At 44.9% G+C, this 68,917-nt stretch overlaps 8 protein-coding genes across 10 annotated transcripts in view; 3 read left to right on the top strand and 5 right to left on the bottom strand.

The window, feature by feature from the left end:
* Nucleotides 1–7,985, top strand: part of LOC110437078 (methionine aminopeptidase 1A) — a 12,427-nt gene extending 4,442 nt beyond the window's left edge. The window contains exons 11-17 of the mRNA XM_021465241.1: nucleotides 6,380–6,441; nucleotides 6,526–6,624; nucleotides 6,792–6,865; nucleotides 6,964–7,033; nucleotides 7,167–7,232; nucleotides 7,319–7,407; nucleotides 7,599–7,985. Of these exons, the coding sequence (XP_021320916.1) occupies nucleotides 6,380–6,441; nucleotides 6,526–6,624; nucleotides 6,792–6,865; nucleotides 6,964–7,033; nucleotides 7,167–7,232; nucleotides 7,319–7,407; nucleotides 7,599–7,679 (541 nt within the window). The 3' untranslated portion in view covers nucleotides 7,680–7,985. The remainder of the gene's footprint in view (nucleotides 1–6,379; nucleotides 6,442–6,525; nucleotides 6,625–6,791; nucleotides 6,866–6,963; nucleotides 7,034–7,166; nucleotides 7,233–7,318; nucleotides 7,408–7,598) is intronic.
* LOC8065185 (tubulin-folding cofactor D) lies at nucleotides 10,675–21,392 on the bottom strand. The gene is made up of 17 exons (XM_021465238.1): nucleotides 21,096–21,392; nucleotides 19,451–19,998; nucleotides 19,127–19,229; nucleotides 18,722–18,898; nucleotides 17,469–17,651; nucleotides 16,459–16,575; nucleotides 16,214–16,318; nucleotides 15,809–15,979; nucleotides 15,480–15,695; nucleotides 14,824–15,022; nucleotides 14,495–14,700; nucleotides 14,073–14,297; nucleotides 13,190–13,741; nucleotides 12,567–12,836; nucleotides 12,030–12,074; nucleotides 11,530–11,712; nucleotides 10,675–11,448 (listed from the first exon to the last, which is right to left on the bottom strand). Exons 1-17 carry the CDS (start codon nucleotides 21,354–21,356, stop codon nucleotides 11,167–11,169), a joined length of 3,843 nt encoding a protein of 1,280 aa, XP_021320913.1. The 5' UTR covers nucleotides 21,357–21,392; the 3' UTR covers nucleotides 10,675–11,166.
* LOC8065870 lies at nucleotides 21,309–24,557 on the top strand. The gene is made up of 6 exons (XM_002466921.2): nucleotides 21,309–21,597; nucleotides 21,670–21,725; nucleotides 21,823–21,946; nucleotides 22,619–22,725; nucleotides 24,062–24,128; nucleotides 24,211–24,557. The coding sequence occupies exons 1-6, from the start codon at nucleotides 21,522–21,524 to the stop codon at nucleotides 24,288–24,290; spliced, it is 510 nt and encodes a 169-aa protein (XP_002466966.1). The 5' UTR covers nucleotides 21,309–21,521; the 3' UTR covers nucleotides 24,291–24,557.
* Nucleotides 27,390–28,572, bottom strand: LOC8065869 (21 kDa protein). Its single transcript, XM_002464351.2, has one exon. It carries the CDS (start codon nucleotides 28,319–28,321, stop codon nucleotides 27,650–27,652), a length of 672 nt encoding a protein of 223 aa, XP_002464396.1. The 5' UTR covers nucleotides 28,322–28,572; the 3' UTR covers nucleotides 27,390–27,649.
* On the bottom strand, nucleotides 42,618–43,649 carry LOC8065868 (21 kDa protein). The gene has a single exon (XM_002464350.2). The coding sequence runs from the start codon at nucleotides 43,574–43,576 to the stop codon at nucleotides 42,857–42,859; it is 720 nt and encodes a 239-aa protein (XP_002464395.1). The 5' UTR covers nucleotides 43,577–43,649; the 3' UTR covers nucleotides 42,618–42,856.
* On the bottom strand, nucleotides 48,481–49,324 carry LOC8065867. Its single transcript, XM_002464349.2, has one exon. The coding sequence runs from the start codon at nucleotides 49,149–49,151 to the stop codon at nucleotides 48,684–48,686; it is 468 nt and encodes a 155-aa protein (XP_002464394.2). The 5' UTR covers nucleotides 49,152–49,324; the 3' UTR covers nucleotides 48,481–48,683.
* Nucleotides 51,024–52,903, bottom strand: LOC8065184. Its single transcript, XM_021450364.1, has 2 exons — nucleotides 51,722–52,903; nucleotides 51,024–51,408 (listed from the first exon to the last, which is right to left on the bottom strand). Exons 1-2 carry the CDS (start codon nucleotides 52,878–52,880, stop codon nucleotides 51,377–51,379), a joined length of 1,191 nt encoding a protein of 396 aa, XP_021306039.1. The 5' UTR covers nucleotides 52,881–52,903; the 3' UTR covers nucleotides 51,024–51,376.
* Nucleotides 52,912–62,710, top strand: LOC8065183 (endonuclease MutS2). Of its 3 annotated transcripts, none has more exons than XR_002448815.1 (20): nucleotides 52,912–53,548; nucleotides 53,655–53,786; nucleotides 54,290–54,457; nucleotides 54,569–54,652; nucleotides 55,163–55,213; nucleotides 55,603–55,659; nucleotides 55,735–55,817; nucleotides 56,231–56,354; nucleotides 56,428–56,487; nucleotides 56,679–56,921; nucleotides 57,107–57,187; nucleotides 57,258–57,405; nucleotides 57,809–57,936; nucleotides 58,109–58,156; nucleotides 59,388–59,518; nucleotides 60,511–60,593; nucleotides 60,922–61,025; nucleotides 61,131–61,201; nucleotides 61,747–62,038; nucleotides 62,152–62,666. XR_002448815.1 is itself a non-coding variant. In XM_002466920.2 (20 exons), exons 1-20 carry the CDS (start codon nucleotides 52,994–52,996, stop codon nucleotides 62,328–62,330), a joined length of 2,826 nt encoding a protein of 941 aa, XP_002466965.2. In that variant the 5' UTR covers nucleotides 52,912–52,993; the 3' UTR covers nucleotides 62,331–62,710. The 3 variants fall into 3 exon arrangements, 2 of the variants coding, with proteins under 2 accessions (XP_002466965.2, XP_021306034.1); XM_002466920.2 differs by having other exon boundaries at nucleotides 61,743–62,038; nucleotides 62,152–62,710; XM_021450359.1 differs by lacking the exon at nucleotides 62,152–62,666 and having other exon boundaries at nucleotides 61,131–61,209; nucleotides 61,743–61,877.

Below are 68,917 nucleotides of genomic sequence, written 5' to 3'. Positions count from 1 at the left end.
GCTACCACGGGTACCAGGCTGTTGCCAGGGACGTTGGCCCTGGTGGTGGGTGGCCTACCCTCACCAAGACCAACTATGTTGAGTGGGCTGCGGTGATGAAGATGAGACTTCAGACAGGTGCTGCACATGTGGGAGGCAGTGCGGTACGGCGACGTCGACTACGACCAGGATCGACGGGCACTGAATGCCCTCATCGCTGCAGTCCCGACCGAGATGCAGTTCTCGCTTACCAGCAAGCGGACTGCCAAGGATGCTTGGGACGCCATTGCTGCAGCACGCATCGGCAGTGATCGCGCCCGCAAGTCCACACTGCAGCAACTCCGCAAGGAGTGGGAGGACTTGGCCTTCAAGCCAGGTGAGGACGTTGATGATTTTGCTCTCCGTCTCAACACTTTGCTGCGGAAAGTGGTGCAGTTTGGTGACAACACCTACAGCGAGGAGAGAGCTGTCGAGAAGCTCTTCCGCTGCGTCCTCGAGAAGTACAAGCAGATGGCTCGCTCAATCGAGTCCCTGCTCGACCTCTCCACGATGTCGATCGAGGAGGCGATAGGTCGCCTCAAGGTCGTCGACATTGACGAGCCACAACCCTCCTCGGGGCCCAAGCTCCTTCTCACCCGGGAGCAGTGGGCTGCCGGGCAAGGTGACAAGAAGAAGGGGGAGCCTTCTTCTGCAGCAGCCAGCCGCAAGCGTGGCAAGCGCGGCAAGTCACGCAAAGGCGCCCAGGTCGGGGCGCAAGGGCGTGCCAACGGAGGCGCCCGCGGAGGTGTCCAAGGCGCCGCCGCCGAAAAACCCAAGCCGGCACAAGATGACTGCTGCAGGAACTGTGGTCTTGCTGGCCATTGGGCTAAGGACTGCAGGCAGCCACGACGCGCCCAGGCCCACGTCGCGCAGGCGGAGGAGGAGCAGCCAGCTCTGTTCATGGCACATGCTAGCGCCGAGCCATCTCCAGTAGCACCGGCTACAGCGGCTCTTCTCCACCTCGACGAGGCCAAGGCACACGCCCTCCTCAGCAGCGGGTCCGGCGGCAGCGACAAGATCGATGGGTGGTGCCTCGACACCGGCGCCACCCACCACATGACAGGCCGGCGGGAGTTCTTCTCCGAGCTCGACTCCAACGTTCGAGGCTCCGTCAAGTTCGGGGACGCCTCCGCCGTAGAGATCAAGGGCGCCGGCTCCGTAATCTTCGGTGAGCATCGGCTGCTCACCGGCGTCTACTACATCCCCGCGCTGAGGAACTCCATCATCAGCTTGGGACAGCTGGATGAGAATGGCTCGCGCGTGGAGATCAAGGACGGCGTGCTTCGCATTTGGGATCCTCGTCACCGACTTCTCGCCAAGGTGAACAGGGGGAGCAACCGCCTCTACGTCCTTCACGTACAGGTGGCGCAACCTTTTTGCCTTGCAGCTCGGCGGGACGATGAAGCCTGGCGGTGGCACGAGCGCTTTGGGCACCTCAACTTCGAGGCCCTGAAGCAGCTCGGCAACAAGGAGATGGTGCAGGGCATGCCGTGCGTCGACTACGTGGAGCAGTTCTGCGACACCTGCGTCCTCACCAAGCAGCGACGGCTGCCCTTTCCCCGCCAAGCAAGCTTCCGCGCCAAGGAGAAGCTGGAGCTCGTGCACGGCGACCTTTGCGGCCCCGTGACACCGGCTACACCTGGAGGACGACGCTACTTCCTCCTCCTCGTCGACGACGCGTCCCGCTACATGTGGGCTGTCCTCCTCGACACCTAGGGGGCAGCCGCGGACGCCATCAAGCACCACCAAGCTGCTGCGGAGAAGGAGTGCGGCCGCAAGCTTCGGGTGCTGCGCACGGACAACGGCGGCGAGTTCACGGCGGCTGAGTTCGCGGCGCACTGCGCCGACGAGGGGATCCAGCGCCACTTCACCGCGCCGTACACCCCGCAGCAGAACGGCGTCGTCGAGCGCCGCAACCAGACGGTGGTCGCCACCGCCCGCGCCCTCCTCAAGCAGAGAGGGATGCCGGCGATCTACTGGGGAGAGGCGGTGATGACCGCTGTCCATCTCCTCAACCGCTCGCCCACCAAGGCGCTTGACGGCATGACGCCGTACGAGGCTTGGCACGGGCGCAAGCCGGTGGTGAGCCACCTCCGCATCTTCGGTTGTCTGGCGTTCGCCAAGGAGCTCACTCACGTCGGCAAGCTCGACGACCGGAGCACTCCAGGAGTGCTCATCGGCTACGCAGAGGGCGCCAAGGCCTACCGCATCCTCGACCCTGTGACACAGCGCGTCCGCATCTCCCGGGACGTCGTGTTCGATGAAGGGCGAGGCTGGACTTGGGACAAGGCGGTGGACGACGGCTCGGCTTTGACCCTCAGGGACTTCGTCGTCGACTACGTCCACTTGGAGGGAGCCGGGGGAGCTAGCAGCTCGTCCTCACCGGGCTCGCCCTCCCCGGCACCCAGCTCGCCATCAGCTTCGGCGAGCCCACCACCGCCTTCACCACCAGCGAGTCCAACACCACCGGCTACACCACGCACTCTTGCACCGGCTCCCCACTCTCCTACACCGGCACCGGCAACTCCAAGGTCGGCACCAGCAGCTTTGGTCCGTCAGCGTTCGGTGGAGTTCGCCACTCCACTGTCCGGCAACGAGGATCGTGTCGACGCCTACCACGACGATGAGCCTCTACGCTACCGCACCATGGACAACATCCTCGGTAACCAACGTGTCCCTGGGTTAGCGGTACACGACTTCGAGGCGGAGCTGCACCTGGCACACGAGGACGGTGAACCTCGCTCCTTCGCTGAGGCGGAGGGAGACGCGGCATGGCGTGCCGCGATGCAGCAGGAGATGGACGCGGTCGAGCAGAACCGCACTTGGGAGCTTGCTGATCTCCCTCGTGGTCACCGCGTGATCACCCTTAAGTGGGTGTTCAAGCTGAAGAGGGATGAAGCCGGTGCCATCGTCAAGCACAAGGCTCGCTTGGTGGCTCGAGGTTTCGTGCAGCAGGAGGGGGTCGACTTCGACGACGCCCCGCGCGATCACCCTTAAGTGGGTGTTCAAGCTGAAGAGGGATGAAGCCGGTGCCATCGTCAAGCACAAGGCTCGCTTGGTGGCTCGAGGTTTCGTGCAGCAGGAGGGGGTCGACTTCGACGACGCCTTCGCCCTCGTAGCACGGATGGAGTCCGTGCGACTTCTCCTTGCGCTAGCTGCCCAGGAGGGCTGGCGTGTCCATCACATGGATGTCAAGTCGGCGTTCCTTAACGGCGACTTGAAGGAGGTCTACGTGCACCAGCCGCCAGGATTTGTGATTCCCGGCAAGGAAGGCAAGGTGCTTCGTCTGCGCAAGGCCCTCTATGGCTTGCGGCAGGCACCGAGGCCGTGGAATGCCAAACTGGATTCCACAATGAAGGGGATGGGCTTCGAGCAAAGCCCGCACGAGGCGGCCATCTACCGGCGGGGCAGGGGACGAAAGGCCCTGCTGGTGGGTGTCTACGTCGATGATCTTGTGATCACCGGCACCGAGGAGGTGGAGATCGAGGCGTTCAAGGAGAAGATGAGGGCGACCTTCCAGATGAGCGACTTGGGCCCTCTCTCCTTCTACCTGGGGATCGAGGTCCACCAGGACAGCTCCGGCACCTCTCTCCGCCAGACAGCCTACGCCAAGCGCATTGTGGAGCTGGGCGGTCTCACCGGCTGCAACCCAGCCCACACTCCTATGGAGGAGAGGCTGAGGCTGAGTCGGGAGAGTACGGAGGAAGAGGTGGACGCGACGCAGTACCGGCGTATTGTGGGCAGCCTTCGCTACCTTGTCCACACGCGACCGGACTTGGCGTTCGCCGTCGGCTATGTCAGCCGGTTCATGCAGCGACCGACGACGGAGCACCAGCAGGCCGTGAAGAGGATCCTCCGCTACGTCGCAGGCACCTCCGACTACGGTCTGCACTACCCGAGGTGCCCCGGTGCGGCACATTTCATCGGGTACAGTGACAGCGACCACGCCGGCGACATCGACACGAGCAAGAGCACCAGCGGGACGCTCTTCTTCCTCGGCAAGTGTCCGATCAGCTGGCAGTCGGTCAAGCAGCAGGTGGTGGCTCTGTCCAGCTGCGAGGCAGAATACATCGCAGCCACTACCGCTTCTACTCAGGCTCTGTGGCTGGCTCGGCTGCTTGGCGATCTCCTTGGCAGAGACGCAGAGGCAGTGGAGCTCAGGGTGGACAGCAAGTCCGCCTTGGCCTTGGCGAAGAATCCAGTCTTCCATGAGCGCAGCAAGCACATCCGGGTGAGGTACCACTTCATCAGGAGCTGCCTGGAGGAAGGGAGCGTTCGGGCCAACTACATCAACACCCAAGACCAGCTCGCCGACTTTCTGACCAAGTCCCTTGGGCGAGTCAAGTTCCAGGAATTTCGCACCAGGATCGGGATGGCTCAGATACCCCACAAGGAGCCACACAAGACTTAGGGGGAGAATGATGGATAAGTCTCTGTTGGCTGGTGGTTGTGGGCTGCAGTAGGCAGCACATGGTTCTTGTGTAGGACAGCATCCTTGACTGCTTTTAGGACAGCAGTTAGCATCTGTAGGACAGCATCTTGACTGCTTTTAGGACAGCAGTTAGCATCTGTAGGACAGCATCTTAGACTAGCATCTTAGACTAGCATCTTGGCATATGCTGGCTGGTTAGCAGCCCTATAAATATGTATCCCCAACCCCTCAGGTTGATATAGCATTGTGTGAGAAATAAACCCAGAAAATTGCCCCAACTCAGTGTGCTATCCTCTCAATGAGAGTAAGGATCCTGCTCACACCTAGAGCAAGGATCCAGCGACTAACACAGCACGCTTTTAGTTTGTCCTACAAGTAGATTCTTGGCTTGGTACCATCTGATTCACAGTACTTGTTTTAGAGTTGGGCACAAGAATTAGGGAGGAGGTAAAATGACCATCTCACCCATAATTAAGGTTCTCTAAAGTGTGCATGCATGGAGAAAGAAGTTAATGATGCAATTAGGGAAGGGTACAAACTGGTAAACTGGCTGAAGTTGCCTTGACGTTGTAGAGCAACAAGTATTTTGAAGATACTCCCTCTGTCCCTGAAAGCTGCTATTCCTAGAACCAAAATTTGTCCACTAAAAGATGAATTCGTAGAGTACTCCGTCCACCACCCGATTTAATATCTCCTCGTGTTCCCCATCTAATTATTACGGAGTACAGTACTACTCCTTGACCGTGCCTCACCTGGACCACACATCTCCCTCCCGTCTCTCACTTTGACCGCACCTCCTCTTCCCAGAACTTCTCTTCTCCGTCTTCAGCACCATGCCGCCCCCAAACTCCAATCCACGAGATCGGTAGCAGCACCCAAAATCCCCAATCCCCGGGAGTGTGTTGATGGTGCGAGGTCCTTTTAATGGCCCCTCCTCGCGTAGCAGATGGCCGTGGCAGAATGGAGCAAGGAGATCAGGGCAGTGGTGGCGCCGGCAGGATCCGAGCTCCGGGCGTTGGCGGCGGCGAGATTCGGGCTCCGGGCGTTGGTGGCGGCGGGATCCAGTCTCTTGGCAGTGGGAGCGACGGGATTCTGGCTCGGAGCTCCCGGACTCGGCGCGACCCAAGCATGTGGGGATTCCACGGCCGCGTTGGCCGTCATGGACGCGATGCCCTGCTCCGCGGTGGCCATCGTGGACGTAGCGTCGCTGTTCGTGGACGCAAGAGCGGCGAAGGTAGCGGCGTGTTCCGGTTTGGGAGCCCCGGAATCGATCCCGGTGAGATCGTGCCGGACTCGGAGGAAGAGGAAGGCTATGAGATCGTGCCGGACTCGGAGGAAGAGGAAGGCTATGATGATGTGCCGGACTCGAAAGAAGATGGCTGCTATGCCGATGTGCTATCCAAATTGTTTTTAGCCCCTGTGTATTCGGTGGACTGAGAATTGTGTTCGCGCGTGTTAGAAATTTTTGGCGCGCACGCAAGTGATAGCAAACGCTTCAGCTGGTTCAGCCGCTGGATGAGTAGTAAATGACTGCCAGCACGTAGCCCGAAGTAGGTTAACAGCGCATGGCCCCAAGCAGAAAATCAACGATTCATGTGCATTTAATGAGGGGTAGTATAGTCTTTTGGCACCTCCACTAATCTGTCGGAATTTTGCTAGGAATAGCAGCTTTCAGGGACGGAGGGAGTAATAAAAGAAGTTAAAACAACAAGTATTTTGAACTGGGGGCAATAAGTAGGCTGGTAGTAGATTTTAGATTTGTATAGGATTCTGAATTTCTAGTTTCATGTTAGGCACAAGTAAATCTTTTGTTTGTTTATTAGTTGCACCTTAATAATATTTTCAGTTTTTCACTATCATTGACTTTTGTTCCAAGATGGTATATTTGATTACAATTAGTTTTGATTATTATCTCTGTTCTTTTAACAGGAAACTTGAGGATGGTGACATTGTAAATGTTGATGTAACTGTATACTATAAAGGTGTTCATGGTAAAGCCTCTTCTGCCTGATATGAAGTTTGACTGCTGAAATGTACTATGGTCTATTTTTAATTAGCATATGTCTCAACATCAGGTGATTTGAATGAGACATATTTTGTTGGAAATGTCGATGAAGCTTCCAAACAGCTTGTACGTTGTACCTACGAGTGCTTGGAGAAAGCTATTGCAATAGGTGACATTCTTTGTAATTTGACCTTGCTGTATTCCATATATATGCCTAAATTTCTAAACAAAACAAAAGGATTTCCTTTGCTTGATCCTTATTACGTTTTTCTAAGACCGTCAGGTCATACTTGTAAAGGATATTTGACATTTGAACTTAAACATATTCGTGTGCAGTTAAACCTGGAGTTCGGTTCCGTGAGGTTGGAGAAGTCATAAACAGGCATGCTTCGATGTCAGGTTTATCTGTGGTTAGTATTGGATTGGTATAGAAATATAGAATTAATATTTAGTTACTACCTCGATTCTATGTTTGTATCCATGCTCTTGTGATTTATCTTTCCTTCAGGTGAAATCTTATTGTGGCCATGGCATTGGAGAACTGTTTCACTGCGCCCCAAATATTCCTCATTATTCAAGTACGTTTCTTGCAACTATTTCTTATTTATATTTATTGTATTAATGCAGTAAATATGACACTACTGTACAAGCTATGTCATAAGGGTACATAGTGTAATTCAGTTGGAGATATGCTGACAATATTTATTGCAGGAAACAAGGCTGTTGGTATCATGAAAGCTGGGCAGACATTTACAATTGAACCAATGATCAATGCAGGCAAGTTTATGTACTATAAATCCCATATCAGTTCAAAAATGTTTCCAAACACCTGAGTGTTGAGCAGTACTGTTCATATTCTGTAGGAGTTTGGAATGATCGTCTGTGGCCTGATGATTGGACTGCAGTGACAGCAGATGGTAAACGGAGTGCTCAATTTGAACATACACTTCTGGTGAGTACTATGAGTTTCTGTCTTAGAGGATCAATTCTGGAAGCTGTTTATCATGCAGATGATTTTGTTGTGCAAGAAAGAACAAATACGGCACGTGCAAGTGCAATGCTATTAATTCTGTGGGTCTGAGAAAATTTAAAGAGAGTTTTTATCCCTTCAATTTGTTATATATATTCTGTTCTATGCTCCAGGTTACAGAGACAGGATGTGAAGTTTTGACGGCACGGTTACCCTCATCACCGGACGTTTTTCCATGGTTGAAGAAGCCGTGATGGGGCCATTCCATCAACAGCAACAAGAAAGAGATACTGATACACTGGGTCAGCAAAAATTTTTGTTACTCTTTATCAGTCGGTCAAAGCTGAAATTTTCAATTTTTCCAGACCAGAAAGTGATAAGCATGCTACTGCTGAATAGTCTCAACAATTGTCTATCCTGCGGAATTGTTCCTGAGAGTGTGTATTGTTAAGTCGGTTTTCTCCGAGTTACACGAGACGTATGGCTTCTTGAGTTGTGTCACCAATATGATTATGCCATTAAAGTTTACTTTTGACTTCAGAAAACATGATTTCCATCAATTTTAGTAGGTTAATTTTTACTGAATTCAAAACCCACAAGAGCCGCAGCACCCGATGATTGGGAATGTTGCCATCCGCGTCCTCGAAAAACTTTGGCATAGACTTGTAGCATTACAGTTAAGGTGACATTTTCTCGAACTGCAGGAATTTGGGCATTTTTCTTGAACTGCAGGATCAAGAAAAGGCTTTCAAAAACTTGGCAAGAATTACAGCTAAGGTAGACATTTTCTCGAACTGCAGGAATTTGGGAATGTTTCTTGACTGCTGGATCAAGAAAAGGCTTTTTGAAAGCTTGTCTAGAACGTGCCTGTAGCACGTGTATTTCTAAGGATAGTTTCTCTCTTTCTCTCTCTCTCTCTCTCTTAAATTATAAGATCTTTTAGCTTTTGTAGACTAGATATATTGGATAGTAAAATTTATATATCTAGAAAAAAAAATATCTTATATACTACCTTCGTTCCTAAATAACTGTCTTTTTCTCGTACTATAAGTTTGATTAGATTTGTAGAAAATATATGTATCATCTATATTTCCAAATAGATTTATTATAAAAATAGATTGAATGATCCATCTAATAATATTAATTATATATCATAAATTTAATATTTTTATATAAAATTAGTCAAAATTATTTCTCTAGACTAAAAGCAGGAACGATAACAATAGTTATTTAGGAACGGACGAAGTAATTTTGAAAAGAGAAAGTACATATTAGAGCAACTTCAGCAGGGGCATCCATGGCTCCTATTTTGAATTTAGGTGCTCACCCCTATTTTTATTAGCCTAACAAAAATTTTTTACTCCAACAACAACCCCAAATAAAACCCTCAAAGTCTATATCAACATATGGGGATCCACACACCATTGATTCGATCCTTCTTCCGCTCATCCTATCTCCACGCACAGACACAGGGCCGCTCGTTTGGTGACGAGCAGGTCAGGCCCGCTCCTCCCAGCGGCTCGAGCAGGCTGAGGACGCTCCACCCGACAGCGAGCTCGTCGGGCTGCTCCTCACAGCGGCCAGAGCAGGACAACACCGCTTCTCCCAGAGCGTGAGCAGGAGATCGAGCGGTCGTGCAACAGATCGAGCTGCAGAAGAGATCGAGCCACCAGGGAGTGTGCTTGTCGGAGTAGAGGAGGCACCCTCGTCAGAGGTGAGGGATAGAGGGAGCACAGTGGAGGTAGATGCGGGCAACTATGCTCGTGATCGTGCGGAGATAGGAGGAGGCGGTTGTGCTCGTCAGTGGGGAGGCGTACGGTGGCGTGCTTGTCGGAATGGAGGAAGCGCGCTCGTCGGAGGGGAGGGGACGTGTCACGAGCAGGGGAAGACCACAGTTTCGTATGCGCAAGCAGGATGGGGGCCGAGGGGTGATGAAGTGGGTCTGGTGGGAGGATTTTATTAGCCCAGCAAATTTAGAGTCTGTAGTAGGGGCTCTGGTGGAGTTAGATTTTTAACTTGGGCATGCATATTTAGCTATTAAGGCTCGAGTAGAGGCCCTGCTGGAGTTGCTCTAAGAAGCCCTTTTCTTTGTTACATGTAGCGGCTTCCCAACTAGAGTCTACCATTGTGTTTGCCATCTTGCTTGCCCCATCGCCCGCCGAGGAACGAAAACAGATCAAAATATGAATATATGGATACAAATATTTACTCCCTCCATTCCAAATTATAAGTCATTCCAAGAATCTTGGAGAGTCAAATTTTTCTAAGTTTGACTAAATTTATATGATAAAATAATTATTATTATGATACCAACTAAATATCATTAGATTCTTTCTTAATTATATTTTCATAGTATACTCGCTTTACGTTATAAATTTTAGTATTTCTCTCTATAATTTTGGTCAAACGTGAAAATGTTTTGACTTTCCAGGATTATTGAAATGACTTACAATTTGGATGGAGGGAGTATATAATTTTTCCTTGGACTAGGTAGGTAAGGATGAAAAGAAATAAAATGCGAATATATAAATGTGGATATAGATGTTTATAGTTAATTTTTGCTTTTGAATTTGAATGCAGATGCGGATGTTGATATTACTTCAAAAATTATAAATGTGGATATAGATGTTTATAGTTAATTTTAATTTTTTTGAATTTTTGCTTTTCAACACCAACTTTAACCACTCGTCTTATTCAAAAATTTATGCAAAATATTACTTCTTTTGTCGTGGCTTAGTTAAGACGAGTGGTCAAACTTAGGATAAAAAAGTCAAGCATCTTATAATTTAGAATGGAGGGAGTACTATATATCTATAAAAAAGCCAAACTTTGAATATCTATACTTAGATCTAGTATCATACAATGAATATTCGGATAAGCACGAAATTGAAAGGGGCATTGAATATCTAGGCTTAAATATGGACAGACGGGTGGGCTCTAAACCTCGTTTGAGTCATTTCTGAATAAAAGACGTTTTTAATATTTTTGTCCTCCAATATTTTCTCTATATATTGTACGTACTTCAGAGAGTTAACTCATTCTCCTTTGAGTAGTGAGAAACCAGTAGAGAATGACAATATTTGGAGCTCTAATTGAAGAAGCTGTTAGAGGATTTTTTTTTCCACCAGTCTCTATTTCTATCAATGGAAGGATGTAAAGAGACTCTAGAGTTGTTCCTATAGTTTGGAACCAGAGCAATTTGATATTGAGGAAACATACTTCAATACAAGAAGCCCCACAAGAAAATGCTTCTACGAAGGATCCTCGTTTTTCTTTTTTCCTTTTTGCAAATCTCGACACAAACACTTACAGTTACATACAAGCATGTACATTCATCCCAATAAATACATGCACACACCATATCTCTATGAGCATCTCTTTTCATAATGTAATGCCTTCTCATTTTTCATTTTAGAACCCTCGTCATACTCTCCGAAAGACCTCGTCAAACAGTACAGGTCTTCGAGCTGGATAAGAAGTTTCGCACATGGCATATAGGCGCAACTTCTACTTTGATCAGACTTTCCACAAAATTACATCGTCCAACACTACACTCTCCTAACCCCTAGCCTCCAAGCCCCAACCTACCTCATCACCAGAAAAAAAGAACGAAAATCCAAAAACAACCCCACTCGTCCAAACAGATAGAGATATTCGATAGTGTGCACTAATACAATTGCCACCTTTGGTCGAAAATAGGATGGAAGGCCAACGAAAATCTCAAAACAACGCCAATCATCCTTAGTATCCGCTGAAATCGACCAACGATGAATAAGATTTGTTCTCATCGTTCGAAGTGGCAACCGTTCTTCTTGTTTCTTGGTTTCCAGACTTCTGTGTAGTGGTCGCCCTGAAACCAGCCATCTCGTTGATTTCTGACCTCCTGCGCCTTGCTTCCTCCGCATCTCCTTCCCAGCATGTCTCCGCAAGTAATTCCTGAGCTTTATCTATATTCTCCGACATAATAAGATCATCTTTTTGCAGCAGCACAAGGTACACCTGGTCTGCTGCAGCTTTTCGGATCTGTAAGATTGTAGAGTATTTGAGCACAGCTGATCCTTGTGTCAAGTTCTGCGTTCTCAGACAAGAAATGATAAATGTTACCTTGGGGTATCTGTGGCCTAGGAATGTGAGGAGTTGAGAAAATGCCTTAGTGCAAGTTCCATCTGACTGTGAAGAAATGTATCCAAGGATTGAGAGACCTGCACATAACTTTGTGAAATCCTTGGATCCCTTCAGCTCAGAGCCCACCGAATCTACCAGTCCACTGTAGAACTCACTGTACCCCTGTTAAATGTGTTAAAAAAAACATAAGGCATAAGAAAACATTGTAAATATAACTATGAAAGCGAGCAAAGTGTTCTTTTGGCAGTAAAAGCATTTGATCAACATGAGATAACTAAGTTTCTAGATGTAGTATTATTCCCTGTACAGTTAAGGTTGAAATTTTAAGTTATTGAAGATTGTACTAACAACAAATGGTACATTAATCTTTTGATGTTATCAGATGATGATGCCCAACTTTTGTAAGGTTCCATTTGTAGCCTAACGGAAATCATCTTCGCTTATCTGCAACTAGATGTTCATTGCTGAAGTAAACTCACCTCCTTGTTCAAGAAAATCTTTTTACTGAAGAGAGCCTCAATAGTCTGCAAATACAAGGCTATTGTTAGATCTAAAAGATCTTTTTTTTTTACAAAAAAATGTGCCATTAGAATGTCATGTTTTGGAGATATGCCACTACAATTCACGATTTCACATATCTGGAACCATAGCACTATAATTTCCTAAAAATAAAATATGTATAACATCAAATGTGGGAGAAAAGAGAATGCGGACTCATGTGTACTTCACTATTTCAGACCATGAAACAAAACTGAATTAGCAGCACCAGTCATAATGACATAACAATAAATAGATGAGTTTGAATGTAGAAAAAATTACATCAATTACTACTGAAGGGGAGCACATCTATTAGATACACAACCACAAAAAAGCTTTCAAAGCCCTGTGCTAACAGTACATCGACAGTAAATACTTTATTGGACGCCTAGCCACAATATAGCATTTACACGCAACATATTAAAGATTTAGGCTCAAAAATATAATGTCATTAGACAGTGTAGATAAGCCTTTATTACCTTCAATGTGGGAGTAATTACACGATCACATTTCTGGTAGTGCTGGAGGACCCATAGAAGATCAGAACTCAATAGATACTCTCTACTTTTCCCTTCACAATTAGTATTGATGTCTGAATCTTGGAGATACCCTACCAAAGCTGTCGTTGAAGCTTTTTTCAAAGACTCCTGCAATCCACCTGTAGAAATCACGAGCCCTGAGAGCACAGACTTGCTATAATAGCTGACCTGAAGAAGTTTCACCAATCGTGGATATGATACAGTAGGAACCTAAAGGTAAAATGTCAACGAGTTAATAACACCACCACCAAGTCATATAATATCTACAAATTGGCGACAGCATAATCCATGTTGTAAATAATTATTAAGGCAATATTTTGATTTTCAGAAGGCAACTATTCGTTCATAGAACATGCACTTATAGGTCAAATACTCAAATTCCATTACTTTAGATTCAAACCCCATTTTGAACATGACTATGGTTTCTGGAGCAAGAGAACTAATCTGGTGAGATACTGGGCAATATCAAAGTTAAAGGCAGAATAGGTAGCTCTCACTAGTCATAACAAACCAGTGCCAAAACTAGATCTCATTTTGTTCCATGAGTTCTCACAATCACTTACCGCCCACTCCAAATCTGTGCTGTTGGGAATAATTTCTTCCAGCAGTTCCCTGTGTGGTATAAATGGGATGAGGTGTTCCTGGTGGTACAGAATTCTCTGCAGGGTCTTGATAGCTATTTCTCTCATCTTATCTATTTTCTCAACTGCTTGTTTTGCAATTCCTGCTACCAGATCCTGTGCAATGCCAGAATCAAATAGCCGGTGTGCAGTACTACTTGCATTTACTTCCATATCACCCAGTTCAGACTCATGGCCAGTGGCTGATGCTGCTCTCAATGCAACAATATCTCTCTTGCAGAGGATGAAGCTGCAGCGTACTAGTGCATCCATTGCTGCTTCACGTACCCAAGAACCCACATCTCCTCTGTTGTCCACAGCATAATCGTCGAGTGCTCTAAATAAAGCTCGCACGACATAATCTTTTATGTATGCATATAGAGAATCTCCACCATTTGAGCTCTGATCAAAAGATGCTGTTAGCGTATCGCAAACCGAAATTAGCCCCCTAACAGAGTTCACACGTGCTTCAGCATCAGGGTCATCAGGCTTATCCTACAAAACAGATCACACCAGAGTTTTATTTCCAGTGTTAAAACAACAGCAACAAAAAGAAGGTAGGCGGAATAACTTCTCTATTGCTGTAGGCTGTGCTTATACAACAATGAGTGTACATGCAAGGAAAGAATAAAGAAAATCCTCTAATGTCCTCTAACCTGGCGTCCTGGCCTAATTAATACAGGCTATAAAAGTACATGAAGATATGATCTTCTATTAGGACCAGTAATGACTGAGATAGCAAGGCCAGTAATGGCTAGGATAATGTCATTCTAACAGTAACATCTTATGCTTTATCTTCTTTTAATTTAATAGGTAATTCCATTACCTCAATCGTGCATGAGCTACAGAGTTTACTCATGACAGGCATCCATTTCAACATCAAGAATTTGTATGGTAATATTCCAAGGGCCAGCGCAGCTCCTCGTCTTGCAGCCACATTTGGGTCATCTAGAAGTGCCACATATTTTGAAATAATATCACTTGCAATTTTTTCACCAGAAGATACCAGGTATGTTGGAATAAAATGCTTCAATGCCTCAACAGCAGCACACTGGACAAATTGACAATGAAAATATTCAGTCTACAAACATAGATGGCTAGTACCATATTAGTACAGCATCCGGAAAGTACAGGTACACAAACAAAAAGGAGATTGATGATGATGACATAACGAATGAATACGAGTAAGATGATAGTACTGGGGGGCACTCTGATTCAATGCACATCGAGAGAAAAGTAAACTTTCACCTGTATTTGAGAATTGGGATGCCTCAAATTCTCATTAAGGGTTTCCAACAAACTTTTCTTCGTCTTGTCATTCAAGGATATCCCAGCTATAGAAATGCATGAAATGAATCGAGAAACAGCAGAGCGCATGATCTCTCCTCCTTTGCCCCGATAAAGGCGCGCTTTTTCGATTGCAGGAACAATACCTGCCAAAGCTTTCTGCATGTCTAAAAAATAAAGATAAAGGAGCAAGGTCACTTTCCAGGTAAGCAGCTTAAAAGTTAAAACGTTAAAATGATAAGTATCGCAAAAGTGTAAGGAATAATATGTATGACAATTCCACCATTTACCTGTAGTAAAGGTAAAACCTAGCTGGTACAACTTTAAAGCAACCTCGCCAGCAGCTAAAGTGGCTCCATGTCGAGTACACAAGTCCGATGATAGAGTGCACGGAACTAACTTTTCAAGGGCATGTCCAGCAAAGTAATCCATATCATATTGTACAAGCAAAGAAAGCGCCTGAGCTGCCAGCTCTCTTAAGCTTTTCTCCTAGAAAGGAAGAGAAATCAGCCTAAACAATGTATTGAAACATAGCAAGTATCATCTCCTGTGTCAAATTTATGAAAAACAATGGCCCAAGAGATTAATTGTCACTAAAGCGCAGCACAAGTGGGAGAAGAGGGGAGAAAACTTTAAAAAATGTAAGATAAAGTTTGATGAAAGGCAGTACAAAATTGGCGTCATAAGACGAGAAAAAAAAAGTAGTTTAATTGCTGCAGCGATAATATACAGAAGTTTTACTTTTAAAAAATAATATACAGAAGTATCACTACAGGAAATTTACATCGCTAATGATTTTAAATTCAGTTTCCCAAGTCCAGTTCCAGGTAAGGAGTGCAGAAACTCAAGAAGTTAATAGGAATTGCGGCACAGGTAAAAAGTGTGGAAACTGGAAACACTGAAAATGCATTCTCATTCAAACCATAAATAATTGCAGAGTATGTACCCAGTGAGTTATTTTATTGCAAAGTAGCTCATCTGCAAAAGGATAAAGATACTCCTTGTACTGAGCAACAGAAACAGCAACATTCAGATAAGAGTTTGATCGGGAAGCCAGTGCAAAGTAATCTGTTGTATTCACAATATCAATGCCATGTGGAAAAGTTCCCTGTCTTCCAACATTCTCTTGAAAGGCAGCAGAAGCAGCTCTTCTGCAATTAACCTACCATCACATAGACAATAAGGATCAGTAAGATAAATAATGTAGTCAAAATAGTATGGGACCAGAAGTACAGAACATCTGGGTGCAACAAATGTAAATTAGAATAAGCTTGCCTCTCGATCATAACAAGCAACTGTTAGAAGGTGGGGAGCAAGTTGTTCCAAGACAGCCTTCATATCATAATTGGTATAAGCTCGACCAAATGCCCAACATACATATGCTGCTGCATCTCTTACATGTGACCCAATGCTATGTGGACCTCTTCGTACATCATAGTGTAGAGCCTGCGTCATGAAATCAATTGAGACAGTAAGCTTATCTTACTGAACCAGCACTAAACATATAAATACTTAATTGTCTTAGAAATTAAAATGTGTTATCAAATATAGGTAACCATATAAGATATGTGGCAGATTGAAATCAACACCATGGAAACAAGCCATGAGCTAACTATTCAGAAACATTCTGTTTGTTAAGCAAACATTGCAAAAAGAAATAAAGGAAAGGACATTGTGCACCTTTACTATAACAGGAACAACATCAGGAAAGCTAGAAGGCAACAATAACCCTCTCCGAGCAAGTTCAGCCAAGGCTAAACAGCCTCCATGCCAGGAGCCATCACCCTTCATAGTTCAAAAGGCATAAGTTATTGCATTAGTGATACAGAGCTGAGCAAACTAGCAGTTTGCCAAGCTTAAGATAAACTGAGATATATCTATAAACAACCAAAGGATGTTATGAAGTCCATAAGTTATACACAGACCTCCCCAGGAGAAAAAAGTTGCAAGATTGATGATAGCACTTCTTCCGACAATGCAGGTGTTAAACGTGCAGTTATCCTACCAATTCCTTTGGCAGCAGACCACCTTACAATTGTATCCTGACACAGAATCAAAGAGCATTTGCCTTTCAAAAACAGCAGTGCTTGAGACTAAATGGGAAAGATGAATAACTAACAACTTATTCCCTTAATGCAACTTCATCTGGGATGACAAATGCTAGTAATTGCATTTCATGGCCCAATAATACTTTGGTATTTTAACATGCAAAAAATCATAGTAGCAAGTAGGCCAGACTCCCTACTGTTTTCCTAAGAAAGTACATGAAACAGTGAGTCATGATTTCAAATTGTGTACATAAGTTCTCATATACACAGTTTTGAGAATTTATTTCATTTCAGATACCACCATTGCTCCTGCATTCATGTCCTTAGAGTGGGAGGCAGTTGTGTTGTTTGAAGCAACCCTGTTCACAAATCATAGTAGCATACAGGAATCTACACAGAAAAGTTTCACCAACTCGATTCTAAGCAATCAAACCAAGAATTGATTAATAAATGGATTTAAAGTTCAGTAATACTGATGAATAATTCTAGAAGTTCAAACAATAAAAGGCTCTGTGTGTGTGTTTTATTTTATGTACTCCCTCCATTCCAAATTGTAAGTTGTTCTAGCTTTTCTAGATACATAGCATTTTGCTACGCGTCTATACATAATGTATGTCTACATGCATAGCAAAAGCTATGTAATCAGAAAAGCCAGAACGACTTACAGTTTGAAACGAGGGAATATTTGTTAAGATTTGAAATGCAGTGGAGGTAGACTGGCAGGTGAAGGTCCTTGTAGGGAAAAGAGGATATAAGCCGGCAAGCAAAGAGAGAGAAAGTAACAAAATGGGGTACAATACAAGCAATCATATAACTGTAAATATTACCACCACGTTCTGGAAAATAAAATCAAAATTTTACATCATAATATCAGGATAAGAACATACTGAATCCCTCAGACCAGTCAATAGCAAGTCGATAATCTCTTCTACTATTTCTGGAACATCCATATCTTCTTCCAAAAAACACATGCCTATATGATCAATATTAACTCGTGCGTTTGATCCACTTGAATACACTTCTCCAGCTGTATAACTTGAAAGGTTTGCACCCAAGGAACTGCTAATTGCCTGCATCAGGTCAAAACAGTGAGCCCTGTGGTAGAAATTCCCCTTACAAGCTACAAAGCATAGAAGACTAGACTGAAGAAACAAATCAAAATATGAAAACATTCTCATAAAAGAAAATGTAAAACATGTAACAAATTATTGATTATTTCGTTCTTTTGTTAGTCATCTGCGGAACTCACACGAACAGTCAATAAAGCAGGTGGCATTGTTAAAGGCACGATGTGCTTTGGATGAAGTTTAGTTTACTGCCACCTAGCTGATACATTTACATGATTATGCCAATGCGCCAAGACAATTTATTGGCATCTGCTTAATTCTCACCAGATTCAAATACTGAGAGTACTGTATTCTCCGATGTAGAATCCAGCATATACGTGAACTTCCTTCCAGAAATAAATACAAAATATTGACAAGTTGAAGTGTTTCTATGCAAAAAAATCACCCAAAATTGACTTCTGACAGATTGTAACTCAAAAAGAACTCCCATTATTAATCCCAATAAGAAATTAAGAATTAGTACTTTGTATTGAAAATGTTTAATCAAGACACCTTCCATGAGAACTTTACTGTTCAGAGTCAGCAGATCCTATCAGCAGTTGTGTACTCTAAATAATCCAGCTATGAATGTTTCCTTAACAGATCAGGAATTGGAGCTCCAGCATAGTACAGAAGCTCTTCAGAACTGATACTCTATGAGTGGTTCGCATATCTAAATCTGTTGAACAGTTTTCCATGATCTGGATATGATTTGGAGTTCTACATGGTGCATACAATATAATCAGACTGCAAGAACATGTCAGTCAGATGTCCTAATAAATTTCAGGAGACCTATGTACTGAAACAAAAGTATCAGGTACTGCAACAATAAACCACTTTTACCTCATACTAAATGTCCTATTAACTTTACAAGGACACATGCATGTAACAAACAATCTAGATGCTCTGTGTGCGCCAAAAAAAAACGATTTCTTAAGCACCATATGGTTGGGTTTTTCATATTCAAGTCAAAATATGAGTCATGATTGTGAAATACTGAGACCTATTTATAACAACAATAAGAGATTGAAAACCTTATACCGCCATGATGGCGAACGTGGAGGCAAGCTAATGAGAGCAACTCTCTGGGCCAGTTTCACCAGGAATTTTCTAAGAAGTGGACTCCTGGCTGAGACATTAGTCTTCATCACAATTGAACAATCACTCCAAGTACCAGAAACAGCATCATGCAGTGCTCTACGGTTACCAATCTGCAAGAAGAGGCAAAAAGAAGACATCAAACTAAATTAACGATATGTAATCGTGAAAGCAAATGCTCATATATATTCCCTGTTGACAACCACAAAAGAGAATCATGTGTGTAACAGAACTCCTATTAAGAGAAAATGAAATAGAGAAACTACAGGTCTGAAGGAAAAGATATATCCACCACATGTAGAGAATATTTAAAAACTGAAAAAAATAAGACACATACAAACCTTAAATATTGATGCTAAAGCTTCCACTATACCAATGGATCTAAATTGATCGACAAAGTCATCTGTTACAGACAATAACATCTTGTGTGCCCAGTCCATAAAACTGAAAATAAAGAGAAGCAGGAGAACTCAAAACATTGCCCAATGCAATGTTGAATAGAAGTACAATGAAATGGTCGAGTGTTTGATATTGATGTTCAATAAATCTTTGTTTTAGTGATAATGGTAATCCTTCAGTGATAGGATTCCTTCGAAGGTACAGTTACTACAGCAATTTGAAACAAAAATGAATGTGAGTTGTACAAAAATAATTGTAAGAATCACCTGCTGAAAGCCTTTGCCATGTCAGGACGAGTCAAGAGCCTTGCAAGCAATAATCCTGACATCCTTCTCATTGGACCAGAACTGGAGAGATAATCCTTACAGATGTCCAATATTCTTGTCACCAGTGGAACGACCTCAGGCCCATCCACGTTATCAGCAGTAGCAATGCTTGTATCCACAGTGGATATGTCAAATGGGATCAGGACCAGTATATAAAGCCACAATAGAACAACACATTTAGTCTCCATTTCTCCTGTGCTCTCTTGCCTAAGAGCAGTGGCCGAACTCATTGTATGACACTTCTCAAGGAGAGCAACTGCGAGCTCAAGATCTGAAACCTGGTGAGGGAAGAATCTGATGACACTCTTGTACCCGCACACTGTGACAAGGGTGTAGATGATGATACACAGAGGCTTGATAATGTCAAGGAGTTCATCAGTACCAGCACCAAGTTCCATTGTCTTTGACCGAACCAACGACATAAGTGGTGAGACAATGTTCTCCAGGTATGGCTCTAGTAGTTGACCCTCTTCTTGATATTTGTCCATCTATTGCTCAACAGAAAAGATAACATTTATCATGGAAGCTCTTAAGCATGATAGTTTTGGCATAAAGTCATTTCAATCATTCACTTAAAAAAGTCCGTTCAAAGATTGATGCTCTACAAATACTAACACTGGATATATGGAAATAATACGTACAGATTTTTCTTAAAAGTGCTTTCATAATAGCACAACTTTACTATGTTTTACAAACATAATATTACTGAAAGTAGTGGCCAAAGTTGCACTCAGGAGACCATGTTGATGTCTAATATATCGTTCATCTGCGAACCAAGTAAAATCAATAATCCCTCCATTCCAAAATGTAAGGTGTTTTGGTTCTGTTCTAAGTCAAATATCTTCAAGTTTGACAAAGTTTATAGAAAAAATGTAGCAAAATCTACAAAACCAAATTAGTTTCATTAAATCCAGCATTGATTTTTCTATAGTTTATTTGCTTGGTGCTGGACAGTTCCTATGTTTTTCTATAAATTTGGTCAAACTTGAAGATGTTTGACTTAGAAAAACTTGATAAAACACCTTACATTTGGAACAGAAGGAGTATAACTCTTTACACTTAAAGTCAGAAATAGGATGGCTGGGTATTATCTAAATATATCAGTTATTTTCCTAATGCTAATAGTTTCCACATCATGTGGAACTTTGCCTCTTACCTTTTTCTATAGAGGTGGTAATAGATCAGTCATAACTCTCTCACAGAACCTTTTTTTTACCAGGGAAAGCAGAATGTAATTCCTAAACAACATATCATTCTAGGACATAGGATTGATTCATGTAAGTCATTTGTACCTCAGCTCAGCTTTTGCTATCCTATATTAGCAATAAAATGTGCATTCACAGATTAACCTCAACCAAACAGTTTAAACTTCCTCCTAGACGACTAAAAGGTTGCAAGATATTGTACATCATATCTTCGAATTTGGCTGTTGTGCATTTAAAAGCAGACGCTAAAGCAGATTATATCATTCAAAATAACCAAACAGAAGTCAATGTTGCTCTCAGAGCTACACACTCTTCTCTCAGAGATCTAAGGTTCACCGGCAGGGGGCATTTGGATATAGGGAGAAGAGAAGTTTGCTTACGATAGAGCGGATCCTGTGGACATCGGCGGATTCGGCAACGCCGCCGCCGGCGACGATGCTGCGGAGGATCGCGGAGACCAACTCCCACTCCTGGAGGAAGTACCTGCGCAGGACGACCTCCTTGGAGTCGTGCTCATCGTCACCGACGGCGGTACGATCAGCGGAGGCTCCGGCATCAGCAGGGGATCCCGTGGGCTCGGACGGGGCGGGCGTGGCGGCATTAGATGCCCAAGCAGCGGCTGCGGCGGCGGTTTCCTCCATAGCCGGAGCTCGGGGTGGCTGTTCGACTGGTGGCAGTTTCCGTGTTTGCAGTCGGAAGGCGTCTTTCGGTATTCACCTTGACACGAAGAGTCGAAGACTAGCCGCCCTTCTGCGAACTGTCTCCCATAGTCCCTTGGACGAAGCAGCCTCCTCACCGTCGGAGCGATGCGGCGCGGCGCCTCCGGCCGGCCGTCGGGCACGGATGGCTCAGACTTTTCCTACCGCATGGTCGTCGAATCCCGTAAGCATCCACCGCCCAGACCCCCCAAAGCCTCGCTTCCAACGCCTCTCTTATAACCTCGCAATTTTGCAGGGTACCAGAGGGTCGCCGATGGCAGATCCCGCCTCGCGCGCCTCATCCTCGTGCAGGTGACGGCAAGCTTGGCTCCTGGACTGGCTCCTCCATCTCTTGCCGTTGTTGGCGGTTGTTGATCTGATGAGTGTCTATGGTGGTTTGCTCCTACAGGCGCTGCACCTAGTGGTCGGAGGCGCGCTTCTGTTGCTGTCGTTGTCCAAGGGGGCGGCGGTGAACAAGTTCGCCGTGCTGTCCGTGGCCGCGGGATTCGTGGCTATAGTGGTTGGGGAATTAGGTGATATTGCTGTGTTAACCTCAATTCTGCTAGTTCCATACTTCCTTATTTCTTCCACCAACAAAAAAGAACTAGGTCGACCTAGATCTTGAGCCTCGAGTGAAGAAAACCACAATAGGAGATTACAACTTTTCAAGTCTTAAGTTCAATATAAAAGGATACTTGGCACTGATAAAAAGAAGAGGTGTCAACTAGAATGTCATGGGCAGTGAAATATGAAATTCTACGTCAGTTGTCAATTTTTCATTGACGGGCTTCTCGGTTTCTGATTAGTAAGATAGGAGAGGGATTTTTTCAATACTCTTGCCATGGATTAAGCATTCTGCTGTAGTTTGCCAGAATAAGCAAGCTGGTATACTATCATCTTGCTCTCTTTGTCGACACCATTCTTTTTTTTTCTGTAAAAGTGGACACCATTCTATTAGGATCAGCTGGTAGTCTTTAAAGCTTACCTCATTATGGACCTTCCAAACCAACCATTATATTATATAAATCTCCACATATAAGCTTCAAACTTTCTCTAGATGCCTTTGGCATATGGGCTTTTAAAGAAATAACACCCCCATTCATGTTTTCCTCAAAGGATATCCTTTTTCCAATGCCATATCAATCATACTTTGTCGGATTATTGATTCATTCTAGCTGATGTTGTTATTTGGTTATTCATCACAGGGCGAAGGCGGACTATGGCAGTGCTGCTTCGGCTTTACACAAGCTTGTCATCAATTGCGGTTGCATTCTCTGTGACGTGCATTATCCGGTCAGAGTTGTTCTTGAAGGTTTGGGTTATGAAATTCAGAATCTCGCTGTTTTGCAAGTCATGAGAGTGGAGATGTATATCTTGCAAGTTTATTATTTTTCTGCCTCTTGATGCCATCCAATTAAAAACATGAGCTCGGCCTTCATTTTTGAAATGAAACAGGTTGTCTCATTAAGATCGTTACTTCATTTAGATTGCAGCTTAAGCAGCAATTATAGTCTTATTGTTCTCACTTTAGTCCTGCCAATGGGGTTAATTAATGACTTAACAGAATTGTGCTCATTCTCAAGAGTCAAGATGGGCATTGCATAGTGCAACTGTGAATTAACAAAACGTGCAGTACAAATTTTGCAAATGGTACCCTTTTGTAGAACCTTTAGAGGTAGGTAACCCCAAGTTGAAGTCCCACCTGAGGAGTACGTTTGCAAGAATGAGACACAAAAGTATCGAAATAAAGTAATGACCTTCAGCCTGCATGGGTAGTGTTTGATACCAAGTTCAATGCAACATGGGCTTGGCTTGATGTGAATCTTCTTAAACGAGGGGTGTCCAGGACTATCTAGAATGTTTGTTTTTAAGTTAGATGTAAATGTAAGAATTGTCCATGATTTCATTCAATTTTGGATCTGGCTTTATGATACTGCTGAATAAACTAATCGAGCATTAAGTGGTGGCTCCATTTTGTTGGTGTAACACTCACCAACAAAAAAATTGATTCGGGTGTCAAATCAGCACAAAAGAGAAGGCAAAATTACCTCTAGTACTGAATGTGTTGGTAGTGAATCCATGTTCCCAAAACTATGTCACCAGATATAAGGCCGACAAATTGAGGCCAACTTCATCTTTGGGATAATCCAGCTATGAGGAAGCTGGATTCTCCACATTGAGTAAGGACAGAGCATCAGCATCACATTAGATTTGACAAGTTCGGCAGAAGAAAAATATCTGTAGATAGATCAAGGAAAAAGGATGGATGATATTATCTCGATCAGTGCGAAAGATCATTCCCTTTCATTGTCATGCCCATACCCCCGCAGGTCGAGTTTTCATTGTCATGCCCACATGGCTGAAGTAGTTTACTGGTATAACATGATACCCATATCTTAATCTTAATAATTCCACCAGCAATAACTCAGGCAGATTTCATCCTGAAAGTACCTGTCATGTTTGTGCCATTATTCCAGTGTTAGATAAACTTGAATTAATCTTAGGTCTTAGTCAATTTGAGGCATTTTGTTTTCTTTTGCTTTCGTTCCTCCTGGGTTGTATGAATTAGTCTTTTGCTCTATGAAGTGATAATTATAACAAGCATTGTGGGAGATGACATCAGCTATTTGCATTTGGTTGTTGCCTAGGTTATGAAGCAAAACACAGAGGCCATCACAAGCTATGAAATGCTTGATGCTGTTCGTGTTGCTCTTGGTAAGTTATAGCTAAATCTCTTAAGTTATAGTCAAAGTATTTGTTGCTAACTTTTGTGGTCTGCGTTCCTTCACCGTGCTAGGTATCCTGCTGCAAATGGTGGTTATAGCTACAACTACCAGACTCCTGCAGAATATGTCTCCTCCCAAGAGAGCTTCATGAATGCTGTGACATTTTAGTTTTGTTTCCATTAGAAAGGGTACAAACTTCGAGTTAAATACCGGCCAAGTGCAATAGTCTCGTAATGAAGCTGGCAACTGGTGTACAACTTTGTCAGCAATCATGGGTTATTTGTTTCCTCTTTCCTTTTTCCTTTTTTTTTACTTCTTCCCTTTTGCTGGGTATGAAAAATTTGTAGTGGTTGACGTGCTTTGCGAGCTAAAGGCTAATGGAGCATGTGTTGGTAATCTCATTTTTCATGTTTGTGTCCATGTTTCTGTTGCGCTGGAAGTTGCTACTCACCAAGTTCTTTCATGTGCTGAATTCAACTCTCGGCAACTGGTACCTGTTCGGTGGGGTAGGGGGGGGGGATCAGTCTGGACTATTTCCATGCCACACTTACGTGCACCCTTTAGGCCTTGTTTGGATGTTATCGGATTCACCTCAATCCACATGTGTTGGAGTGGATTAGGGTGTAATTTAGTTCAAGTTCCACTCCAATCCACCCCAACACATGTGGATTGATGTGAATCCGACTACATCCAAACAAGGCCTTATGGATTTTTCATACATAGACGTTTACATGCATTTAACGAATAAGAGAATTGGAGTTTTTGTTCAATTGTTTCTCTTAAATTTAAGCGATAGTCACATGCGTTGGATACTTGGATGCATGTGTATGGACATGGTGTGTGCTCATGAGTGCCATGGAACCGTCCTATTGATTTTTTTTTTCCATGTTTCGATTGTGGGGTTGTTTGGTTCCTGGCCACTAGCAGCCATGCAAGTTGTGGTGCCGTCACAGAAGTGTGGCGGAGAAAAAGGCTGCGACAACTGTAGCTAAAATTAGCGCTGACGGGGAACCAGAACCCACCAACTGTATCTTGCTGAAAGCCCAAGATAACCATCCAAGTGTCACCTGCAGAGTGCAAACTGTCGATGAGAATGCCAATAATTCTGTCGATATCTTTGGTTGTCGTGTCTGTTGTGCAAATATGAATCGATATAACCTGTAACTACTCTCCATTTCCTGTGTTCATGCCTACAGGCTACAGTGAATCTGCGGTCGAATGGAATGTCGCCCATGGAAATCTGGATCTCCTGACATTCTGCTGGTACCGACGAGCGCTTGGCCTTTTGGAAGTTTGGATAGGCTTCGGTGTGTGTAAAGTGTACTCCCTCTCCACAAAATAATGTAATTATGAACGTGTCCGTCGAATAAGTTCAAGTTTGAACAAGTTTATACTAGTAAATAGTAGTAGTATTTATGTCTCCAAATAAATCTATAACTAATTTAATAGTAATTTTTTTATCATAAATGTTAATATTTTTTATATATGGATCTAGTTAAAGTTCAAATTGTTTAATTTATCAAAAGCCTAGTTATTCGAACCGGACTGGACCGGCGGTTCGACCGGTAAAATACCGAACCGGAGCCTTCACCGGTCCGGTTCACCTTAGAGGATCGGAATGCAATCGAACCGGTGAAAACCGGTTGAACCGGCCGGTTTTCTGGTCAAACCATTGAACCGGGCGGTTTTATGCGAACCGGTGATGTTTTGAGTTTTTTCAAAGTTACCTCTCTGGATGTTCAGAACGACATGGTCTACTCAGGGGTATTCATGGAAATTGCATCTTTAGGGCTTCTTTTGGCGCTGGGCGGCTTGGGGAGGGAAATGTCTGTTGTTTGTGTTCATGATTGTCTTTTTAGCATGAACTTGTTTGGAACTTTGTTACCAGTTTATCACGGCATCATGCATGTTGTTATTTTTTGTATTAAAGAACCTGTGAGGTTGTGTTGCTGCCTTGCTAGCCATGAGCCCGTGACTGTTTTTATGAACTATGAATATGAAATTATGAACTATGTGTTAAGCTGAAAGCTATGTTATCAATATCGATATTCTTCACTGCTTCACTTTGTGTTTATAATATATTAAGAACATGTCGTTGCATTTGCATATATATATATATATGGTAGCGCTATTCTACATCCTAGGTGTAGAATATTATTCTACACCGCAAGTCAAAACTAACCTGAAAATAATACTAAGCAGTACTGAACATCGTTCAGTATCATCCAACACTACACCTAGGACCATGAAATACTGAACAATACTGAAACACAAATACTCAATGATACTGAATTCTGCTCAGTATAACAGTTTGGTGTAGAATAATATTCTACACCTAGGATGTAGAATAGCACTTGTATATATATATACCGGTTTAATTATTTTGTGGCCGGTTCGATTTGTCCGGTTCAAAACAATCGAACCGGCGGTTCAACCGGTTCCTAACGATTGGACCATTGAACCATTGAACCGACGGTCTCGCCGGTTTGATTTCCGATCCGGTCCTAAAAACTATGATCAAAAGGCAAAAATTGCATTTTGTTGTAAACGGAGGGAGCAGTCATTGCACAGTAGTTATAGTACCCGAACCAGTAAAATAGATCCGTTTTATTCGTTTGGCTGATAAGCCATGGCAGGAAATTGTTGGCTGATTTGTTGTTGGCTGATTTGTTGTGAGAGAAAAACACTGCTGAATAGCTGGTAGATTCGGCTGATAAGCTCAAGCGCCACTACTTGTCTTTCATCATCAATCTACTGACAGCAGAGTGTGTTCCTGTTAATTTGAATGGTACAAACACATTTCCTGATTGAGTACCAGTTGCGAATATCAAAAGGACTCCAGACTCAACTTTAGTATCCAATCTGATTCGGCACGGTCTTCTGCTCGTCGCACCAGTACTTAGGCCTTGTTCCCAAAAAATTTAAGATTCTTCATCACATCAAATTTTGCGGTACATGTATAGAGCATTAAATATAGATAAAAAAGATAACTAATTGCACAGTTTATCTGTAATTTACGAGACAAATCTTTCCCCGTCACATCAAACTTTGCGGCACATGCATATAGCATTAAATATAGATAAAAAAACTAATTGCACAGTTTACCTATAATTTACGAGACAAATCTTTTGAGGCTAGTTAGTCTATAATTAGACAATATTTGTCAAATAAAAATAAAAATGCTACAGTAGCAAAAATCCAAATTTTTTTGCGAACTAAACAAGGCCTTAGAAAAGTGAAGAACAACGCATAACAACAAATTAAAATCATGATTCTTCCATTGCACTGTCCGGACACGGGTGCAGCACACGACAATCAATCCGTGATTCTTCCATTTGCGGCTCTAAACAAATTAGGATCAGATGTGATCATTTCGACTACCGCTCTAATCTCAGACGACGACGACAGCAACAACACACACACAGAGGCGTATACGTACATATATATATAGTTATATACACAAGGCATCCACATGCATGCATGCTATACACGTGCATATAACACCGTACCCTACGATATTTGCTTGGCCATGGCGTTGACGATGGCGAGCGCGTTGGCCGTGAGGTGCATGGCGCCGGCGACGTTCCCCCGCACGGCCTCCCTGACGACGGCGGCCTGGCCACCCTCCACGCACATGTCGTCGTTCGTCATCGCGGCGCTCGCCCACGTCTGCACGCTGTTCACCTGGAACCTGACGCTCCTGCTGCTGCCGCTCCCGCCCTGCTGCCCGCTGCTGCCGCTCGGCTCCTCCTCCTCCTTCCCGATGCGCTCCATGGCCTCCACCGACTGCCGCAGCAGGCCCACGGCGTCCTCGAGCATGCCCACGCAGTCCTCCGCCGCCTCGGCCGCCACGGGGCTGCTCCTGCTCGCGCCCGCCGCCATCGCCTTCATCGCGGCCGTCGCCTTCCGCGCGCCGCCCAGCGTGACCGTCAGCGCGGCCAGCGACAGGCGCGCCGGGCTGGCCCCGACCTCCGCCGCGTACGGGGCCAGCGTCGCGTTGCACAGGGCCGGGTAGTCCGTCCCCGCGCACCACGACGCGATGAAGCCGCCGCCGCCGCCGCCGCCGGCTGTGGTGGTGGTGCTCGGGGTCGGCCGCGCCGTGACGACGACGGCGCCGCACCACCACGACCAGCAGCACGAGAGCGCGAGAAGAAACAACAGCAAGGCCCTGCTGCGTGCCATGGCGCCGCGCGTACGGTTTCTACGTGTTTTCTTACTGCTGCCTCCGGCTCTCTGACTCTCAAGTGGTGTGTAGAACCGGCCAGCGTCGAGTTTTATAGGGGCAGTCAGCACTCAGCAGCAGGACGATGAGGGCGCGGCCTGTACGTATGGCTGGCTCAACCGGCACGTCGTCTCTGGCCAGGATTGCCAGGATACGTAGTAGGCGACGCCGCCGGCGGCTGGCCTCTCCAGCCCTTTTCTGTGGGATGGCATAGAGGTGGAGGGTGCTCGGCTGCTCGCCTTTGATTCGCCGATCGATCGAGGCCGCAGCATGCACGTACGAACCGCTGATCGAGCCAACCTGAGCTGCTGGCGGGGAATTTGCGTGGCGTCTGGCCGTCAAGCGATCGATCGCGAGACGTACGGCGACGCCGACGCGCGGCCGGGGTCCCGGCCCGGGAATGCGGCTGGGGTGGCTGCTAGTCCGCCGCTACGAGAATACGGGATCACTGGAATTCATGACGACGGTGCTGCGCGCGGACGTGCCAAGGTTGGTGGTGGGGGCATCGTCGTGAGGTGATGACGTGAGGTTTCTTGCAGCTTGAGCCTCAGGGCAAGGGGGGGACCGAATCAATGGCGCTGGGCGTCTTCTGTTTCAGATCGCCATCGGCTGGCCCGGGGAAGGCAGGCCCGCAAGCCCACGTGCCGCACGGGCTATCCCAGCGGCTCAGCCAATGATTTCCTTTTCCCTCTCTCTCTCTACACACAGCATGAATCTTGATTGAGCTGTATCGTCTGTCGAGCGAAACCGTTAGCTAACGGCAAAACTGAACTGCAGTGGTACTAGCTCGGCACACTGCTCCTAGTTTTTTTTTTTTTGATGAAGCACACTGCTCCTAGTTGACATGGAGAACGGGAGAAGCTACCAGATATTTTATTTTCATTTTGCGAACACACTAGCAGATATTTTTCTTATTCTTCTTATTTAAATGCGTTGGCAGGCATATGCGATACTTCCATGGAAGACGAGTACAAACATTTTCGGGGACTGTTGCAAAAAAAAAAGACATTTTCCGGGCCCGTTTGGAGCCGAAACGGTTGCTGTAACATCTTAGATTTTTACGAAAACCAAAAATACGAGCTTTTTAAAATTTTCTTGTAATCTTGTGAAGCATATAGTTTTTAGATCTAAATCGATCCTAACCCGCAAACAAATCGTGGCATACATATAGATTTGTTTCTAGGTGAGTGCTTTTGTTCGTGAGTCGGTTTGGAGTTTAGTCTTGTTTAGGGTTTTGAGTTTCTTTTGGAGTGCACAAATCCGTAGCAAAGTCTTCCCGAATCTTCGTGGAGCCTATCTCAAAGGCGAAGTGAATCCCTTCTCAACTTTTTGTTGGAGTACGTCTCAAACTCCATCGGATTTTATCCGATCTCCTTTTGTTTTCATTCTTTTGTGTTTAATCCAGAAATGGAAAAGCCTTCCTTCTTCTCTTGGGCCAGGATTCCTTTCCCCCTCCTCCCCCTCCAGCTCGCCAGCCCAGCTCATGCTCTGGCCCAACCAGCCACCCTTCCCCCTCTGCGGCCCAGTTGGCCTCGGCACCGCCTGGCCCGCCTTTCCCCTCTGCCCCTGTTGCGGCCCAGCTACCTGCCCGGCCCAACTTGCGCGCGTGACCCCTCTCGGCCCAAGCCGCCCCAGCACCTAACCCTAGCGCGCCCCTGAGCCCCAGAGCCGCCGCCGCCACCGCCCAGAGTGGGAAGAACCGCCCCCTGCACCCATGTCCCTGCCCGCACCCCATCCCCCTCGATCCTGATGCCTGCCGCGTGTCTCGCAGCTGACACGGACGCCGAGGATGAACGTGGCTCCCCCTGGAACCCTAGCCCGACGCGTATAAAAGCCATGGCCGCCGTCGCTGTCTGCTCCATTCCCAGCAGCCGAGCACCAACCTCGCCCCGGCCGCGACCTTCGCGACGACCTCGCCCTTGGATCGTCGACGCCGAGCACCTCGAAGCCCCGACGCGGCGACGCCGGAGCCGCGACGCCGACTTCGGCGAGTCCTACTCCGTCAAGCTCTGCATCGCCCGTGTCCCGGACCTCGCCAGGAGCCGCGGACCCCCTCTTCGCCGAGCACCTCACCGCCGTGGCCGCGCCCACGCCAAGCACCGCGACCTCGTCCGGTGTCCACGACCACGTCCACGCCAGCCATGGAGACCGCGACCGTGACCCCGATATCGATCTGCGCCACCACGACGACGCCGTGACCTCGCCCAGGAGCCCGCGGCGTCCCCGTCCTCGCCACGGTCACCGCGTCGAACTCCTGTGCACGACCTCGCCAAGCCAAACCCCCGGTGAGCCTCGCCCAGACCAAGGTTTTCCCCTTCCTATTTCGCCTCGCTGAGACCGGCCTTCGTGTCGTGTTCTTCCACTGTTGCAGGGAAGTTTTGGTCCCGTTGTGTTTTGGCCGAAGAAGTGATGCCTTCTCGCTGCCTGCTGCCTGCTGCCTCCAGCCGAGCCGCAGCGAGCCACAGCCAGCCAAGCAGAAGACTTGCAGCTGACCTACGCCCTTCTTCGTGTTCGGCAAGGTCGAAACCCCCCCTAAACCCTAGTCGACGTTGGAACTCCATATTAAATCATATTTGTTCATATATCATTTCGTTATCTATCATCTGTACATGATCATACATCTCCTACCTTGTCGATATATGATCCATCCATGTCGTGCACTTGTTATATGATTTATCTATATCCATGCCTGTGTCGTGCCTTCGTGCTGGTTTATTTATCTATCTCTATCTATCTCTCGTGCTATGGAAATGTGCTACTCTGAGTTGTCATCGTGTCCCTTGTGTTGTCTTTGGTCGAGTCGTGATTCTTTATGTGTTTGTCGTTGCCTGAGGACCGAGCCTTCGAGCCGGTTAGGGAAATGGTAGTGCGTTCGATCATTTCGATCGTGGGTTCGTCCCGCCGTGATCGCGATGCCGAGCGTAACTCATTCCTTGTGTTTAGTTGACTTCGTTGCGCTACGGTCGTTAGCTCCTATTCCCGTCCCTCGGACGTGGTCATCGTGGACTCGATGTCGTTAACGACGCGGTTCTTACCCGCACACCCGAGACCTAAATGACCTAGTCGAGTGGGATACGAATTAGGGGACAACCTTCGTGGAACAGTCGGAAGCCAACTCGTTAGGTGAAGCTCATGGTCGCGAGACGCCTCGCCATGGCCATTGAGCCTATCCCATTTTTCTCGCGTGTTTATTTATTCTGTCTCGTATGCTTATGCCACCTAGACCCGGGCATTTCCCCTAGTTCCCGCGATGACAACCGCATCGCCTAGAACTATAGGAATGACCTTGTGCCGAGTCAGAAGCACCTAGGTCGTGAAGCGTTTTGAGTTGGAGTAGATCGTGGGGTCGCATCACTTTTTATCCAACCGTCGTTCGTTCCATGATGAGTTGGGTTGAAAGAACGTGGACCCCATTCTTCTTCTTCTCTCTTGTTCTCAATCCCCGTCGATCCAGTAAGATGTGGATTGAGCTCCTTTTTGCTTGTTTGATGTTTTGTTTCCAATCCCGCGATTCCCGTTGTTGATATGGCGAGCGGATCAATGGAAAGTGAAACCCGTGTCTTTTACCGCCTTTTGGTTCTTCGTACTTAAACTCTTGTATGCTTGTACCTACTTGACCGTAGCGTTTCTTTGGTTCTCGCGGTGACAACCGCACTGCTATGAACCCTAGGGATGTCTTAGTGCATTTAGTGCACCTAGGTCGTGGTACCCTACAAGTGTTTAAGCACTCGTGTTCTTGTGTGTCACTCTTTCTGATTCCCCGTCTCTTACCTGTGGCGGGTACATGTGACAGGGAGAGGTCCCGGAGTGGAGTGTCTTCGTGGGACGAAGCACCGGGATGGGAGGTGCTGTTTAACACGGGGTAATCGGATGTCCCGTCGAGCCGGGCATCGGTTGGCCCCTCGTGAAGATGTCCTGTTCGGTCACCCTAAGGACTGAGATGTTCTGAGAACCGGTTCGTAGGAAGCCTTGCACCCCACTCGCTCTTATGGGGAGGAGACGGATGTACGACCAGTTAGGGCGGTGCCACTACTACTAGGTTGTTGGTTGACAGTGTAGGGAGGTACGGGCATGAGGACCCACACCCTCCTAAGACAGCGTAGTGACCTTTGGGGGCCCGGTACTACGCCTCACAGTCTCAGCGTACCGGAGGTACTCCGGTATGGTCCCAGTTCTGAGTGGTAGGGTGGCATCGTACTTAGTTGGAAGGCAGCCCGGCATCAGCCTAGGTGGGGCGCACCACCGATGATGGTGATCTTGTGGTTAGTGCAAACCTCTGCAGAGTTTCTGGTTGATCGATCGATACATATGCCGTTTTCGGCTATGGACCTTTCCTATGTTTCCGCTTCACTTGACTAGAGAGAGGAGTCCCTTCTACCTTCCCCTGGGTTTGTGTTGGATCCGGCGTTGGACGTTGAGGCAAGGCACGAGCGGGAGTCGTACTTGCCGCCTAGAGAGTGAGAGTGTGGTGAGATGTGTGTGATGGATGGATGGATGGATGGATGGATGTGTGGTTGAGATGGATTAAAACCTGATGAATATTATTATTAAATATTGATGAACTTGCATAGGAAAGACTACAACCATATTTATAGGCCTCTTGATCTACCCCTTTGCATTCCACTTACCACAAAGCTTACGCAAAAGCATAGGGTGGGAGCCAGTGGCCAGTACAAATCGTACTGAAAATTGTTTAGCAGGTGTTGAACGTGGTCTAAGACGATAACCACGGAGAATAGAAGGATTAGGTGGTCTCGTTCATGCGCTCAAGTTTGGTTCGGAGATGAAGGCTACGCCCGCTGATAAACTACGCCGACTCTGATGATTGCCTGTGAAGGAGGAGCCTTCACCGTTGACGCGCTACATCAACTCTGATAAAGATTCGTGTATGTTTCCGCTAGTAAAACGATGTAATAGGCTTGTTAACTAAGAGTTGTAAAGTAAATGTGTTGTAATCTCCTTTTTCACGATGTATGACTGTGATAACAGCTGATATATGATAATGTGATGGCTCAATTTCTGAATTATCACATTATAATTCGAATCTGAGGATTTTTCCCCTTTGTGGAAAAATCTAGGTCGTTTCAGTTGCGGTTCTCCGAAACTAGTGAATCGTTAGACACTAGAAACATTTCTAAGCAGAAAAGGTTTCTTGTTTTTTCACGGCACGTTGAATCAGCAAAAGGGTCAAGGGCCAGTTTGCTGAGCTCCTCCTACTTCAAGTTATGCATATAATGATTTTATGCATGGAATCAATCAAGAGGAATTACTTTTTTCAGCTCCCTGCCTTTTAGTCCATTTCAAAGAAGCACTTCACAGATATGTGCAAAAAATCACTTCTCAGTAAAAAAACTGTTTAGCATAGTTTCTCCTACCTAGCTTTCAACTTGGACGCTATTTTGGGAGCTCTGCCAAGCTGGTTCTAAATCACTTAGCTTAGGCCCTGCTACGTGGGTTCCTAGAAATTCAGAGAAACTAGAAATATTTTAAAATAAAATAAAAAGCACCTTCTAGATATTGGTTTCAATTGATGAGATCTAAACATATCCTTCTTTGCCTAGTTCTATTCAAAAAATTATATTTTCCAATTATAGTTATTTTTTATGCAGCAAGTTAGTCCTTGCGTGTTTTCACACGAACGTACAAATTAAGAATAACATGGTCAACCATCATTTCACAAATATAATAATTGCATTAAATTGTAATAAATTTATATCTACATCTATCTAATATTAGAAGGAGAAAATTTCTTCCTCTCAGGTTTAAAGTAAATGTGTTGTAATCTCCTTTTTCACGATGTATGACTGTGATAACAGCTGATATATGATAATGTGATGGCTCAATTTCTGAATTATCACATTATAATTCGAATCTGAGGATTTTTCCCCTTTGTGGAAAAATCTAGGTCGTTTCAGTTGGTATCAGAGCCATACTTGACCCTAGGACGAGACCTTTAGGACCAAACACTAGTAGAGAAGCCAAACATTCTATCTTTTGTAGAGTTATAGATGCTAACGCTTGTTTTCCCCTCCGCCTTGAATTCTGCTGCTAACTGACCTCCCTGTATCGTAAAGTTGACCGTTGGAATCTTTTCCCATACCCGCCCACGCTAGATCGGTAGTCGTGTGAGACTTTGAAGGTCGGTGAGTCGCCTCAAGTCAACACTATGCATTAGGAATTGTAATGCTGTTTGAGTGCTTGGATCTTATGTTGTTGTGTTTCTTCGGCTTCTTGTTGTTTGAGTGTAAGCTATAAACCTATTTTATGCGAGTAAGACTCTGGATCCTGTCTAATTTAGCTGGCTAAACCCAAGATCGTCCCGAGAGTAGATAGGTGCCCCTGAATAACATAGTTGAAAAAGGGTGTAAAGCTGATGCATCTTGTTTTACCCAACCATTTCAAAATTGTTTCCAGTTTCCAACTAAACTTGTCTTCAAAATTGCCCCTTTGGTTAAAAAAATTTGCCTCTCCTTTTGGTTGAAAAAGTTTCCCTCTTTTACAAAAACATCTTGGTTTCAAAAGGAAAAGTGTTTCAAAACTCTCTCAATATCTTTCATTTTCACAAAGAAAGCAATTTTAACCCCTTTCTCAACTCAATTTTATTCAAAAGTTATTTATGAAACAATTTAAAAACAAATCATCTTGCAAAAGGTGTGACAAAACCCCTTCAAAAAAATAATATATATATAATAAAATAAAAGTTTTGCTTTTTCATCAACAAGGTGGTTTTCAAACCAAAGAACTTTGGCTCAGTTTTGTTTTAAAGGCCTTTGACTTTATCTCAGGAGCCAAATTCCTTTTAAAAATCCATCTTGTCTTAAAAGAAAAAGAAATTGCCAGTGATTTATTAAACAAAAACCATTGCGAAAAGATTTTATTTGCATCCTTTCAAAAAAAATGTTGAAAACAAGATTTGGTTGTGAAGGCTCTAACTTTCAAATGAGGAAAGATTTCTAATCACTTTCAAAACTAGTTTGTTTGACTCTAATAAAAATGGAGCAATACCTTGTTTTAAAGAAAATAATAATAAAATAAAAGAATTTTAAAAAAATCTCTTGATTTGAAATCTTTTGTAACAAAACCTTCAGAAGATTTGGTTTTCAAAACTTGCATTGATTTCAACACTCTTCAAAAGCTCTCTTCAATTTGACGCCTCTGAAAAAAAAATTGACTTTGTAAAAGCGCTTTCACTCTAATTTTTGAAACCTGTTTCCCAAAAATCCCTCCTTTCAAAAGCCTTTTTCAAAATGTGATGCATGAAAAACATCTGGTGAAAGCCAACAACCCTAGCTATGTTTCAGCCTGCCAAGCACTCTTTGAGAGCTAGATGTTCATCAACCTGGTGCGATTCTTGGATACCCATCGCCTTGGCGTAAGAAATTGGACACCCAACACCCGTCACTGAGCCCTGGATGCACCCAGAACATGACTCACTCCTATTTTGGAAAAGGTTTGTGGAGCGACAATACTAGAAGCAAAGCAACTCAGAAGAAAGAAAACCTTCGGGAACGACACCCTCGTTTCTTCACCAACCGAGCAATGCCTAAATCTCGGGGACGAGATTCCTGTAAGGAGGGTGGTCTGTAACATCCTAGATTTTTACGAAAACCAAAAATACGAGCTTTTTAAAATTTTCTTGTAATCTTGTGAAGCATATAGTTTTTAGATCTAAATCGATCCTAACCCGCAAACAAATCGTGGCATACATATAGATTTGTTTCTAGGTGAGTGCTTTTGTTCGTGAGTCGGTTTGGAGTTTAGTCTTGTTTAGGGTTTTGAGTTTCTTTTGGAGTGCACAAATCCGTAGCAAAGTCTTCCCGAATCTTCGTGGAGCCTATCTCAAAGGCGAAGTGAATCCCTTCTCAACTTTTTGTTGGAGTACGTCTCAAACTCCATCGGATTTTATCCGATCTCCTTTTGTTTTCATTCTTTTGTGTTTAATCCAGAAATGGAAAAGCCTTCCTTCTTCTCTTGGGCCAGGATTCCTTTCCCCCTCCTCCCCCTCCAGCTCGCCAGCCCAGCTCATGCTCTGGCCCAACCAGCCACCCTTCCCCCTCTGCGGCCCAGTTGGCCTCGGCACCGCCTGGCCCGCCTTTCCCCTCTGCCCCTGTCGCCGCCCAGCTACCTGCCCGGCCCAACTCGCGCGCGTGACCCCTCTCGGCCCAAGCCGCCCCAGCGCCTAACCCTAGCGCACCCCTGAGCCCCAGAGCCGCCGCCGCCACCGCCCAGAGTGGGCAGAACCGCCCCCTGCACCCATGTCCCTGCCCGCACCCCATCCCCCTCGATCCTGATGCCTGCCGCGTGTCCCGCAGCTGACACGGACGCCGAGGATGAACGTGGCTCCCCCTGGAACCCTAGCCCGACGCGTATAAAAGCCATGGCCGCCGTCGCTGTCTGCTCCATTCCCAGCAGCCGAGCACCAACCTCGCCCCGGCCGCGACCTTCGCGACGACCTCGCCCTTGGATCGTCGACGCCGAGCACCTCGAAGCCCCGACGCGGCGACACCGGAGCCGCGACGCCGACTTCGGCGAGTCCTACTCCGTCAAGCTCTGCATCGCCCGTGTCCCGGACCTCGCCAGGAGCCGCGGACCCCCTCTTCGCCGAGCACCTCACCGCCGTGGCCGCGCCCACGCCAAGCACCGCGACCTCGTCCGGTGTCCACGACCACGTCCATGCCAGCCATGGAGACCGCGACCGTGACCCCGATATCGATCTGCGCCACCACGACGACGCCGTGACCTCGCCCAGGAGCCCGCGGCGTCCCCGTCCTCGCCACGGTCACCACGTCGAACTCCTGTGCACGACCTCGCCAAGCCAAACCCCCGGTGAGCCTCGCCCAGACCAAGGTTTTCCCCTTCCTATTTCGCCTCGCTGAGACCGGCCTTCGTGCCGTGTTCTTCCACTGTTGCAGGGAAGTTTTGGTCCCGTTGTGTTTTGGCCGAAGAAGTGATGCCTTCTCGCTGCCTGCTGCCTCCAGCCGAGCCGCAGCGAGCCACAGCCAGCCAAGCAGAAGACTTGCAGCTGACCTACGCCCTTCTTCGTGTTCGGCAAGGTCGAAACCCCCCCTAAACCCTAGTCGACGTTGGAACTCCATATTAAATCATATTTGTTCATATATCATTTCGTTATCTATCATCTGTACATGATCATACATCTCCTACCTTGTCGATATATGATCCATCCATGTCGTGCACTTGTTATATGATTTATCTATATCCATGCCTGTGTCGTGCCTTCGTGCCGGTTTATTTATCTATCTCTATCTATCTCTTGTGTTATGGAAATGTGCTACTCTGAGTTGTCATCGTGTCCCTTGTGTTGTCTTTGGTCGAGTCGTGATTCTTTATGTGTTTGTCGTTGCCTGAGGACCGAGCCTTCGAGCCGGTTAGGGAAATGGTAGTGCGTTCGATCATTTCGATCGTGGGTTCGTCCCGCCGTGATCGTGATGCCGAGCGTAACTCATTCCTTGTGTTTAGTTGACTTCGTTGCGCTACGGTCGTTAGCTCCTATTCCCGTCCCTCGGACATGGTCATCGTGGACTCGATGTCGTTAACGACGCGGTTCTTACCCGCACACCCGAGACCTAAATGACCTAGTCGAGTGGGATACGAATTAGGGGACAACCTTCGTGGAACAGTCGGAAGCCAACTCGTTAGGTGAAGCTCATGGTCGCGAGACGCCTCGCCATGGCCATTGAGCCTATCCCATTTTTCTCGCATGTTTATTTATTCTGTCTCGTATGCTTATGCCACCTAGACCCGGGCATTTCCCCTAGTTCCCGCGATGACAACCGCATCGCCTAGAACTATAGGAATGACCTTGTGCCGAGTCAGAAGCACCTAGGTCGTGAAGCGTTTTGAGTTGGAGTAGATCGTGGGGTCGCATCACTTTTTATCCAACCGTCGTTCGTTCCATGATGAGTTGGGTCGAAAGAACGTGGACCCCATTCTTCTTCTTCTCTCTTGTTCTCAATCCCCGTCGATCCAGTAAGATGTGGATTGAGCTCCTTTTTGCTTGTTTGATGTTTTGTTTCCAATCCCGCGATTCCCGTCGTTGATATGGCGAGCGGATCAATGGAAAGTGAAACCCGTGTCTTTTACCGCCTTTTGGTTCTTCGTACTTAAACTCTTGTATGCTTGTACCTATTTGACCGTAGCGTTTCTTTGGTTCTCGCGGTGACAACCGCACTGCTATGAACCCTAGGGATGTCTTAGTGCATTTAGTGCACCTAGGTCGTGGTACCCTACAAGTGTTTAAGCACTCGTGTTCTTGTGTGTCACTCTTTCTGATTCCCCGTCTCTTACCACGGCAAGTGGATTGGAAGGAGTAGACCGCTCCCCTTTTCTCTTCTCTCACGTTCCACCCTCTCTTGACTCTCGTCAATCATAATGGCGTACGGGTTGAGAGAGATCAGAGTTTCTTGTGCTTACAACCGTTTGGTTCTCGTCAATCTCTATGACGCTTGGATCGGAAGACCGTAAGCCATGGTGTTTGCTTAGAATGAGTTAGAGTCTAAGCCATTTAATAAAGCCGTACAGGTTGACTGAGTTAACCCGGGAAGTACCGGCTAGGCTAAGACTCTGGCTTGTACTTAGTGAACAACCATTCCCGTTTCTTTTAGCCCAGGGATCGGACATCCGCCGAGAGGGCTAAGTTGTTTTCCTTTCGGTGCTCTTTTAGTGTAGTTGTTCTTCAGTGTTTTGTCGCCTCTTATCACGATCTTTCTAGGTCTAGTGGTTTGATTGTTTCGCCTTGATTGTCGTTTATGAGGTAGTTGCTTCGGTTAGCGATGATCGAATCGGAACCAGTCGAAGGAAGGACATGCAGATAGGAGAAAGACCTTGGATGAGTACAACTACAAGTGAACTGAGGATCCTGGAAATGTCACTCGACAGGTGCCACGTCCCACCCAACCTCGTAGAATCCTATTAGACATGCAATATGTAGATGCTAGTGCTTTACTTTTATGCAAATGAATTGAGATAGGTTGCATGGTAGAAATGCTTGTGAGCCATTGCCTTGTTGCAACCTATAATCCTCGCACACCCGCTGTTAGGTTAGATGCTTGCATACTACTTGCTACTGCTTCTACTACGCATTATATCTGTGATGTGATGCATTGTGGAGGACTGGAAGTGAGTGGATAAGGCACGTGGTGCCAAAAGCTGGATAATGAGATAGTAATGGATTTGGGGAGATCTTGGCGTGTGTCTTGGGTGTGTGGTGAGGGTTGAGTCGACCGAGCAGGATCTACGACGAGTCTTGGGGCAAGTCTTGCCGGGGGACGCTACCTGGGCGTTCTCCACGAGAGATACCTGTGGCGGGTACATGTGACAGGGAGAGGTCCCGGAGTGGAGTGTCTTCGTGGGACGAAGCACCGGGATGGGAGGTGCTGTTTAACACGGGGTAATCGGATGTCCCGTCGAGCCGGGCATCGGTTGGCCCCTCGTGAAGATGTCCTGTTCGGTCACCCTAAGGACTGAGATGTTCTGAGAACCGGTTCGTAGGAAGCCTTGCACCCCACTCGCTCTTATGGGGAGGAGACGGATGTACGACCAGTTAGGGCGGTGCCACTACTACTAGGTTGTTGGTTGACAGTGTAGGGAGGTACGGGCATGAGGACCCACACCCTCCTAAGACAGCGTAGTGACCTTTGGGGGCCCGGTACTACGCCTCACAGTCTCAGCGTACCGGTGGTACTCCGGTATGGTCCCAGTTCTGAGTGGTAGGGTGGCATCGTACTTAGTTGGAAGGCAGCCCGACATCAGCCTAGGTGGGGCGCACCACCGATGATGGTGATCTTGTGGTTAGTGCAAACCTCTGCAGAGTTTCTGGTCGATCGATCGATACATATGCCGTTTTCGGCTATGGACCTTTCCTATGTTTCCGCTTCACTTGACTAGAGAGAGGAGTCCCTTCTACCTTCCCCTGGGTTTGTGTTGGATCCGGCGTTGGCCGTTGAGGCAAGGCACGAGCGGGAGTCGTACTTGCCGCCTAGAGAGTGAGAGTGTGGTGAGATGTGTGTGATGGATGGATGGATGGATGGATGGATGTGTGGTTGAGATGGATTAAAACCTGATGAATATTATTATTAAATATTGATGAACTTGCATAGGAAAGACTACAACCATATTTATAGGCCTCTTGATCTACCCCTTTGCATTCCACTTACCACAAAGCTTACGCAAAAGCATAGGGTGGGAGCCAGTGGCCAGTACAAATCGTACTGAAAATTGTTTAGCAGGTGTTGAACGTGGTCTAAGACGATAACCACGGAGAATAGAAGGATTAGGTGGTCTCGTTCATGCGCTCAAGTTTGGTTCGGAGATGAAGGCTACGCCCGCTGATAAACTACGCCGACTCTGATGATTGCCTGTGAAGGAGGAGCCTTCACCGTTGACGCGCTACATCAACTCTGATAAAGATTCGTGTATGTTTCCGCTAGTAAAACGATGTAATAGGCTTGTTAACTAAGAGTTGTAAAGTAAATGTGTTGTAATCTCCTTTTTCACGATGTGTGACTGTGATAACAGCTGATATATGATAATGTGATGGCTCAATTTCTGAATTATCACATTATAATTTGAATCTGAGGATTTTTCCCCTTTGTGGAAAAATCTAGGTCGTTTCAGTTGCGGTTCTCCGAAACTAGTGAATCGTTAGACACTAGAAACATTTCTAAGCAGAAAAGGTTTCTTGTTTTTTCACGGCACGTTGAATCAGCAAAAGGGTAAAGGGCCAGTTTGCTGAGCTCCTCCTACTTCAAGTTATGCATATAATGATTTTATGCATGGAATCAATCAAGAGGAATTACTTTTTTCAGCTCCCTGCCTTTTAGTCCATTTCAAAGAAGCACTTCACAGATATGTGCAAAAAATCACTTCTCAGTAAAAAAACTGTTTAGCATAGTTTCTCCTACCTAGCTTTCAACTTGGACGCTATTTTGGGAGCTCTGCCAAGCTGGTTCTAAATCACTTAGCTTAGGCCCTGCTACGTGGGTTCCTAGAAATTCAGAGAAACTAGAAATATTTTAAAATAAAATAAAAAGCACCTTCTAGATATTGGTTTCAATTGATGAGATCTAAACATATCCTTCTTTGCCTAGTTCTATTCAAAAAATTATATTTTCCAATTATAGTTATTTTTTATGCAGCAAGTTAGTCCTTGCATGTTTTCACACGAACGTACAAATTAAGAATAACATGGTCAACCATCATTTCACAAATATAATAATTGCATTAAATTGTAATAAATTTATATCTACATCTATCTAATATTAGAAGGAGAAAATTTCTTCCTCTCAGGTTTCGGTCCCTCACTCCGTTTGACCCCTTTCTTAAGTTGCAAAATTTTCACCGGCGTTTGTACCCACTCATGTGGTGGCTTGGCCGATTTGAACCCATGCATGTCATGGCTCCACATAGCTCGGCATGCGCGTAGGAGGTGGGGCTGCATGGTCGTGCTCGGGTGGATTGTCCATTGTTGTCTAAATCAGTAGCGGAGCTCGAATAAATTTGAGGGAGGTGCATTAAGCCTATGAATGCATAAGATTTTATCGTAGAGGTGGATATATGATGAAAATTTAATCATAATTACTGTCTTTTTCATATTTTCGTGGGTGTGGTCGCACCCCTTGCCAGCTATATAGATCCGCCCATGGTCTAAATTGTGTCGACCTGAGCCGTTAGTGGTGGACGGATAGTGCGCCACACAACAGATAGTTTTCCAAATTAAAATGTGAGTTTTGATGATGGTGTTGATGCAAAACACAAGTGCAAAGCCTAGTGTTTAAAAATTATGTTGCAATTACAAGTAATAAATCAAATGAATTATACCACTTACAATATGTATGCTCTTATAAGTTCTAGAGTGATGTCAACACCTTGTTATCGATAATTCTAATGAAATTATTTTCTATCAAAATATCAAAAAAATATGATTACACAAAGTCAAATCATTTGTGTACTTAATTTTCTTTAGCCGATTCTTTTTGTAGAGGGATGGTTTTGAGGGGTTTATGGGTTTGAGAGAAAAAAAAGGAGAGATAGGGTTGGAAAGGGGATCTGGTGAAGCATATTTTTTTCACACCCCAGTCCCCTTTATTGTTGTTTTTAGGGTAAGGAGATGTGTTTAAATTAATCTGGTGGAGAAGCTCTTAGCGGCTGATATGAGCTGGGCGGGCTTCTATAGAGACATAGTGCAAATATTTTCATCAACCATTGGCACACACAGATTGGCAGTGAAAATTGGTGATATATTATCATAAATGTTTTTTTACTGAACTATATATTGATGAAAATGTTGTTACGAAAAAAATTTTATAGTAGTGATTGATTTTTTTTATACAGATATCTGTCTAGACATGTGTCGAAAACTTTATTTAGCTACTAGGGCCGGTCCTTTTTTTAGCAAAGCTACAACACTTATGACATATGACATCTATGGATGATTGAAACCATTTTTCTTTTTGCTCGATGTGGAGCTTTCGGTGTTTCTATGGGGCAGTAGCAGGCGGCGGCGTCGGTGTGGATTTGCAAGAACCGCGGCATATATCGACTCCCATGGACTTGCCCATGGCGTTGACAATGGCAAGCGCGTCGGCCGTGAGGTGCGCGACGCCGACGACGTGCCCCCGCACGGCCTCCCTCACCACCGCGGCCTCGCCCTTGAACCCTTCCATGCACATGTCGTCGTCCGTCAGCGCCGCGCTCGCCCACGTCTGCACGCTGTCCACCTGGAACCTCACGTTCCTCCTGCTGCTGCTCCCCGGCTGCCCTTGCTGCTTCTCCTCCTCCTCCTCGCCGAGGCGCGCCATGGTTTCCACCGACTGTCGCAGCATGTCCACGGCGTCCCCGAGCATGCTCACGCAGTCCCGCGCCGCCTCGGCCGCCACGGGCGCCAGGTGGCCCGCCGCCGCCATCCCCTTCATCGCGGCCGTCGCGTCACGCGCGCCGTCGAGCGTCACCGTCAGCGCGGCCCACGACAGGCGCGCCGCGCTGGTGCCCACCTCCGCCGCGTACGAGGCCAGCGTCGCGTCGCATAGCGCTGGGTACTCCGTCCCCGCGCACCACGACTTGACGAAGCCCGCGCCCGCGCCCGCGCCCGTGCCCGCGGCGTCAGAGGTCGGCGCCGGGCGCGCCGTCGTGGCGCCGCACCAGCACGAGAGCACCAAGAGAAGCAGCAACGAGGACGAGGCGGTACGTGCCAGTGCCATATCGCTGCTACGTGAGTGTTTTCGTACTGCAGTGGTGTACGAGTTTCAGAGTTTGTGTGTGCAGGTGTGAGAATCGGGCTCGGATTATTATATAGGGCCAGGACCAGGAGGATAAGGGCGTGGGGCCGCGTGGCCTGTACGCACGTACGTATATGGTGGTGCTACAAGCCCACAACACGGTCATTTGCCTGGGCAGCGTGCATTGCATTGCACCCAAAAGGCCGACGTGTTGGGAGATCTTTCGTGGGGCCTCGATCGATCGATCGATCGATCGGCCGCCGCGACGGCGACTGTTTGTCTCACTGTTTCGTCGGCGGCTGGGTTGGCTCTCTGGCTGCTAGGGGGCCGGCGTGCATGGAGAGCGTGGGACGCCGGAGCTTGCAGTGTGGTTACTTTCAAGGGCGCGTACGTGAGGGCCCCGTAGCGAATCAATGGCGTCGTCTGTTTCCGTCTCAGGCCGCCATCGCCGGCGGCTGCACTCGAGGCGTGGGACAATTCAGCCTTTGGCCTCGCGTTCCAGTTGCGTGCAACTATAGCCGTCGCCGCGAACGGTTGTTTCGTCCGTTCTGCAAAACGGATCGATAAGGCGAAACTGAATCGGCTTGCCTTGCTCCTGCTCGACATCGTGAAGCAGATAGCGCTTCTTGTTTTCGAGGAGAGATGCAGATACTTCTTTTCCGGAAAGAAGAGCAGAGATTAACTATTGGATTTCGAGATAAACGGATCGGTATCCAGCTAAGTATCAACGATTGGCTGCATAGTGAGCAATCTCCTACATATTCATCATTAGGATTAATTAATTATTCCCATGCATTATTAGATCGTCGACCGAATCCATCAACGTCACAATTATGGCGCGATTCGGCTGAAATAGCTGTTCATGCAATGCAGAGCATTTGTGACTTGCGTTGACTCATCAATCATACACACTGTTGTGGGACGTGGGGTAATACGGTGGCTGCTTAAGCAACCGAAGGGGAGACGAACACGACACCGTCGTTGTTATCGAAAGCTTTGCAGGCACCTTGAATTGCCAGCGGACGGGGGAAAAATCGCCACGTGAGTGAGTGTGATATACTCTACATGCACACTGGGAGACTGCTCTCTTCTCCTGACGATGGAACCAGACAGGATATTGCCAACAGTAATGCTGTAACACGGGCGTCCGTCCGTAGCGCGACCATGCTGGTGGAGGACGGGCCTCTGTGCTCCGCCGCGCCGTTGTTGTGCCGCCGCCACTACTAGTACCCAACGGCCTTAGAAAGGAAGGGGCCAAGACGGCAGCCGGACAGACAGTGGTGACGGTTTAACCGGCCATGAGCTCTGCAGCGGTGGCGCCCTCGAGCACACGGGGCCAGACATCCAGTGGCCAGTGCCGATGGCGGCCGGGGACGACAACAACTTAGGTCGTCAGTGGATTGGGATTAGGGAAGGGCGGAGAAGGAGCGACCGGCATAGGCGGCCAACAGTGAGGTCACCAACGGCCAGGGTGAGGTTGGAGGTGGTGGCAGGCAGGGAGGAGGAGGTAAGTCGCCGAGATTGGGATTAGGAAGTGCTAGAAAGGAGCAATGGGGGTGGGCGGCTGACGGTGAGGTAGCCGGCGTGAAAGCCCTAGTTTGGTTTTGGTTAATTGATGAAACCTATGTGTACTAACCTTTGTCATGAGTGAAATACAAAGATAGGTTGGTACACACCAAGTGATGAAGCTAGATGATGGTCATGGTGACGGAGATGACCAAAATATGATATTCAAGTGCTCCAACTTTGAAAAGAAGAAAGAGAAAACAAAATGGGCTCAAGGCAAAGGTATTTTTAATAGGGCCATTTTGTTTTGCTACTCAAGACACCTAAAGGGTGTGAGTGGATTTAGGATAGATAACCGTACTATAAAGAGGGGAAATCTTTAATTGCAATGGTTATCTAGTGCCACTAAGTGTGAGTCTCTTTTGCATATGCATTGCGCTTAGTGACGTGGTGAGAATACTTGAGAAAGCCCTAAAAATCATTTGTGAAAATGCTAACTTAAGTGCTCAATTGTTTTTGGTACTTGGTGGGAAAGTTAGCACTTTAAAAAGGGGTTTTGAGTTGAAAAACCGAGCTAGTAGTCATGCCCAAACAGCAAGGGGTCGATCGGAGTTATTCTCTACCCTACCTGGATATTCTGGTATTTGTGCTTCCAACAGAGAGGGGTCGGTTGGAATTTTAGCTGCCCCGCACTGGAAATTTTTCAATACTAAAGTTCACCCACGCCAACGGTCAAAAGTGTGTGCGCCTAGAATTATTTCCTACCCGCACTGGAATTTCTCGCGAGATTGGGCTGCTGCAACGGTCGGATGAGTGGCTGGCAGAGGATAAGGTCGGGTTTCACCCCTTCCTTTCTTCCTCCTCAATCCATTCCCCATTCTTGCTCTCTTGAAGAACTCCAAGAAAAGAAAAGCTCTCCCCTTCTCCTCTCTCACTCCCAAGGATTTGTGCTCCATTCAAGTGAGAGAGAAAGCTCTAGAGATCGATTTGAGAGCTCCAAGAGGATCTCCTCCCTCTCCTCTCCATTCCCATGGTTGGTACTCTTTGGTGAGAGGAGTTGGGAAACCCTAGTGTTTATGCATTTGTGATTCATATTTGTGGCACTAGTTGATTGTTGGGATTGTGGATTTCTTGTTACTCTTGGTGATTGCCGTCACCTAGACGGTTGGTGTTGGATTGATTGGTGAGGGGATTTGGTGATTGTGTCCGCCCCCAATCAAGGTGATATTTGTGAGGGGTTGTTGTGGTTCCCCGGCAGAGTGCTAAATTCCAACTCTAGTGGATTGCTCGTGTCATTGAGTTACCGCACTTGAGAGTGGGGTCTTGCGGTTTCCTTGCAAGGGTGGCTTGCAAGTCGCACCGAAGAACCATCTAGGTGTTGGTCGACACAACGGGGACTAGCTTACCGGCAAGTAAGTGAACCTCGGGAGAAAAATATTTGTGTCTTCTCTTGTTTCCCGGTGAATTGGATTGATTGATACATATATTGTTGGAATTAATTATTTGGTGATTGGCAACATCCTCTACTCTTCACCGTCGGTATAAAAGTCAAATTCCCTTCTCTTTCATACTTGCAGTTTATCTTGTTAGCTCTCAATTTAGTTAGAGTAGAGACCTAGTCATTTGAGTGCATAGAGATTATAATTACTAGAATTGCAATAAGTGGCTTGCCTAACAATTAGAGCTAAAGCAAACCGCTTTTATAGCCATTTGTGTTACTAACAATTTGCTCTAGTGTTTTATAGATTTTTGAATAGGCTATTCACCCCCCCTCTAGCCATCTAGGACCTTACACGGCGGCCAAGGCAAGGTCGGCGATGGCGGCGGGCAAAGAGGAGAAGGAAGATGAATAGCATCTAGCGTCCCGGCTAGCTGCGCTCGATTGCCAGCTCTTAACTTTTCTTTAAGAAACAGGAGGGGTGGCCCGCATAATAGAAAAAAAAAGAGTGTGCAAGAAACATAATTCTAGGAAAAAGATTATTAGAAAGATCATATGGCTCTAGCAATTCTTCTATAACAAAAATATTTCTTCTTTGATCTATGGATAATCAGCGCAAACTCCTTGAAAAAGACCTAGCAATTTGATTAGACGTAGAATTTATGTGAAGATGTGTTCATTTCTTGAGACTCAAATGCTTGGTATGATAATTTTCATGTATAAAGGTACTCCCAACAGTTGTTTGAAACGTTCCTAGGTGATAAAAGGTTCAACCTCGGTGTTAACACTATGAGCCAGCAAGCTTTGTGTGAAGTCACACTTCAAGAAAAGGTGGTGTTCCAAAGTTTCCTTGGTTGATTGGGTGCATATAGGGCACAAACATACTACATAAAAAAGGGAGCTCCATGTTCTTCTTTCTCAGAAGTTCTCTCATGATAAATCGGCTGTCGGTCCTTTAGAAGTAGTCCAAAAAAATAGATTTTCGTATTGGCAAGTTAACCTCCTAGTCAATTTGAACATCGGGTGTACCTCCATGTAGCCAATTAGAACTATATAAGTCTTTATCAATTTGTAGATGTGGAAGTTCGAAATGCTTTGTATATCTTGCTCTAATTGTTGTAGCTAGGTAAAATCTTCAAGTTTATCATGAAAATATATTCAGCAGTATATAAATGATACGTACTAAATATACACCATAAATATTAGTATGAAATGAACATATTTGACTTCTTAAAAAATAAGAATGACACTCTCTATGATAAAATAAACCATATGTAATATCAGAATTTTCGGTTTGATAGTCTATACTAATTCTTCTGCTGCTTCTCATAAATCAAAGGGGTAATCATTCACGTTCCAAAGAAGAAATTAGAAAAACTAGAAAACCTATAGACCAAGGCCAAATATTATTATTATTACTATTATTTTTTACAAAAGGAAGGATATACGGATGCCATTTGTATGTCACGGTCACTGCTGGCTGGAATCGATGAAAATAGATCGAAACTCTGGGTCAGCAACTTGCTTCCTCTGTAGCTGAGTCTGGCCTGGATCCTTGAGAATCGACAGCGACAGATTGGTGCATCCATCGCACTTGGTACTTGTACTGCATGCTCAACATAAACCATATACATAGCCTATAGTGGTTTTAAACTGCCTTACCGGTACTGTCGGCATGCACACGTCCTACTTCTACGAGCGCAGCTGCACAGGAGAGAAAAACTCATTCGGGCACTGAAATTCAATGGATGCAGCTGCCTCAAGGCACCGAAATACGTCGTACCAAAAGTTGGGAGCGGGCAATATAGCCACCAGCAGAGATATCAGATATCCAGGCTGCTGGACTAGAAGGTCTAGACTAGCAGAAGGATGCGCCTATATTTGTCGTTTGAGTTTGGCAGAGACACAATTCACACAAATAAAGATGAGATATAGCGGCGTGTTTAGTGGCGTAATCAAGAACAACGACACGAAAAATCAAGTGACAGGACGTATATATTGTTGCTCGATAAACATTATCAGTGGCCGATTCACGAAAGATTGTAAACCGTTTCTTTATGAATCACACATTCCTCGTTGTATTCAAACGTGAGGGCGCGCGTACGTCGCATGCCGACGTCCAGAATCGTGCGTGTCTGTCTGGTGCTACCGCTCGTCGACCAGCGGAAGCAGCCGGTGCACGGCCGGCGCGCCGGCGGCGTCACCGCCATGCGTGGCGCCGCCACGGCAGCGTGGGTCCCTCCCGGGCCACGGGAAGAAGACGCCCCGCCCCACCGACACGCGCGGGCCGCAGCGAGCCTCATGGTCGAGGCCCCGCCTCGCGTCAGGGCTGAGCGCGGAAGGAGTGTGGCGGCGAGGCCTCAACGCCTGCCTCCCCGCTGCTGGCAGTGGCACCCCGATGCCGTCAGCGACGTCGTCTTCTGTCCATTTCAGTGTCGCCGCCACGCCCGCCGGCGCCTCCGCTGGTGCTTCCGCACGCCAACTACTGTCGCCGCCGCCGACGGCTGCGCCGAGTGATTCCGGATCAGCTGACGACGCCGGCGAGAGCAGGAGAGCCACGGCGCACAATGAGACGACGACGGGAAGCATCGTACGCGTGCGTGAGGCATGCATCGTGTTGTCTTGCTAATCTCTTCTTTGCTTTGGAGGATCAAGTGAGACAGTGGGTAGTATTTATAGGAGAGCTTCTTATAGGAACGGTTTTTCTCTCTCTGTAACTTGCAAACGTTAATGGGGGAGTTTTTTTTTAATTCAAGTTTTTGTAGATCTAGTAGCACGCACTTAATGAGAAGTATTGCACGAAGAAAACCATTTCTTTATATTAAAGTTCAGATGTTAACCGAGAGAGATTTCAGCGCAGCTGACGCCGCTGATGGGTACATTTGTGACATCTATACCATTGGGCCCACCAGGAAGTGGTGGTAGCAATGCCCATGCTTCTCAGAGAGAGCCAGATCCACCTCCCGAAAAACAATGGATTCTAGGCAATAGAGCATACGTCTATTCTATCATCCCACGTTCAGTGTTTCTGTTTCATAAAACAAGCAACTCCAGGTATCCAACGCCCCAGTGCTGGGCAGTGCTGCTGACTGCGTTTCGATCATCAGGGCTCTCCACACTTCTACTCTAGTCCATTGAAATCCCTTCTCACCTTCCAGCAGGCCAGAGAAGAGAAGGTCTCCTAGGATCTGCATTTCTGATCAGTACAGAAAGATGTGAGTCAAACCCAAATAGTCTCTATTGGTTCTGCTGAACGCATATTATTAGCCAAAGATAATTCCAGGCGTCCTGTCAAATGCCTGGTCTCACCATATGCCTGGGCATGCTTGTTTGGCAGCAATGCAGAATATATCAATGTACTGTACTGTACTGCACCTCCCTTCAGTTGGAAAATACATATTTAATAAACTAGTCGACTGGGTACATACCAGCAACATACTGAAGAAGACTCAGCATCAGTAACGAGTCTTCTTCAAATGTTGCTGGTATATGTTGCTGATGTATTTCCAGTAATATTTTCCACACCACTAAACCAAATTTCATTACCGCAGCAACAAAATTACAGAATTCAGTTTGTGAACGACTAACCACCCGACAAAAGCCAGAGTTTTCAGTTTCTAAGGCCCTGTTTAGTTCCCCACCCAAAAATTTTTCATCCATCCCATCGAATCTTTGGACACATGCATGGAACATTAAATGTAGATAAAAAACTAAACTAATTACACAGTTTAGTTGAGAATCGCGAGACGAATTTTTTAAGCCTAGTTACTCTATGATTAGCCTTAAGTGATACAGTAACCCACATATGCTAATGACAGATTAATTATGCTTAATAAATTTGTCTTGCAGTTTCCTGACGAGCTATGTAATTTGTTTTTTTATTAGTTTCAAAAAAACCCTCCCGACATCCTTCCGACATATTCGATGTGACATCCAAAAAATTTTCATCCCCAATCTAAACAGGCCCTAACATTAGTAACATATGAACGCACAGGGAACATATGCTAGAACATGCTCCCCCAGAGAACAGAACAAAAGCGCACCAAAAAACAAAGAGTGTCCCACTACAGGGGCACTAGCCCACGTCAACTAAGCAACAGAGCATCCACTAGATCCTGCTCTAAGCATCAGAAGGGCTGCTATATAAGCAGCAAAAGGGACCAACTGGTTCTCCTCATGTGGATCTTGCTTATGGAAAAAAAGGGCCGCCGTCTTGATCGCCTCCGCTCCAAGGGACACCTGATTCCTCATCTAAGTTTTCTTCAACAATGTCAGTAACATTGTCAGTAACGATTTTTCCTGTACAGCTGTTATTCATGAAACTGGCTAGGTAATGTCTTTTCTGTAATATATATCTTTCACTAATGATGTATGCTGGAGGATATATATAAGTTTTAGGAAGTAAGCTGCACATGTGCTTGATAACTTTTGTCAAATGCAGATACAAGTTGAGTGTTCACGAAACATCAGTCAAGTCACGATGGATACAGTCGCATAGCATCATTCATGATTGTATAGCAAACGGCAGATGTTCACTGCACGAAAAAGGGTGGATTCATCTATCAGTTCCACAAGTTCCCTTACCAAGCATATCCAAAGAATTTTAAAACCGGAATGTTAACCTGACACAGATTTCAGTCCACGATCCTAATATTTATTTTTTTGGGAACAACGATCCTTCGGATTCAACAGGAATGGAGACAACTAATTGACCATGATCACTCTTTGATTGCTTATGCTCAGCTAAAAACAAAGCACTTGAAGCGTCATGTCTGCCATAAGCCAATGCACCAACAGAAGGTTCACCATCATGGAATGAATGGATCCCAGTGTTGTCATCATGGAACTGGTGGTAAGCCCGTAGCATGATCTGAAAAAGACACAATTGATAAACTCATAACCATGCCATAGCTCAGATTCCAACAAACTGAGTCGTGATTTCAAAAATCTATGTGATTGGGTTCTTCTTTGGCGTGTGCTTGGGATTGGCTATAGAGGAGAGTACACTGTACAGGAAAAATTGGATCACTGACTTAGACCATATTAGATTTGATAGCATTCTGCATTCATAACCTCGATTCTCTTGAGTATCCAGTTCCAGTCATAGACAGTTTTTTCTTTTGTGACAAATTGCTGAAAATCACAACTAAGCAAGAATGCTGTACAGGGCTACTAGAAATTACCTGGAGTATAGAAGCTCATGTAAGGAATGACAACGCCGGGCCTTCTGCTGGACATCTTCTTGACTTGGCCAGACTCCAGGTTAATCGCGAAGACGCCAGCACTTGTCCTGACGAAGATGACGCCGAGGCCCTCCGCAAAGCCAACCACAGTCACATATTCCTCCATCAAGATCTCCGTGAAGCCAAGCGCAGTTGGTTGGTTCAAGGGGACACGAGTCCTGCGATTGGGCAGTGTGTTGAGTTCCAAGACCCTGCTCGGCGTCCATGCCGCCGCAGTTCTGGCGGAACCGGTCTCTCTCGACCACAGGTAGAGGCGGGACCCCCGCACGCTGGCGAACCCCAGGCCACCGCCCATTGCCGGCATGAGGATACCGTGACCTTGGTGCGCTAACGGCGGGTCGACAAATGCGAGTTTCCGGCGACCCAAGTCGTACTCCACGATGGTCTTGCTCCCTGCAGCGGGGAAGTAGATCCTATTTCCCACAAGCGCGCTGGGATCCTTCATGTCCATGGCGAGGTTATTGGGGTGTTGAGCGTAGGTCGCGTCGCTCCAGGCTCCGGTCTCCGAGGAGTAGACGCGGGCGTACGTCCTCCCATCGTCGTCGGTGTCCACGAATGTGACGAGGAAGGGCCCGCCGTGGCAGTCGAGGTGGTCGCAGTCGCAGCCCCCTTCGCGCGCGGCCGCAGCGCAGAGCACCGCCACGCTCCAACAGTCGAACGGGGACGGCATGTCCAGCCCCCACCGCTCACCCGTGACGGGGCTCCATACGAAGAGCTCATCCTCATTCTCCTCGCTGGTGGCGTTGCTGAAGAGGACGCGGCCGTGGCGGGCGTCGCGCACGTAGCAGCCGGCGTGGTCGAGGGTGCGAGGGCGGAAGGAGGTGGTGCGGACGAACCGCGCGAGGAAACGACTGCGGGGGAGTTCCAGGTAGAAGATGAGGCCCAGCATGGGAGGCACCCCGTGGAACGCGCGGTAGCGGCGAAGGAAGGCGGGGTCGGTGAGGAGGCGGCGCCAGGGCTTGCAGACGGCCGAGCAGCGAACGAGGCGCCTAGGGTCGTGCGGCGGGAGGCGGAGGAGGATCTCAGGGATGAGCTCGTCGGGTAGATCCAGCAGCGAGCGGCCGCACTGGAGTTTCGGCGGCGGAGGAGGCGTGGCCATGGTTGCTATCGCCGCAGCGTTTGGGGTTGGGGACAAGAATAGGGAGAGCCGACTGCTTTGCCGGCGCGGCGGCGCCCGGCGCTTCAAATAGAATCAGTTTTAGAGGACGACCGATGCCGGGGTGGGTTGGGGATAGTAACCGGCCGCCTGAGTTTCTTGCCGTGTCGGCTCACTTAGGCCCATCCGAATTTGGATCACGGCTCAGTTTGGCCCATTTTCTACTACCTGGAACTGGAGTGTTGCTAGAAAGAAAGAGAAAAGAAAAAAAGAAAAAGAAAAACTACCTGGAACTGGAGGGAGGCGGAGAAGCCAGTCGTTCATCTTCATCCGCCCGCGTGCAGCCATTCTATCCAAAAACGGCGGGCAACCCCGCTTGGCTTCTTCGATCCAAAAATAAATCGCACCATTTTCACCCATCACTCGCAGGTCGCAGCCTCTTCCTGATGCTTCGCCTCTCCATCGCCGCCCTCACCTCACCTCTCCTACCGACGTCCGTCCCCGCCGTCCGACCCCATCCGCGTCGCCTACTCCGCCTGCGCGTCCGCTCCCTCGCCGCCGCCTCCTCGCTCTCGCCGTCCGCCCGCAGCCTCCGCCTCCTCGAATGGGGCAAGGTGTGCGACGCCGTCGCCTCCTTCGCCGGCACTGCCCACGGCCGCGACGCCACAAAGGTATCGCGCTCCGATCTCCCAGGATACCATTTCTCGCAGCTGGAGTACCGACGATGGGGGTTTGTTTCTGACGCCAGGCGTCGTATGGTTTGGTATGCGGGTGCAGAAACAACTGTGGGAGGTGGAAGATGTGAGCTATGAGCAGAGCCAGAGGCTGCTCCAGGAGACGGAGGCGGCCGTGTGGCTGCTTGACAATGCTGGTGGGGCGATGGATTTCTCGGGGTTGGATACAGTTGCGGTGAGGAATCAGGCTGCCTGAAATATTTGCGGTTTGACAGTATACTATCAATCTATCATAGAATTCATTAATCAAATTGTGCATAGCTTCTTAACCCTGTTAGGAACCGTAGAGATCAGTACTCAGTAGAAGTAACTACTAAACTGCTCCCTATGCACCATTTCTGTGTCTTGTACTAGTTAAGTTCTGTAACCCAGACACAAGTTCATTCTGAATTGGTTTATTACTATGATACTACTCCATGTTTTTTACTTTTGAGAAACTAATGTACTACTGTATCCATGATATGCCAATATGAAATAAAATTTAGTACGAAATGCATGGAGAATAACTCACATGTTTCTGAATCTGTTTGTAGTCTCGATCTTAATTGTTAATGATGACATTTTAATTTCACTATTCTTAGCAATATATTTTGCTTTACATACTTAGGCACAATCATGTTAGTTGTGGTAGTGTGTGAATACACTATTGATTCTTTTTGTTTGTATGTTGACCTGAAGATAGAGTCAGCAATACATTGTGTTTCTGGGGGCGCCGTGATAAAAGGCCTGGAAGCAATGGCAGTCGCTAGCCTGATGCTGTTTGTTGAATCCTTGCAAGTAAATATTAAAGCTGCCATAAAGCTGGATGAAGGCTCACGTAGTCGATTAACGACACTTACCGAAACAGTAAGTGCATCTTGTTTTTTTGCTATCTGGCATCTTTTCATCACTTATTATTAATTTTTTAAAACATTCATGACAGTGCACTGTACTGAATCTACTTGTTCTGAACTGCAGATTTTAGATGCTGTCATTAACAAGTCACTAGTGAAATCCATACAAGATATCATTGATGATGATGGCTCTGTTAAAGATACTGCAGTTGGTTTTTGCACCCTATTTTTAATTCTATTTCTTTTCAGTGATGTTATGCTAGCATTTCATACGCAAATTTATGAATGCCTTATCTGAGAAATAACTCAATTCTGTTTATTAAATTAATAGAGGGTTAAACAAGAAATTTGGCAGTCATCCATATTTGAAATTCCTTGCGATCAATTGATGCGGCATCCTAAGATTAATCCAGACATTCCAGAGGCATTCACACGTGCTTACTCACTCTTTAATTTCAATTTATCAAAACTAAATGTATGGATGTTTGAACTGAAGTGACTTTATGAATCATATTATTGTTAGTAGTTGGTCTAGGCGTCTACTAAGTATGTCATATTTGTTTGCTGTAACTCATATCCATGGTCTTGTGGTTTTCTTTTCTTATGGTTCTTTATAACTTATCCTGACTATTATTTTTACGTCCTATTTTTATGGCCTTGGCGATTGTGTTCCTATGGATTATGTTTTCTTAACTCGAATGAATTTTTTCTTTTCCAGAGCCCTGAGCTAAGACGGTACCGAGACCAAGTACAGCGGCTAGAGAGCAGGGTAGGTGGATACCCTTTTCTTTTTTTACAATTTCAGTAATGCCTGACTTATTGCCAATTCCATGGATGTGCTGCATGAAGCATAAGTTATCCTTCTAGACTATTCTTTTCTGAATTACCAGCTCTATTTCACTAATATAACTGTAGCATAAAAGCTATGTTGCTACATCACTAACTAAAAGCTCGATGTTGTCCTATATGTTACTGGACGAAATAAGGCATCCTAGCTTAGTGTCAATATTTTTGCCCTAGTTGCATTTACAAGGCACATTTTACAATCTAAGGTGTTCATTTGTTTTATTTTAAGGTGATAAAGCTACTCTTTCATGGAATGTTGTTGGCGTTGATTAATTCTTAAAAAGTTACGTGTTTCTTTTTTAAATTTTACAGTTATATCAGCTTATGGACAAGTTGATGCGCAATGCTGATGATGAAGCTTCCTTGTCGGTATTGTTTCATTTAGCTCACTTATTGCTAAGGAAACAACATATTCAATGAATTACAAACTATGTTTTTTTACAGGAAGTATGCATTGTAAATGGAAGATGCTGCATTAGAACAACCACGGATAATTCTTCAATTTTTGATGGATTATTGCTCTCCAGGTGTGTCAATCATTATAGATTCTTCATTAATGACAATTTCCTCAGATCATTTTCTGTTTCTTCTAGCAATATATGACTCATATATATTCTCCTGCTTTATGGTTGACTGATTCCCATAAGATTTGGAGATTTGGAATTTTAAATGGTTTTACAAAATGACTAACTAAATTTTACTCAATTCATTTGGAAGCTGGGTTTATTTATATATCTTTTAGCACTCATTTGTCTGCTTCAGTGCTTGTCAGTAATAACATCTGCATGCATGATATTTTTTTGGCAGAAGAATCATGTGGCCCCAAACCCCCAAAATTTATTAACAATTTGTGACCAGTGTGTACAAGGAACATGTCTAATTTTATTTGATCTGGTAATTCAAGAATATATTTTGATAAAGGTTCATATATGTACTGTAGCGGGTCAGGTGCTGGAAGCATGATAGAACCAATTGCTGCTATTCCGTTGAACGATGAGTTGCAGGAATCAAGAGCACTAGTGGCTAAAGCTGAACTGGATGTCTTATCAAAACTTACTGATAAGGTTGTGAAAGATGGCCTATTTGATTTTATAACTTTTTGTTCTCTTATGTTCGCTTTCTATATTTCGTTTGCAGATTCTTCTTGATCTTGATAGCATTCAGAATTTGCTTCAGGAAACAATTAAACTCGATAAGGTGCGGTTTGTTCTAAATCATTATTTTGTATGGATCTTAATACTTCATGTTCTGAAGTACTCAGTGAAAAAATTGACAAGGCATGGGAAATTATTTGAGTTACTATTTAGTTTTGGAAACCGTGGAATGGCATTTCTGACCCATGTTTTCCTAAGTTTCTTGGACTCATCACTTTCACCACTTCTTTACAGATCGCAGCTCGTGCAAAATACAGTATAGCATATGATGGAACATTTCCTGACCTGTATTTGCCAAACTTTGAGAATGAAACTGTCACTAGTGCTACATGTGGATCTGTCGAACAAATTTCCTCAGCTCAACTTCCTAAGAAGGCATGGAAACTGTACATGCCAAATGCATACCATCCACTACTTCTTCAGCGGCATCAGGAAAATATCCATCGTGCTAAAAGGGATGTTGCAAGTGCCACAGCGGTGAGTTTATCTGGCTCCAAGTTATTCTGCTTATTTTTTTCTTAATTTTTTCATAACAAAATACTGCAAAAAGGGTATTGGTTGAAATCGAGGATACATCTGTTTACTTCTGAATATACCCTTGAGTATAAAATGGTTTCATTTCCTGTTTGTCGATCAGTAGTCATTTTACTTCCTTGTTGTAGGAGATCCGGAGGAGGAGGATATATGGGCAAGATATTGCAGAAGATCAATTGGCGTCAGACCTTGATTCCATGAAACTTAGGGTTAGTTTTTGTTTGGTATGACTGATGATTGCTGTTAGTTTCATTGGATAATTTTTGCGCCTGTTTTTAGGTTTCCCAATTGGAGAAAGACCAGCCAGTACCAGTAGATTTTATGGTTGCTGAAGAAACTACTGTCTTGGTCATAACTGGCCCAAATACAGGGGGTAAAACAATTAGCTTGAAGACGGTTGGCCTGGCATCATTGATGGCTAAGATAGGTAATGGAGTAACCATATTCATATTGTTTCACTGTCACCATTGTGAACATTACTGACTTATACAGGCTTCTGTAGATTATGCAGTTGCAGATTTTCCTTAATGTTTGGGATTTTTGTCTGATTGATGTAGTCACCAACTGCACATTTTGTCGCAATGGAAACCAAAGATAATAAGTACTCACCACTAACATTTCTAAGTGTTCTCTCTTTTTTTTTTCGAGAACATGCATCGCACATATTTTGTTAAGAGAAGGGGAAGCACAACAAAGTGTCCAAACAAACAAACCAAAGTCTCAAGTGTTCACAGCTGGAATATCCTACATAACAGTGTCCAAACAAACAAACAAAGTCTCAAGTGTTCACAGCTGGAATATCCTGCATAACAGTGTCTATTCTGCTGCAGGTCTATACATTCTAGCTTCTGAACCAGTAAAAATTCCATGGTTCAATGCTGTTTATGCTGACATTGGAGACGAGCAATCTCTGACCCAATCACTCTCTACATTTTCTGGGCATCTGAAGCAGATTGGTGTATGTTTTAGAATTTGTCTTAATTGGTTCTAATTTTTAAATCCTAATTCTGTGAAATGGTTACTGAATGCACATACCATTACACAAAAGGATCCTGCTTCATTTATAGTTTTCTACCTGTCTTAAATCCCTAGCCTATCAATGTGAAATTCAAACCTTCCTCTTCTATTAGGCCATTCGTGCAGAGTCAACTTCAGAGTCCTTGGTCCTTTTGGATGAGGTAAGCAGTTTAGCATCCATCTTGATAGATATTGGATGCATCTTGTTTCCTATATAGCCTTTTGTAAGCATGAAGTACTTGCTGGTTATGTTTTCCAACATGCTCTATGTGCAATTCATGTCTCTTTTTTCAAACTGTGATATTCCCTCTATTATCACTCATGCAATCATGCTGCAGAAAGCTAAGATTTAAGAATGCATGTTTCTGAATTGTGGATTATGACAAATATCTATTGCACATAGCCGTGTAGGAAATTTTTGTGTTCTAAAATACCCAAAATGCATTGGTGTTTATATTATGCTATGCCATAACCAGAACATCATTCTGATAAAGGACTTATGATCATCCTGCCCAAAGTTTTAAAACATTGGTGGTGGCACATTTATGTGTGTCAGTATTGAGTTGCATGCACCGACCAGTTCAACCAAAAGCGTCTTAAAACATTGGTGGACACATTTATGTGTGTCAGTATTGAGTTGCATGCACTGACCAGTTCAGCCCAAAAACTTAAGTTGATGGGGAGAGGTGGGCAATTCACTTATATTTCAACACTCCCCCTCACATGGAGGCTCTCAGGCCTCAGACATGGAATAGGAGTGAGGAACAATTATTGCATTTAATTGCGCTAACCAAGATCGAACTGCTATATCGAATCGCATGCACCGACCAGTTCAACTCAAAAGCTTAAGTTGATGGGAAGAGGTGCGCAATTCACATATATTCCAACAGTCAGATGTGACAATTGTTTCTATTTTAAGATTCTCAAAATGCATTCGTGTTCAATGCTAACTTAGTCTTAGTGGCCTAGGAGATTTGGAAGCATCGGAATTCTTGTGTGTTTGAAGGTTCGTTGCCTAATGTACAGGGGTTACTGCAGACCACTAAGGATGAGTACAGTCTTTGGTGCATGCATCTAAGCTTAGGTTTTTTTTTCTTTTCTATCTTGGTCAATATCTTCAGCTTCTTAGGTGTTAGGGTCTTGGGTCCTTTTGAGTGTATTTGTGTTTTTTTTTACTTTGGCTGGGTTTCTTTCCCCAGCCCTTTGTACTCTTGTTCTTTCTATCTTAATGAAATGACAACGCAGCTCTCCTGCGTCGTTCGAGAAAAAAAAATCTAACTTAGTCGAATACTCGAATTCATGACTGGAATTTTGTTGCTGAAGGGCTGTCTAGTGATTCAATCACCTTCTTTTGAACTTTAGCTCTTAAAAAAATTATGGTGACATTTTCAGGTAGGTGCTGGGACAAACCCACTTGAAGGAGCCGCTCTGGGGATGTCTCTTTTGGAGTCTTTTGCTGATGCTGGCTCCTTCCTGACTCTAGCAACAACACATCATGGAGAACTTAAAACACTAAAATACAGGTTCCTATCATTCCAAGCTCAAAGTTATCTTGTATTATGGTAGAATAAATTTGTAACCATGAACTTGTACTTAAATTATGTTTTTTTTTGTGTGTGGATTGAATTAATTTATAAGCTTTGGGTATATTCCATATGCTATGCAGCAAAATGGAATGATGATACAAGGTATAGATTATTTGTTCTTTCCTCTTTATGCATCAAGCACCAACTAAGACTAAATTCGACCAGCCATATACTTGACCTATAAACAATTTCTTCTTTCACTGTTTCCTTTGAAGAAATATTTGAACCACAGAATAATCCATCTACCACATTTGCACTCCTATAACACCATTGATGCAATGCTGCCAACATCAGAACTAACTCTGGCTTGTCCAAGTGCAAAAATGAATGATTAGTGGTTACTTGATTAGTCCGTGTTCACTATATTGTTATGCAGTCATGATAAGACTTGGATGCAGGTTGAGCGAATTACTGCTTGTTAGTTACTGGCCAGGATCACATGTTTTACTGCTAAGGTCTGCTTGGATGTTGGCTGGTGCGAGAGGGATCTCCTTGTTGGCCCTTGTCCCTAGTAACTAGGTCGTTCCATGTCGTTTGTCCTTGTAAGAAAAAAAGGTCTGTATGTAATTTGTGAACAACCTATGGGTGTGTAGATGTGGGTGTAACCGGGGTTCTTTACCTATTCTTTTTCTTTTTAATATAATGATACACAGCTTTCCTGCATGTTCGAGAGAAAAAAAGTCTTGTTCAAGTTATTATTTGTGAGGCGATATAGATTGCACTTGTGTCCCTTGATGCTGATACCACTTCATGGTTTCTTACTGCTTAAAGTAAAGAAATAAATATTTTGCATGATGCATTTCACTTTAGCGATTCGTAAAAAACAATAGTAAATACAAACTAGTTGTTGTCTACCAAATACTAATACTGAATGTTGAACAATATTGATTTAAATTTTGGGAAACATAACTTGTTGTTAGTACTTGCAGCAATAACTCATTTGAGAATGCATGCATGGAATTTGATGAAGAGAATCTAAAGCCTACATTCAAGATACTATGGGGAATACCAGGTTGCGTTATGTTTCCCTTTCCCTTTTTGAATCATTTAAGTATTCAGATTTGCTTGGGCACTCTCAGTGGTCAATGCCATGGAAAAAGTTAAGCCTTAGGAAATAACTCTGTGTTGGTGATGTCATTTTAGCCTATCAATCTTACCTTCGTTTTTCCCTAATGAACTAATAGGACACCTCATATGCTTGTAATATTTGTGACCATCAATCCTCATGTCCTCAAACCTTCCTACTAGCTGAATGGCTTTATGACTTGTTTGCACTAACACCTGGTATTATTTCATTATTCTTGAACTTCTTTCGTGTCCATGCTTTGTTACACATGTAGGTCGCTCGAATGCAATCAATATTGCTGAAAGGCTGGGTTTGCCTTTGGATATAGTAGAAAGCTCCAGGCATTTACTTGGAACAGCTGGTGCAGAGATAAATGCTGTATGTTTTTTCGGGCACTTCTCTGCACTTAGAACTTGCACGTGGTTAAATTGTTGTCCAAAATATCTTGTTATGATCTAAACTCTCGAAGTTCATCTTTTGCAGTTGATAATGGACATGGAAAGATTCAAACAAGAATACCAACAACACCTTCAGGAGGCACAATATCTTCTTATGTGAGAATGTATCTATACATAGATTTGTGTACTCTACAGTTCTATGTTTGAGTATGCTGTGATTACCTTTCCACGCCACACATCCTTGCTTTTTTTTTCTTTTTATAATGTTCAACCTATACGGCTATACCTTCTTTATTACACATTGTGCTGCTCCTTCAGTGGGTAGTTTTTTCTTGGCTGCATCTTTGGTGTGCAGCTGCTGGTGGCTTGGGGGCTTTGGGGGAGGTCGTAGTTTTATCTGTTGTGGGGTCTGCAGGGTGCTAAGTTGTATGGTTGTTTTGTATTTTTTCCTCTCCTTACCTTCTAATGTATTTTGTGGCGAATCTCTTGCCGCCATCTCGAAAAAAATAAAAACGCATATAACAGACTGCGGGATGCTTGTTGTTCAATCATTGCTTTCTATGCCTTCTAACTGAACTTTGAGTCCATATATTTTCTCATACCTTGGTGTGTAAACTGCTTGTCTAATGTGACTTCTTTATGAGGTGGACCTTGGAACTGGCAGTCAAATGATATCTTCTATCCATTGATGTCTCAGGCAGTCCAAGGAGCTTCATAACAACTTGGAACTGGCACAAAAGAATATTGTAGACCACACTTCTGCTCAGAGAAAACGAAAGGCGAGAGTAATTTCAGAGTATGCTGTTATGGCCCGTTCTATCATTCGTAAGAAGTTTCAGCAGCTCCAGGAATCTGCTATAGCTGAAAGACTGAAAGAAGAGAAGGCTGTGAATGATGCCAAATCTGATACAGTGAAGGATCATGTGCTGGCAAATACTTCTGCCATTGGAAAGACACAGAACATAGATACCAACTTGGGCATGGCAACCAACGGTAAAGTACAGAGCATTATATGGAACTCTCTTGTTTTTTATATTACTATTAATCTCCACACATTCTGAAAACTCGTTAAACTTCCAAGGTTTCCTTCCTTTTTTTATACTTAGATGATGAAGGCGGGGTTCCGGAAGTTGGAGATTCAGTCTATGTTCCTAAGCTCAAGAACGAAGCTACTGTAGTCAAAATAGATTTGTCCAAAGATGAAGTTCAAGTCCAAGCCGGTATGATGAAACTCAAACTAAAGTTGAAAGATGTTAAGGTTCAGAAGCGGAAAGTATCCAGATAGAACATTTAGCAGAGATTCAGATAAGTATGCATATGCTGTTTCATCCAATTCCTACCATTTCACTGGCCTCATTTTTCAGCAATAATTAATATATAGTCTTTCAAGTGAAAATATAGATTCGTTATCTGCATGCATTTTATTTCTTAGCAAACTACTTGCGGTACTCTAAAACCCTTCAGCACAGTTTGAGAACAGCTTCAGAATATCACTTTTTAGAAAAGGAGCTTGAGACTATCACTTGTATATGCAATACAGTTCATCGCTAATTTATAAATTGTAGTAGCATGCCAATGAAATAGTTTAGCACTAGTTGGTCATTGGACCAAATTGGCCACATTGTAGAGATGTTTCTGTGCTGCACGTGAAATTATGGTCAATCATCATCTGTAGAAATCACTATCAGGCCAGTCTCTCATCTGTTAGAATTTGCAGTACGGCGCATCCGCGTCGGTGTTGCCCAAACAAAGAATAGCTTGGGCGCCGGTTTGAAGCAACTTCTCTATCGTGTCTTCAGTTTCTCATCTGAGTTTGTGGATAATCTCGAGGAATCACACAGTAATCTGGATAACATATTTTAGCTGCGGTGGTCTGGCAAGGTCATTGGCGTCCTCAACGAGGAACGGGGTAAGTTGTTGGACACTGTTGTCGGCGTCCTCAACGCTTCGAATTTGGACCTGACCCAAGGCCAGTAGGCCACAACACATGCTGATAATGTCGTGGTCGAAAGCTCCCACATTAAAAAAAATGGCATTGGTACTTTTAGGCTTTGTTTAGTTGGAGGACGAAAAAATTTTTGGGTGTCACCTTGGATATTTTGTAGCATGTCGGAAGGGTTGTTCGGATAATAATTATAATAACTAATTATATAACTCGGCTGGAAACTGCGAAATAAATTTATTAAGCCTAATTAATCTATCATTAGCATATGTAGGACTGCAGCACTTAAGGCTAATCATGTACTAACTAGGTTTAAAAGATTCGTCTCGTGAGGTTTAAAAGATTCGTCTCGTGATTTCCAACTGAACTGTGTAATTAGTTTATTTTTTATCTATATTTAATATTTCATACATATGTTTAAACATTCGATATGATGGGTGAAAACTTTTTAAGTTGGAAACTAAACAAGGTCTTAAATGGCTTAAACCATCTTGGCGAAGGACGAGAACTTCTTGTTTTTTCTGCTGAAGTTATTTAACTCTATACTTCATGGATGGCCCTTTGTCGTACGCATAATAGCTTAATCGCACGTATCTGCGAAAATAGGCATGCAAGATAAATTTGAGAATTCAGCGGCACCCTCTATGTCTTAAGTTCGAATCCTAGTGGAAGCGAATTTTATGCTAGAGATAAATAAAAATCCTCTCGCTGGCGAAGCTAAGGTTCAAAGTTTGTTTAATGAAAAACGGATGGGGCTGTTATCCCCCGGTCATGTTTTTTTCTAGAATTTCTATATAAACTGGGAGTCCTTTCATTATAATTAAAGGTCAATGCAGCTTTGTTTTTTAAGTCAAACTTCTCTAACTTCTAACATGTACAACATCAAACCAGTTTTATTAGATGTACTATGAAATATGTGTTGATAATTCATTATTTTTGTACAATAGTGTAGATGTTAATATATTATTTTTATAATTTTGGTTAAAATTAAAGTTTGGCTTAGAATAAAATGACGTGTAATTTAGAAGGCAAGAGCATGCCATATGAAATTAGTTACACAAATGTTGGTTTTGCTCCCCTCTCCCATCCCGTGGCACGAACTAGCGGCTACCCCGTCAGATGGTCATATGCCTTCGCCGCGTGATTACTGATCAGGGATAACGACAAGGCATATGAACGAGAACACGGGGGTTCAGGCGTGCAGTTTCGAAATGAAGTCCACGCTGGAATGATTCGCGCTATTTCGAATCCAATGTGCAGCACGTGCTCTCTGCAGGTGGGCCCCAGGCTCACGTCGTTTCCACTTTCCTCTCATTTTTGTTTTAAACGCGCTGTTTTCCTCTGTTCCACTTGTTCCTTTCGCTACGCCCGCTGGGAATTTTGAGGTTCAGCACTTGAGCTGCTACTCCACCTAACCTAACCCATCCGCGTACGCTTGGTAGGCGATACCCTCCCTATGGCATGTGGGGCAACCCTCCCACCCAACGGCGACGGCCCCACATCTCTTTTTTTTTTTTTGAAAGTAAAACCCCACATCTCTTTTCGTTGGAGCTGTGGGTCGCAATGACGATGATATTTATCCTCTCCACGGAATTCGCGGGGAATGATTAGCGTTACTTGTTTGTAGCCGGTTGAGTCCGTCACGTGGCTGGCCGCTAGGGCGCGTGCACACGCGTACGGCTCCCATTCGTGGGCGGTCAAGCTGCTGGGCTTCTTTGCTGGCTTAGCCGGCTCAGAGAATTCGCTCGGCTCGTGATCTACGACTTCGCAACTAACCACTGCGCATCCACTTGACCACTTTTTTGTTTGCGACCTGCGAGACAGTGAGGCTGAGAGCGAAACTCCTGTGAATTGCTATTGCTACTAGTAGTAGAGGCAGAAGTCAAGCGAACTGAAAGCACCAGTGATTTTCATAGAATCCCTGAGGATCACAGTTAGCAAAAGAAATTCGCGTATTGTTGACTTAATCATTAATCAAAGCATGGAAGCGTTCTTAGAGACCGCCTGGTTTAGCCTAATCCAGGGTGGCGCTGACATGTCAAAAAAATCAGATGGGGGTGAAACAGCGACGCTGGACTGGATTATGACGCGCTTCTTCAGTAACCTTTTGCTTTTGGTATTTCCTGTGGCACAACCTGGGGCTTTTGGGGTCTTCTAGAACGTAGCCAATGCTGCAGCTCAAGTGGTGCTGTTAGGTGAGCTAACACTCGATTGGAAGACAGAGACGACCGTGTCCTTTGGCCCGTGAAATACTCCTAGTAACGATCGAGGACGCACAACAAGCAGCACTAGGTAAAAGGTGAAGCAGGCAAGCGGCTGCCTTCTACATTTAGTAATTGTCCTTTTCTTTTCTTTAAAAAAGTACACACACCGGTCCATTTTTAAATAATATTATTTTAATACATGTCAACAAGATACTGGCTTTTGAATTGCCAGTATATATGTCTATCGACTTTTTAACTATCCATAAGGGCAGCTCCCATGTGAAAATCGTTTTGCTCTGCAAATTTATCAGGGCGTCAGAAGATGTGGTGTTTATAGTGTGGAGTTTGGTGATGGAACTCACCACTCCACTAAGTTCCAGGGTGAAGTTTTGTAAGAAAAATAAATTATAGAATCCGTCAGTAATTTGCAAAATGAATTTAATAAGTCTAATTAATTCATCATTAACACATATATTAGGCCTTATTTAGTTGCATCTGAAATTTAAAAACTTTTCAAAATTTCTCATCACATCGAATTTTGCGGCACATGCATGGAGCATTAAATATAGATTAAAAAAACCAATTGCACAGTTTGCCTGTAATTTGTGAGACAAATCTTTTGAGCCTAGTTAGTCTACGGTTGGACAATAATTGTCAAATACAAATGAAAGTGCTACAGTACCTAAAAAATTTTCTCACAGAGAACTAAACAAGGCCTTATTGTAGCACTTTATTGTCAAATCATGTACTAATTAAGCTTTAAAAAATCGTCTCATAAAGTAGTTGCAATTTGTGCAATTAGTTATTTTAGTTTATATCTAATACTCTATTTATGTGTACAAATATTCGATGAGATAGAGTATAAACTTTTGAGGATGTTTTTGCCTCTACATGTCAGTTTTTACCATTTACTTGGCTGAGATGCTCATTTATTTAGCTTGTGAAACATCCATCGGATGTACTCCCTCCATCCAAATTGTAAGTCATTCCAAAAATTTTGGAGAGTCAAACTTTTCTAAGTTTGATCAAATTTATATTATAAAATAATTATTATTATGGTACTAACTAAGTATCGTTAGATTCTTTCTTAATTATATTTTCATAATATACTCACTTTACGTTACAAATCTTAGTATTTTTTCTCTATAATTTTGGTCAAACGTGAAAATGCTTTGACTCACCAAAATTTTTGGAATGACTTACAATTTGGGATGAAGGGAATAGTAGCTAATTGTTTGCTATGATTTGACGCGTATGTAGTATGCGATTTTGATCCCAACACACACGATTCGACCGGTATAATGTACATGATTCGCTTTTCACCTCCTCAGTTTTGATTCTGCAGCACGCTGCTCTAAAATATGCAATGTAAGCTACGTCAATCCAGGTAGAAAATTTGATGGTTTTTTGAAAGCCGATTAGTGTTTTCGTGTGTACACTCATGTCGTGCACCTAGACCATATACGAATCAGCATGTAGATGACTAGACGAGGCATTATATATGGCCACGTGCCGATAGGCCTGTTGTCTTTTTGAGTTGCCGATGAGCGAAGATATTTTTCACACCGGCATATTTAAGTATCTATGTTTTTTAATTGTTTTCCTTGTATAGTAACGTAGTAGTTAGTATTGCTTGGTAAGATTGTTAGGAAAGACAATGTAGTATAGTTGGAAAGGTGGTTGTAGTGTTAGTTAGGAAAATAGATTTTGATTGCTATTTGTATAATTGGAAAAAGTCTATTTAACTCCCTGAAGTATTAGAGCTGGATAACATAATACCCTCAAGTACAAAACCGGATGTTTAACACATTAAAATTGCGTCTGCAGTCTAATTTACCCCCTAGGCGGTATTGTAGGGTGGTTTTGGGTGATGTGGCGTCCAGCGTGGATGCCGTGGCCACGGTGGCGACTGGCCCCACATGTTAGGGGTCACCCAGACAAATACGCCTCCCAGGCGGCCGCCCCAAACAAATACGCCTCCCGTCTCTTCGTCTTTCTCCGCCCGCGCTCTCTCCTCACGCTCTTCTCCTACTCCGGCGAAACGGACAACGCGGCGACGATGATCGGGAGGATGGCGCAGTGATTGGAGTTCTGCACGTCGTCGAGGTCAGCAATCGCTTGTTCTAGGCCGGATTCAAACTTTTCAATTGCGTTGTGTGAGATTGTGCAGCAGCGGTTTGGTGGGGAATGGGGGTTTTCTCTGCGGCTGTTGAATAGGGTTAAGCGTCATGATAGGGGTGATTCTAGTGTTGTGGTAGACCATGGGGGAAGAAGTTGTGATGGTTTTTACGAAATTTTTACCGGCAATGGGTAGTTAGGGTTTGTAAAAATTGCTTCTTTGAGTTCATTCTGAGAGCATGTATGTATGTCGTTGGCAGGATGGATCATTTCAGTGAAATGTGCATAAGGTTTCACTTTGGTGGTCAATTTACCTTTGTGGGAGGTTCTCGGTTCTATGTTGGTGGAGATATTGCTGAATCCTGGATAGATGTGGACAAACTGTCATTTTTTGAGATCAAGGGCCACCTAGCTGATCACTACAATCCACCAAGTGTTTTGAGGATGTACTGGTTGAAGCTTGGGATGATGGTAAGTAATGGCCTGGTATTGTTGGTTGATGATGCTTCTTGCCAGGTCATGGCTTCGTATCATAGTCGTGGAGAGTGTGTTGACATGTATGTTGAGGAGGTTGGTATGGAGATCAATGCAGATGATCAGGACATATGGCTTGGTGATGATGAGGCAGGTGATGGGCAGGGAGGAGATAAGGTAGGTGGTGTTGATGTGTCTGATGGGTCATCTGATAATGAGGTAGGTGCTGATGACTTGGGAAGTCCAAATGTGGAGGATAAAGAGCACAGATCATTCATGGCCTTCTATCGGTCTCCTGCAAAGTCATCAGACAAAGGAAAAGGCTTAGCAGAGGAAGCAGATGAAGATGATGATGAAGAAGAAGAAGAAGAAGAAGAAGAGGAATTAGGGGATAATTCAAGTGATGATGATGAATCCGATGAGGAGTACAAGCAGCCAGTAGATGAGGATAGCTCTGCTGAAGATGAAGAGGCAAATGAACTGAGACATTATGCTAGGTAGATTAGAAGAAATATCAGAGCTAAGAAGAATGGTATTCATGGCACTCAAGTTGGAAGTATTGCTGCAGAAGAGTTGTTTGATGAAGTTCCTAATTTGGATGATCCTGGTAGTCCTGCTCTTGATTCAAGTGAGGAGTTCTCTTATGAGGAAAACAATGATGGTGAAACTGAAAGGTGGAAGAGCTTAGAGAACAGATTTGATAGCAAAGCAGAGGTACCTGTTTTCTCTCTTGGGATGGCATTTAGGGACAGCAGGCAGTTCAAGAAAGCTCTTGTGAAGTATGGACTCAAGGCACATAGGTCACTGAGGTTTCCTAAGGATGAGAAGAACAAGGTTAGGGCTGTTTGTGACTGGAAAGGATGCCAATGGTTCACCTATGGCTCAATAACTACAAGGTCAAAATGGTTGAAAGTAGTGACATTTAATGATGTGCATACTTGCCCACCTAGGAGGGACAACAGGCTGGTCACTTCGACTCTGATTGCAAAACAGTACTATCAGCAAATCAAAGATAATCCTACCTGGAAAGTGGGTCTCATCAAGGCTGCAGTGCTGAAGGACATGATGGCAGATGTGTCAATTTCCAAGTGCAAGAGAGCAAAATCCTTAGTACTGCAGAAAGCTCTTGATGCC

Source organism: Sorghum bicolor, chromosome 1, assembly GCF_000003195.3.
Source record: "Sorghum bicolor cultivar BTx623 chromosome 1, Sorghum_bicolor_NCBIv3, whole genome shotgun sequence".
Classification (NCBI taxonomy): Eukaryota; Viridiplantae; Streptophyta; class Magnoliopsida; order Poales; family Poaceae; genus Sorghum; species Sorghum bicolor.
This window is presented reverse-complemented; position numbering and strand designations above follow the sequence as displayed.

What these genes read in the sequence shown, in the direction of transcription:
- LOC8065184 (XM_021450364.1), bottom strand. Translation starts at nt 52,880, where the DNA reads ATGGCCACGCCTCCTCCGCCGCCGAAACTCCAGTGCGGCCGCTCGCTG. An exon ending in CATGAGCTTCTATACTCCAG is followed by an intron (nt 51,409 to 51,721) that starts GTAATTTCTAGT and finishes TGTCTTTTTCAG; the next exon opens with ATCATGCTACGGGCTTACCA.
- LOC8065870 (XM_002466921.2), top strand. Translation starts at nt 21,522, where the DNA reads ATGCGGCGCGGCGCCTCCGGCCGGCCGTCGGGCACGGATGGCTCAGAC. An exon ending in CCGCATGGTCGTCGAATCCC is followed by an intron (nt 21,598 to 21,669) that starts GTAAGCATCCAC and finishes GCAATTTTGCAG; the next exon opens with GGTACCAGAGGGTCGCCGAT. An exon ending in GGTCAGAGTTGTTCTTGAAG is followed by an intron (nt 22,726 to 24,061) that starts GTTTGGGTTATG and finishes GTTGTTGCCTAG; the next exon opens with GTTATGAAGCAAAACACAGA.
- LOC8065185 (XM_021465238.1), bottom strand. Translation starts at nt 21,356, where the DNA reads ATGGAGGAAACCGCCGCCGCAGCCGCTGCTTGGGCATCTAATGCCGCC. An exon ending in GTAGCTCATGCACGATTGAG is followed by an intron (nt 13,742 to 14,072) that starts GTAATGGAATTA and finishes TCTGTTTTGTAG; the next exon opens with GATAAGCCTGATGACCCTGA. An exon ending in AGATTTTCTTGAACAAGGAG is followed by an intron (nt 11,713 to 12,029) that starts GTGAGTTTACTT and finishes CACATTTAACAG; the next exon opens with GGGTACAGTGAGTTCTACAG.
- LOC8065868 (XM_002464350.2), bottom strand. Translation starts at nt 43,576, where the DNA reads ATGGCACTGGCACGTACCGCCTCGTCCTCGTTGCTGCTTCTCTTGGTG.
- LOC8065869 (XM_002464351.2), bottom strand. Translation starts at nt 28,321, where the DNA reads ATGGCACGCAGCAGGGCCTTGCTGTTGTTTCTTCTCGCGCTCTCGTGC.
- LOC8065867 (XM_002464349.2), bottom strand. Translation starts at nt 49,151, where the DNA reads ATGCATGCCTCACGCACGCGTACGATGCTTCCCGTCGTCGTCTCATTG.
- LOC8065183 (XM_002466920.2), top strand. Translation starts at nt 52,994, where the DNA reads ATGCCGGGGTGGGTTGGGGATAGTAACCGGCCGCCTGAGTTTCTTGCC. An exon ending in CGGGGTTGGATACAGTTGCG is followed by an intron (nt 53,787 to 54,289) that starts GTGAGGAATCAG and finishes GTTGACCTGAAG; the next exon opens with ATAGAGTCAGCAATACATTG. An exon ending in GCTCTGTTAAAGATACTGCA is followed by an intron (nt 54,653 to 55,162) that starts GTTGGTTTTTGC and finishes TTTCTTTTCCAG; the next exon opens with AGCCCTGAGCTAAGACGGTA.